Source organism: Laccaria bicolor, genomic scaffold (genome assembly GCF_000143565.1).
Source record: "Laccaria bicolor S238N-H82 LACBIscaffold_72 genomic scaffold, whole genome shotgun sequence".
In the NCBI taxonomy this organism is placed as follows: Eukaryota; Fungi; Basidiomycota; class Agaricomycetes; order Agaricales; family Hydnangiaceae; genus Laccaria; species Laccaria bicolor.
The window spans coordinates 1-60,456 of record NW_001889943.1 but is presented as its reverse complement, the minus strand read 5'-3'; the positions used below and the strand labels follow the sequence as shown (position 1 = coordinate 60,456).

Here is a 60,456-nt window from a genome sequence, read left to right as displayed (position 1 = left end):
ATGCACAGTGCTTGCAATCTCACTCATCCCTGAAAATGCCAATACTCCCTGATCATCTTTAAGTAATTGAACACTGGCAAGAATCTGAATATATTTTGAGTAATCATGGCTGAACTTGTAAGTTCTCGTCTCAAAAGATCTTGTGACATATCTCATTAGCGTATTATAGGCAGAAAACATCTAAACCACACATACTAAGATGTTTTGGTGCCGCCATGGCCTTTGCGAGCGTGCGCCGATCAAGTGCCAGCAATTCCGCTGTGGAATCAAATATCAAAATAGAGTTAGGGACTGTAAACAATCACGCACCTTCTTCTTTGGCTTTACTGTCCCTCAGCTCCTTCCCAACATCTTGTTGATCTACCCTTTCGTTTTCCCGCCGTTTCTGACAAGCTTTTATGTGCGATCTGATTCCGTAGGGGCTGAACCCATGCCCACAGAACTCACATAGAACCTTTTCTGTTGCCTTGGCTTGCTTTTGTGTTTCCATTTGGCCAGATAAGATGACGAGAGCGAGACATTCACAACGTAAATGCTCCACAGACACGCCGTGAGGTTGGGAGAGAGGAATGGGAGCAAATGGGAGGTAATCAGGTCGCTATCAACAAGACGTCCGAGTCAATGATCCATCATTACGCGGATACAATTCCCGATACAATCACATTGTAACTGATCCGGTCCATCAATTCTCAGTTATAACCAAACTAGGACCCTTTCAACGCCTCGATCCGATGGCAATCTATTGCAACTCAGGTTCAAACCAGTTACCTTGCTTGTCAAGGTCTATTTCCACGGTCATAATTATGTAAGCCGTCGTACTGTCCCCCAAGGTCATATATCGCTTTTATTTCAGCCGAAGCGTTAGAGACCGCTCTAGACTGGCTGCCAAACACAACCAAGCCAATCCGTCGTACTGGCCCCCAAGATCATATATCACTTTTATTTCAGCCGAAACGTTAGAGACCGCTCTAGACTGCCGCCAAACCTAACGGCGCAAATTTGCCATCCCCAGTTGCTGAGAGATTTCTGTGATACTTACTCAATCTATTGTCTTCAACAAATCTGCTCAAATTCTTCAACTTATACAATACTACTTACTAGTAACAATACTGACCAAAAGATGATAGATGCCTGCTACGTAAGTAGTGGGTCACACTTTTTTTGTAAATACAAGCTTCAGACCCATCCACTTTCATTGGCTGCGAGGAGCGAACCGCGTAAGTGGTTCGGCGACAAGCAGCCAATAAAAGATCACAAACTTACTCTCATTTTTAATCGCCATAGTGGGCTTCAAAGCGCCCGCAGGGGCGCTACAGTGATTATTATTATTTATTTTGCATGAAATACAAGCAAGGTTTTTGTTGACATTGGAACAATGTCAAACTCTAGTGTTGAAACTCAGTCATAATGCGAGCCGGTTGTGACCGGCTAAAGAAATCTCCGACACGCTTCTTGTGGAAACAAGGTTTCTACGCAAGCACTTTGGAAACCCTGGGTTGTTCAGGGGAAACCAGGGTTTCTGGATAGTTTAATCCCCATGTTTCTACTACGACATTTGTACCTCCAGAACCGACGTCGAGGGCGGTTTACTAGCCCACTGAATCTCCAGCCCGCCCATGCTCTGCATTGACACTGTCGTATCGATCAGCACATGTTGCATGTTCAACACACATTCTAGGCCGACACAGCGTCGCCAATCGTTCACTTCAACAACAAGATCCAACGTATTCAATTTTTCCATGATCTTGCAAACCTCTCGCGCCGTCTAATCAATGTCGAGGCCTTCACTCTCACTGTGAACGAGATGCCTTCGTCTTACCCTTCGAAACTTCAAGTTCTGATTGTGTAGAGACGTGCTGTTCTTTGCCTCCGATTTCTCGATGACAAGCTAACGGGTTGCGTTTCATAAGCTTGATGACATGGCAGTCGGGCCTTTCCTCCAAAGCATCAACGTCATACTTGCGAGAATGCTGTCCGACGTCTGCCGGAGCTGATGAGCCAACATCGATGTGAGAGGTACTTGTATATCGTTCGTCGTGATTACCCATCAGACTAACCAAGCTCTTAGCGGCGACAGGCAGCAAAACGCCCAGTGCGCAGAGGATAAACATCACCGTGTACATTTCAGAGAGTGCGAATGGAGGAGGGCCATAACAGCCCGAACTACGAGGAGCAGTTCTGTCGAAGGGGGTGATCGTGTATAGGGTAGTATATAGACGTAGGCACTACTTTTCGTAAAGTAATGACGAGGATACCAGTCAGAAAGGAGACCGGACGGAATGGTGCAATGGGTCGTGACAGAAGAGCAGTGTACGTTTGAACTCTTGAAGGGGTACCTTACTTCCCCAACATCTCCCAAACCCCAAGTCCAAACGCTCCTCGACCTCCCAATCAAGATCAAGGTCAAACACATCCTCACAATCACCCTCCCTCGCATCACCTCATCACCCGCGTTCAGCCTCAGCAAGGCTCAGATTGTTAGTCCAAGCACCGTCGAGCAGGGCCAGTCGAGGCTGGTGGACGGATCAGTGCACCTGGTGTTCCCAATGACAGGAAGGGTGGATTGTCAGTTGCGTTGTTGAGCTTGGTCAGAGGCAGACGCGGAGGCACGGCTCAACGAAGAGTTATTATGCCACGAATTTGATGTTCATCCATTCGAGTTCGAGTGAGTGTAGCTTTTTGAGTTTTTGCACGTGCAGACACCTCCGTCGAGATCGGCATGTTCGTCGTCTTGCTCGGCGGAAACAAAGCGCCAAATCCTCCTCTCGAATGCTGGTGAGAGTGAGAGGGAGACCCCGACAGAAAGATAGCCGTAGTCCCGCCCCACTGAGACGCCTAAGCAGCGCCAACCCATAACTCCTCTGTAACCCGTCTCCATCGCCAACCACACCAGCTTCCACAAGCCTCTTCATCTCCTTCCTCGCCGTCCTCCTTTGCCTCCGCCTCGGCTGCTTCAGTTGCTTTCATTTTTTGGATGGTGGATATGTCTGATGGAGCGGCGTCGAAATCAAAGTTTGGGTAGTTGGCGTTGTTGTAGGCGTGCTGCCACTACTGCTGCGGTGAGGACGACGGAATAAAGGCACATCCTCAGCGTCATCGTTGGGGTATTGGATAGGTGGTCATCAAACCCGAAGATTCTCATTCCGCCCGCCCTCAATAGACTGGGCCGTTCGTTCCCATCCCCTTTTCTTCCTCCTCCGGCAGGGATTGGACTGCAGTATATGCGTCTCCCCCCGCTCATTAAGAGTCCGCTGAGAGACCCTGCTCATCAACGCGCGGTGGGGTCATATGACTCTGGCCGTTCATCTGCTAATGATGTCGAGCTGGGCCGTCGATTCGGTGTGTAGACTGTCAGCGGAAGATTTGGGCTGTGTCGGTCGATGGGAAGGGCGTTGTCATTTGGCGGGAGAGATCGTTTGGTTGGAAAGTGGAGGGAAATTTGGAGGGATTGTGATTGTGATTACGTGCAGCGTCCAGCTTCATCGCCCCTCGAAGGACGTGTTGTCATTGTTCACGGCTCTGCGGAAATTGGTGTCAGATCGATCCATTGAATAACGTGTGAAGCAGTACATACCTCAGAGAAGCATCCGTAGCTCAGGAAGAACGTGGGGTTGTGTATGAGATAGGGAAGGAGAAGGGGGGTACGCTGCTGCCTTGGTTGAGAACAAGGGTAAAACGTCGCAAAGGATATACGATACCCCTTCTGTTGTATTCGCGCATTGGACGTCTGAGTACCGAGGTTTAGTTGACGTTGTGAGAGACAATGATGGCGTACACACCTCAAAAAGACCACTTCTTTCGATTCTCAATGTTTTCAGCATATCAACTGTACGTCTCCAAATCAAGGTGAGGTGACGCCAATCTTCGAGGCCTGTTACAGTCACCGACTCCGAATCCGCTGCGTGCTACTGCCCTTTGCATATATGATTGAACGTTTGTATTTTTTCTCACTATTTGTCTTGGCCAAATATGATGACAAATGTTGCCAAATTAAGCCGACAGACGAAGGTCTCGTCCGTCTCTGGCTCTCGCCCTCTGCAAAGATCTGAGAGACGACGTGGTGAAGTGGCCTCAGGGTTATGGGTATTCTTACACAAAGCTTGATGAGTTTTTAGGCTATTGATCTGGTACATTAGCAGTAGCTTGAGTAGCTATACTTATGGTCAATCTACTGATCCCTATGCATCCCTTTACAATGTTTTATAATAAATACCCCAGGAGGCTGAGAATACAAATATCTCGCATTTCTTGACAGTCTTGCAGAGCTAGCAACCCAGTATCTACTTGAATGAGGTCTGGGCAAATTTAAAGAGGATTGGGGAAAAGATTCTCATGAATGAAGGCAGAGATAAATATTCTTTCACTTAATTATATTCTAAGAATGACAGAGCTTTTTTCAATGTTGTTCATGGCCAGAAGGCGTTGAGAGAGCTTGTGGATGGTATACTTAAGTATTCTCAGAACGTTGTTCCCTACCCATCTTTGCCTAATTTGGCAAAATTTGTCATCATATTTGGCCAGGACAAATAGTGAGAAAAAATTCGAGCGTTCAATCATATATGCAAAGGGCAGTAAGATGGTAATCACCGTAAGTTAGACCTGATTATTGAATCAAAAGAATAAGACACTTACTTCATGACCTTGCTCGCTTGACGAGCTGATGCGACTCGTCGATAGTGCAGGTTCTTGAGTACATCGTTGACGATGGGGGAAGAAAACAAACGTTGGTCAACACAAATTTGTTTTTGTCCTCGACCACCATCATCATCTCCAGCTCGCACATTACCTACCGGTCGCTTGCCTCGAATTTACACTCAAATTTTTGTTGACATGTGAGACTCAAGCTGTGGTCGACACTCGCTGAGGTGAGCTCAATCTGTCATTGGCAATTGCCTTTTGATTGTCAACCTAACAGAGGAATTGAGAGATCACGCTCACGCACAAGCTACTAAGCTGGTAAAGGCTTTGGAAAGTCCACTCCACTAGGGATATTCGATACGGGATGGGTCTGTAGCAGCAGTGCGTATCCATCCGTATTCATTTAGCTACTTTTTCACTTACAACCCTCGTTTCTCTCCTCAGTGAGGCTATGTCGACTCCCTCGCAGGTCCAGTTGGTCGGCGGTGAAGTGGGACTCACCTACGAGGTCGTCATTTCCCGCACGCGTTATGTATCTGCGCAGACGGAAATCAAGACACGCATAGTCGCTTGTGGAGTCTCTCGCGAACGCCCGAGATCTGGGCGAGTGGATGGGTGCACCTTCTCACGCGATCTTCAACTTTTCACCAAGGTATTCCCCTTCCATTGCTCCTCGAAGGCTGCATACTAACGTTGTTACTAGTGCCCGTCCCCTTGATATGGACATACATCTTCAGTCCTTCACCATCCCCTATTTCCCCTCCCTAATGATCGCCATGTCAAAGCCTGCCTACCTCGCCGTTCTGGAGTACTCTCCCTCAAAACCCGTCATCGTTTTTGTTCCCTCCAGGCGACAGTGCCGCCTTACGGTCAACGACCTTCTGACTCACTGCCTAGCGGACGATAAACCTGATCGATTCCTCAACATCGAGCTTGACGACTTACAACCGCACCTGAACCACATCAGCGACAAGGGCCTCGTTAAAACACTCAACCACGGTATCGGGTACTACCACGAGGCTCTCAATAAGCAGGACAAACACATCGTTCAGCGCCTGTTTGAATCAGGAGCTATCCAATTGCTTGTTGCGTCAAAAGACACGGCTTGGAGCTTACCAGTGGCGAGTTACATGGTGATCATCATGGGTGTACAGTTCTATGAGGGCAAGGAGCATCGTTACATTGACTATCCAGTCATGGACGTTCTCCAAATGATGGGCCGCGCTTGTCGGCCAATGGAAGATGAGCGCAGTCGATGTGTTCTCATATGCCAGCAAACACGGAAGGACTTCTACAAGAAGTTCCTTGCCGAAGAGCTTCCAATCGAGTCACATCTCCCGACCCATCTCCTTCATGACTACTTCCTCGCGGAGATCGCAGTCAAAACCATCGAGAACAAGCAAGATGCTATGGTAAGCGACCCCCAATCATGTTTCTTCATTGCGTTTACGTTCTATCCCTCAGGATATTCTTACTTGGACTTACTTCTACCGCCGAATGACTCAAAACCCAAACTATTATAATCTGCACAATGTCAGCCATTAGCATCTGTCCGACCACCTTTCAGAACTTGTTGAAAACACTTTGAGTGATCTCGTGAATTCAAAGTGTATCGCAATTGGTAGGTTTCTTCCCTTTTTTTCTGCTAATCTGTCTGATCCTTTCTTCAGAGGACGAAATGGATGTGTCGGCGCTCAATCTTGGAATGATCGCTGCCTATTACAATATCTCATGTAAGTGCCCATCACTTGGAAGTCACCCAGTCGCTTATCGGCTTGTTAGATGTGACGGTCGAGGTGTACACATTGTCTCTCAAGGAGCGTACGAAGTTGAAAGGCCTTCTCGAGGTTGTATCGTCATCGGCCGAATTTGAAACTATCCCGATCCGGAGACACGAAGATGCTCTTCTTCGTTGCATCTACAACCGCGTCCCATTCAAACTAGAGCGAGCCGACTTCGAGGCCCCCCACTTCAAAACGTTCTTGCTCCTTCAAGCTCACTTCTCGCGGTTGCAATTGCCGCCTGATCTGGCTGCTGACCAGGTTCTCGTCCTGGAGAAAGTACTCAATCTTTTGTCGGCCAGCGTCGATGTGATGTCGTCTAGCGCTTGGCTAAGCGCTCTGGGTGCAATGGGTCTATCCCAGATGTGTGTACAAGCCAGGTGGGAGACGGATTCGCCTCTGAAACAGATCCCTCACTTTGAGACTGAGGTAAGTAAACTCATGCTGTAAGAGAGTCATTCGCTCACAAGTCATCGTCGCTTCAGGTAATCAAGCGTTGTAAGGACGCCGGTGTCGACTCCTTCTATGACATCATGGAGCTCGAGGACGATCGTAGAAACGAGTTGCTCCAGATGACGCCCGCCCAAATGTAAGAATCACAAACTTTTCCTTACGATCGAAGCTCACATCATTTCAGGCGAGATGTCGCAACCTTTGTCAACTCCTACCCCACCCTCGACATCTCTCATGATCTCGTCAAAGGAGAATACACCGCAGGCGCGCCAATCATCCTCCACGTATCGCTGGCACGTGACGCGGACGATGAGGATGATGGTGACCAAAACGTTGTTGCACCTTTCTATCCCCTCAAGAAGTTGGCGAATTGGTGGCTCATTGTCGGAGACCCTGCCTCCCGCCAGCTCCTCGTCATCAAGCGAGTCACGGTGACGAAGAGCCTTGCCGTCAAGCTTGAGTTTACGTTGCCGAAGGGCAGCCACTCACTGAAGCTCTACGTCATTTGTGACTCTTACGTTGGTGCTGACCACGACATTGGTCTCGAACCCATTGAGGTGCTTGAAGGAGAGGATAGCGACAGCGATGAGGATATGGGTAGCGATGAGGACGAGTAGACTTCGGGGCTTATGCATTATGATCTGTGTATTTGTATCTTTTTTGTAGTTGCTCAGTAATTTCTTGATGTTTTCGTTGAGAACGGAGCTGGTCATTGTTTCATAATGCGCCACCCGTTCTCGGTATTCATTGTATAGAGGTTGCTTCACGAAAATAGTCAACGTTGGCCTCCCATCATGGGAAACCTCCCCTTCGAGGCCACCTGTCAACGCAGCGTGGAGGGTTATGTGAAAGAATGCGAAGAAGAACAGTTGAAAGATTACATTGATAAGACTATATACATTTGCGTGGTGGGACATGAAATTAGATTACACATTGTAGATCATTCAATTGGAGAGCGTGAAGAGAGGAGGTATCAACATTGTTGTTCCGCAAAGATTCCAAGACCGACTTCAGAGCCTTAAACTGGTTTACCTTGTCCTTTTTCTACAAGTTTGGAATGAGAAAACTGAAATGGAGAGCTCCTGAACGAGAACTCGCCTGGTACGTAACCACGCGACCCGACGTACTCGACACAGCGTAGAAGAGGGTTTCCTTGGGGCATGCTGTCAAAGAACCCAATTACCATCCATCAATCGTCAAGACTGAACAGATTTCCTTGCCTTGTTCACCTTGATACTGAAGCTTGTAAGGCTGGATTCCGATAGCCGCCTTCGTCTTTCGGCCCTTTCCGACCTGTCGAGGAGTAAGTAACGGGGGTAAAGCCGAAGACAATCTCACAATTACCGGCATCACTTTAGATTTAACGATGTCCGCTATTCCCAGTCCTACAAAGCATACAATCTTGGGGCGGTGTGTGGCAATTTTGGCGAGGAGAGCAGGAACTCCCGCTAATCGCTCGGCTTTGGATAGCTCGCTTTGCTACGGATGATGAGATCGTCGGTGACTGGGAACTTTGCATGAGAAGTACTGGTACCTCAGCAGTTGGACGATCAACGAGATTCGTCTATGAAGGTGTGAGTACCCGTGCCGCGCTCACTGATAAAAGGAAAGAAGGCGTACCATCCCGATCGAGAACTGTTCTGGGAGAATGAAGTCTTCTTGAGGACGGAGAAGTCGTGTAGTGAAGCCTGATTCGTACAGGCAGCTCCAGAAGTGATTCGTTGGACCACCAAAATGGTGCCCTATCTCAGCGGACGTCTGACCGGGGCTGAGAACGATCATTAGCGTGTCAAGAGTGGCAGTCCGACGAACTCACTTGATACCACAAAAAACTACTAAAAGAGTGTGTGAGGGGCTGGTTCGGAATGTTCATGCTTTGATTGACTCACCTTCTAACCCACTCCGCAAGTGATTCCGAAGTTCCCGCAGGTGAGCGTACGTAGACGGCTCGGCATACCCTCGTTTCTGTTTCTTGGAGGGAGAGCCAGGTTCTAAACGACCGACCGGTTCATTGGGACCTTCGCCGAGTGCTGAAATCGACCGCTTTCTAGTCCTCAGATCCTTTACGCGAGAGCTTGCGGCTATTGGGCTGTTCGACTCTTTTGCATGATCCTGATTTCGTGGCCTCCTCTGGGTCGTTGTGGCTTTGTCGTGACCGGGCGCCTTGGATTTTTGATTCGACAGATGCCAGTGCGCGAAGGCGAACCGAGCTAATGAGGCTTGGAAACGTTCGGAGACCTTGGAAACTTCAGGTGTTTCGTGATTACGGAGGTTCCGGAAAGTGCCTCCTCCTCGTCTCTTGGTTTGCGTTTTGGCGCCATGAGTTTCAAGAAACGCGCCCGTGTCCCTATAGACGATTGAACGAGTCCGTCAAGGTGTCAATCATGTCGCGTCGGAGTGAGCAAGGTGGTGGTTTGAGTTCAATGTTTGGTTCAAGACGGCATCGCTTTTCACTGACCTGCACAGATTAGAAAGATTTTTACCTCCAACGTTATGAGCCCCCACGCAATCTCTTGTGAATCTGATTATCGATAAACGTTCACGAAGATCATATATTTGGTGGCCATTCGTGTTACGCTTGTCTGGATCTCCCAAAGAAACTAAACTTGAAGCATCCGAATGTACCCAAAATGTACCTCGATGACGGTGCTTAATCAAACCTACAGTTAGGCCTGGGTTAGGCCCAGAAAAGTATGCGGTTGAGCTTTTGGAACTCGCTCACTGCCATCCTCAGGCCTTGACCTTCAACAATGATTAATGACTGGCCTTGGACTGGCCCGGGTCGCGGCCATTAGGCGGTGTTGTAGAGTATGGAAGTCGTTTTTTGGTTTGAAAATCTCCATGTTAGTTTGGAGAGTGTGTAGACGAGGTCGGCATCCAGCTGGTGGTTTTTAAGGTGCAAAAGATGTATATATTGCGGAGTAACAAAAAGTTCGTCGACACATAGATCGAGCCTACATGAGACCTCTGCATGGAGAGGCGTGTCGATTACACATGAACACTGGCTGTGGAGCGGGTATAGATGGGAGGATGGCATGCACTGAAGTCTCGAGAGACACCTTAGCATGGGTGTCTGCAGTAGTAGCGAGCTAGGGCACTACTTTGTGGGTCCAGAAAACCACTTTTGGACGTCTGCAGTAGTAGCACGCGCGGGGTGTCTTTCTAGCTTTGTAAAAACATGATACTATATTAACATTGTAAGTCGGGAGCAGCAGGAGCATGAGCAGGAACGTACATTGGGCGGCCGATACAGTGGAGAGCTCTCTAATCTCATCTTTTCTATCCAAGGTGGCGCTTGTTCCAACCCTCGCAGAACCCCCGGCAAGTCTCCGTCTATTGAGGCATACACGGCGGGTTTCATTGAAGGCAGGTTTGCCAGCTGAAGGAACTCTTCCAGACGACGCTCCAATGTCGGGGTGCGGGGTGGCTTCCACCTCTCGAATGGAAGGTGCCAGAAAAGTATGCTGAGTCCGTCACCGACCCAAACGCAGTTCATGTGGAGCTCTTGGATGCCACTGCGCCGCTTGATCGAATCAAAGACAGGCCCGACGTCCAGGCTTCTCCCATAGATGTCGTCTTCTGGGTTGGAGAATCCCAGTCTGACGCCCTCTTGAACCATCCAGACCTCATTCATGGGGAACCCGTAAACCTTGATGATGTCCATGGCGAAGTTGGTGTGAGTCTGTGAGATGTCAGTGATTTGGAAATAATTCGTATATAATTAGGCTAGGTTTTGGAGCTTTTCCCACGGTGTTCCGTCACCCTTTGTGCTTCGTCCCAAAGCCGCCCTCGAGAGAGGCGTTGCATACCTCCAGATCTCGTCATTTTCGCAGCGTGCCAGAGAGTTTTTTTGCACGACGCCGCGCTCGCGCTTCTGCCTCAGCGAAGCCGGTCGTTGTTGTAGGGCCCCACTTATTTACCCGATCGTCACGAAAACGGTCACCCTCAATTGATTTCTTCACGTGAATTATTTGTCATCAATGGAATTTAGTATTTCTCTATGTTGGCTCAGGTGTGTTCAATTGCTTTCCGAGCAAGGCCAGGCTGCGTGGAGGGTGTTCGGTGCTGCAAATTTCACAAGTCCAGATCTCAAGCCATTCAAACTTGGCTCATTGATTTTTTGGCTGATCGGTATTCTTTTGACTTCAAAACAGTGCAGCCGATTTTTATGTACATCTGTTTACACCACTCCATCTGGTATTAGTCATCAACCCAATGTCTCCTGCAAGCCTCGCTGCTTCACTATGATAAAGCCAGGATGAAGCCATGGTTGTTGTGCTTCAACTTTCTTATTACTAATAAAAATTTGACTGTTTCCCAAGCAGTGTGATGACGAAAGACAAGCGCTTGCACAAATGTAGAGTGAAAATATTCAAATCACAGGCAGAAAATTATTAAATTGCCACCCAACTTCCGTGGAACGGGGCCCTCAATGACCATGCACATTCTTAAGTTGTATTATTGATCAAAAGCTGCAAGTGAGCACTGAGCATGATGAGGAGAGACAAGCGCTTGCACAAATGTAGAGAAAAAATATTCAAATCCCACCCATTTTTTTCCATGCCACCCAATGGCACTTCCGCAGAAAGCAGCCCTCCGAACAGCCCATGATGTTGTGCCTCTGTTTGCATTCTTATTGCTAATCAAAAGCTGCAAGGAGCTGAGCGGAGTGAAGCACCGCGCTAGTATTAAGAATTTGGATTTATTTGGGCCTTTTTTTTAATGTTTGCTCATTTCTTGCATGAGTATGCCTCAACTGTACAAATCAAATCTGTCTATGAAGGTGTGAGTACCCTTGTCGTACTCATTGAAAGTAAAGGCAGCCGACTGAATGCGCCTCTCCACACAGAGCTCTCAGCATGCACGCTCGATCTTTTGTCTACTCTGTGTCCGCATTACAACACAATAAATATATGCTTTGCACCTGAACAACCAGTCCTAGAAGCCGAGCACAAGCTTGCCTTTGGCTTCCAGTCTCTCTCCCGTCATTCCCTTATGGTCGTTCTCAGCCCGGGGACGTCCGTAGGGCGCTGGTGGTCCAGAAAACCACTTTTGGACGTGTGCAGTAGTAGTACACGTGGAATATCTGTCTTGCTTTGTAAAAAGATGATGCTAGTTTGACATGGTGAGTCGAGAGCGACAAGAGCATGAGCAAAAGGGAAACATACGCTGAGCGGCCGATATAGGGGAGAGCTCTCTACTCTCAGCTTTTCTATCCAGGGCGGCGCTTGTTTCAACCCTCGCAAGATTTTCAGCAAGTCTCCGTCCACCGAAGCATACATGGCGGGTCTCATTGGAGGAAGGTTTGCCAGCTGTAGAAACTCTTCCAGGCGACGCTCCAATTTCGGGGTGCGAGGTGCCTTCCAAATCTGGTATGGAATTTCCCAAAAAAGTATGGCGAATTCGTCACCGATGTAAACGCAATTCATGAGGAGCCCTTTGATGCCACTCCTTTCCCTGATCGCTTCAAAGACAGGCTCAATGTCGAACTTTTCCCCATAGACATCGTCTTCTGGGTTGGATAATCCCAGTCTGACGCCCTCTTGTACCATCCAGACCTCATTCATGGGGAACCCATAAATCTTGATGATGTCCATGGCGTTGAGATGAGAGTTGAGTCTGGTGACATGTTGATGTTGAAATGGTAATTTTATTTGGATTTATTTGTGCCCTTTCAAAGGCCTCTCTTCGTTTGCTCTTCGTTCGTTTCTTACTCACTTCTGGTCCATATTTGTGTGCCCGTCTGGTCGGTGCTGTTCTCCTTCAACTCATTACCCCTCCCCACCTGTCAATCTCACCAGGTATAGGACCACCACTTCCTTCGTCGCCTCAGCAGATTAAGTACAGTTATTTCCCTTGATTTAAGCCAATGAATGTTAAATTCGGTAAATTGCGCCCATCACCAGATTCTGATATCTGTGAGAAATCACTTGCTTATTCGTCCCTGCTTCGTCTGTTCGACGAGTCCCTTGTCCCCTCTCAGATACCTAAAGCCTCAGAAATACTTCCCTGTCATGTCCTTGCCCGCCTTTCGTCTGTTCCGTGCTTTTTTAGTTATGCCTGGGCAGAGTAAGTGAGTAAACACGTCGTCTTTTACATGCGCTGAACTGACGACTTCTCGTGTTGCGACCAATCTCACTTCCCGTAAAGCCAGATGATCATTCTCGAGTCTCGCCTCCCCTAATCTATCTAGGAGATTCATCGGTAGGGTCTCTCCAACATGGCTACTCGTGGGCCGTCGCCCAGCCTCGTCTCCTGCTAGGCTAAACAACACAAGACCGCCGTTCCTCAACCTCCGCCACCACAATCGCGTTCCATCATGCCCAACCTACTCTTTCACAAACAACTGACGACGCGTCGGAGACCTCACCTCTATTCCAATGGGAAACCCATCTCCCAATGCTGGCACGATACCTTGCGTGCTTTTCCAACTTTTTCACCAACTCACCACAACAAGACCTATGCTCACCGTCTTCCTCCCCCTTTCATTGAACAAACTCGTCACTGGGCTAACTACCACAGGCATGGCATCTTCTCCGACTCTGACAGCGTCATTCACGGCGTTGGCTACGGTATGTGTTTCTTTTTCCCTCCATCTTGAGCTTTTCGATGATAATTATCGCTTTAAGTGGCTCGTCGCACTCTCCTTCCTCTTTCCAACAGCCAACTATGCCTCTCCTCTTGTCATTGAGCTCCGTCGTGGTTCTCCGTGACGTCTGTGACTTTGTCCACTTCAAGTTCAAGATTGGCGCCTTCAATTGCAGGATGTCCACGTCTTTGGCCACCACACCGACATTCACATTCCCTTACCGAGTTCATTCACCGTGCTGAGGTAACCTGCCCCCTTGCAAATCGTGTGTCTAACATTGTCTCTAGAACGCCGCCATCACCACTCGTGCTTCTGATCCAAGGTGGTTTCACCGGCACGTTCCTCTTTGTCCATTTGCCTGGTCTGTTCTTTTCACAAGCTCATCAATTGTGTCCGTGCTTGTGGAGAGTCTCGTCTCAGACTGGAGGGTGGTGAATTGGGCATTGTATCAATAGGCACTTCGTAGAAATATATTGCTCGAGGATGATGTATGTATACATAGATTCATGGAATGCTACCCTTTCATTTGAGCCTTCCAGATGCCAGGCCTATTTTTGAATGCCAGGGTACTGTTCTCTGTCAATCTCGCACCAGGAGATTGGGAACCAGGGAAGTGACTGGCCCCGATGAACACCGGTGACCAAGCGGTGACCCTTGAATCAACCAGCTCATCGGGTGTAGCTCTAAATTGAACCAGTTGGCATCAAGGGTTCTTAAATCCAATAAATTGAACCAGAATTAAGCTAAATTGAACCCACATAAGCACTTATCTTCACTTATGTGTTCAACTTTCACTTATTTTGAGGTATATGAGCTATTCCTAGCTATTCTTTGCTCACTCCTGTGCTCAAGTTTCGAAATACATGTTATCTTAACATATCCTATGCATGTACAGCAAGTAGATATTTTTTGCAAGGATGGAGATGGTGATGAGGCTCACCTCATGAGGATGAGGAATGCCGACGCGTCGACACATTTGGGTCATGTGATCTAAAATGTGCCTTCATTGATGGAAACACGACGTCTGCGTCGACCACTGTCCTGTCCGCCTAACAGCAAGCCCACAACGCCTTTCGTTGGCCCACCCAGACTGCACTGCACAAAGCACCAACTTTGAATTTGAACACCTTCCCTCGTTGTCATTCCTATTCTGCACTTCTTTTGGCTATTATCAAGCAATTCAACCATGCCAATTCACCACTGTCTCACTTTCTCCGACATCGTCTACCTCAACCACCACGATGGGTGTTCCTGGGATCTCTAAAGTAAGAGACTTTTCAACTTGACTGCTGACCTCGAAGTTGAAATACTCTAGATTTTGGAGCTGGCTCGGCGTGTGCAAACTCTGACTGAGTTTGCAACAAAGGAAGGCTTTCAGCTGAATCCACACGGCGACAACATGGTTCGTGTTGGCGTCGATGTAAGGTATGGTTTTCTTTTTCTTTCTTCATTCTTAACCAAGGCTGATCATATATCTCTGTCCTAGTGTCTGGATCTGCCAAGCTCAAGCCGCTGTGCACTCCATGCCTAGGACACAACAGGGCGAAAATCCAGCCCTCCGCATCATTTTTTTCCGCATCTGCCACCTCCTAGCTCAGTCTATCCAACCCATTTTCATTGCGGATGGTCCCAATCGCCCTCGTGTTAAACGTGGAGTAAATGTCAGGGCCGACAAGCCACACTGGATGGAAGCTTACGTCAAGGATTTTGTTCAAGAAGCTGGGTGCCCCATGTATCACGTGCGTAGTTCTTTTACAGCATCCTTCTGATTCTTTTCATTGACTCTCTTTAGGCTCCAGGAGAGGCTGAGGCTGAGTTGGCTCAGCTGACAGCACATGGCCTCATCAAGGCTGTTCTCACCACCGACTTCGATGTGTTCCTCTTTGGGGGCACATACATGATTAAACCGTAAGCTAATCCTTTCGTTAAGTCAGCCATTTCCTAATCTTAATACATTTCTAGCCCCAACGTAAAAACCGATGGAGACAGGATCACATACTACACGTCTGATGGCATTCAAGCACAGACATCCCTCACGTGCGCCAAGTTAATCTTCATCGCTATTCTCAGTGGCGGCGACTATGACCAGGTGCGTTATCATGGTGGTTGTTTGTGTCTTGCTTACTGACCACTCGTCTAGGTTGGCCTCCCCGGGTGTGGTCTCAAGATCGCTCATCAACTGGCTCAGGGGGAACTCGCCGACTTACTTTTCACAGCCGCCACCACGCTCCCTCAACATGATCTTGAAGACTTTCTTCGTGATTGGCGCAACAAGCTCGCGAATGAGCTACTTCGTGATCCACATGGTCTAATGAACGCGAAACACCCTAAACTAGCCCAAAACATTCCTTCGGACTTCCCCAAGTTCGACACCCTCCAGTTGTACATCTCTCCAGTCACCTCTTGGTCAGAGAATGGCAAGGGCCCTGATACCACATCATGGGCTCTCTGCCAACTCAATCTAGCTAAGCTTGCAGTCCTCTGCGAGAAATCTTTTTCGTGGGGATCTGCTGGCGTCATCAATGAGCGCTTCCAAAAGAATGTATGGCCGGCAGCCGTCATGCGAATGCTGCTTAAGGTAAGTCACCTCCAATCTCTCCTGAATGGGATACTGATGACCCTACAGCCTGTTGACACTCCTGGAGCAGTCGACGAGCAACTCTCACACTTGTCCCTGCTTCATATTCGGCAGAAGAAGCTTGGACCCGGTGGCCCAGCTACAGGTGCAAACGTGGACGGCTTCTCTGTCGAGACAGCCTCATTGGCTCTTGCCCGTGAAACGGCCTCCAGCCTTGACGAGAATATTCGCAAAAAGACACTTCAGCAAATGCGGGAGCCTTTCTACCCGTGGATTCCATCGCGGATTCTCAAACAAAAGGTTCCCGATCTCACAAATGAGTTCGGCGCACGCACGCGTAAGAAAACGAAACGTTGCCAGCAGCAGCAGATCATAACAGACTCAGTACATATACTCTAGCCCTTTGCTCTTCCATCATAACTAACATTCTATGATAAGGATGATGGAGTTGTTATGACTGCTGCAGCCACTGCCGATGTCATCGCGTCGACCTCTCAAATGACCTGTGCTCCCGATGCCATGCCCTCAAGCTCTGGCATGGCCCTCGCTGCTGCTGCAGGGTCATCTTTGAACCCAATTGCCATTGACGAGGATGAATCGAAGGGTGGTTTCCTTGGTTTTATTGATCTAATGTAGTCCAAAGTTCAAAATGTAGCTGAAACCGTAGCCAAAACTGTAGTTTTATTGTACCGAATTGTATATGGACATTTCCCCAATCAGTTGTAGCTTATGGACCCACAGAGTGAGCTAACTCGGGTTCCTGGCAAGGAACAGACAAAGGTGATCAACGGTGAACTTGTAAGCTGAAACATGGGACGGATATTGGAGTACATTTGTGAAATTGACATTATTCATTCTATCCTACTCGACCATGGGCCGGAGGGCACGTACAAAAGTATCTGGAGCTGCCAACGTAGCAACTACAAAAGTAACTGAAGTCTCCAATGCTCCAAAGCCGAAGCGCGCATCAAGGAAGCCTTGCGTAAAGGCGGCACCACTCGCATCACTGCAGGAAACCCAAAATGTGGAGGTGAAGGAAGCTACTGCAGTGAAGAACACGGATAATGCCTATGAGGGTCACTTGGACAGAGGAATGAGGTTCTTGGCAACTTTGATTGAGGAGAGGCGAGAGAGAGGTGAAGATATTTGCAATGAAGGCATCTCGACGGACGAGTTTGAAAAGGCATTCGACAAACCTCCAAACAAATATTCTGTGATGGCTATTGAGATGTTCATCGTGCAAAAGTGCTTCATGCAGAAGCTGGGAAAAGATACCGGCTATGGGATCCAGGGCGCGTTCGCAAGGTACTGGGATACGATGTAAGCATAATATCACATTAATCAATAAAACTCTATCCTGACGTACCTATAAGGGATGGTGACAAGTACGCGGGCAATTACCAGTTCGACGACAAGACAGGAGAAGTGAAGGGTTGCCCTGCTCGTGCCCCAGCTGTCATGGCGGTTCTGCATGCAGTGAAAGTGAGAGCTGCTGAGAAGGGCCATGCAGCAGTCCGCAACCATGCCGAGGCGATAACAATAGAAGAGGTTAAAAAGATTATGGAATGGTCAGAGAAAACGTGCCCCGATGATTTGCTCACCTTGCCTGTTGAAGATCTTGAAACCTTGATGTTCCACGCTGAGCACGCACTCATGCGAGCATTCATTAGCTCAGCATTTACACTGTGGACAAGGTCTGTGGCTATTCTCAATCTCCATTGATGGTTACTTGCTCAGAGTTTTCATAACGGTAATAGGTGCTTTGAGTTGCTCACCTTGCAATACCGGGACATAAAGAATGATTGTGTCGGGCCTGCACCTTACTACATCCCACACTTCAAAGTTGTCCTCGAAAATAGGAAGGGGTGGCAACATGCTAAGGGCTATGATGGACCATGGACTGGTGAGTAGACTCGAACCATATCTGCTCCCTGGTGGCTCACCAGGCTGATTTCTGCTCCAGGAAATATCTATGATATTTATCGTCAGGACATCCCTGCAATTGATATGAATTCACACCTTCCAAAGTGGTGCGCTTATCTCCAGAAGCTTCAACCCAACCGGAAAGTTGAAGCCGACGATTATCTATTTCCCTACATCGCGCCAAACGGATTGATCCACCCTAAATGTGACATGAGTTATGATCTCCTGCAAGGGTTACTCACCAAGTTTGCGGCGGCTGCTGGACTTGAAAAGCACTATATGACACACTGCTTTCGACGTGGAGGTGCACAGTACAGGTTTATGTTTGCACCTATCGGAAAGCGATGGCCGTTGAGCTGGATCCGATGGTGGGGTGGATGGGCGATTGGGGAGCACGTAAGTACGCATGGCTTTAAGAGCAAGCTGGGTTGTTCACACGAACTGTCAAGGTCGACACATTGATGAAATATCTACTCGACTCACTCCAAAGCTTTGAGACAGGGCATGGCAATGTGTTGCATCCGATCCCCCTTGGTGCAGACCAGAGCTTCATGGGAGAACACCTTGCAATGCAACTAGTGCTTGGAAGTTAGGTTAATTAACTGGAAAATAACCGAGACCAGACCGGACCTAACTGCAAAAAAACCGGACTGCGGTTAGTGGTTAGTCAATTCTGGAAATGAAATAACCGGTTATTTTGCAGTTAACTAACCGTTAAAAAACCGGTTATGACCGGTTACAACCGACCCTATTTTACCCCTTCAAAACGCATCTAAAAGTATGAGAAACGCTAAAAATCTGACAGAGTTATGGTCAAATCTCTAAATTATTGGCTAAAATAGTAGGCTTTCAAGAATATTATTATAAAATTGTCAATTCTTCACCGAATTTAGCGTTCTTGGGCTTGTTTTAAAGCTACGACGCATGGCAATAATGTTTACTGCAAGGAATATGAGAAATATACGCCGTTTTAATCGATTTTCTATTTTTTCGGTCCTAACCGGTTAGTAACTGCAACTAACCGGTTTTCATCGGTTATCTTCGGTCCAGTTAGGTTATTTTGGGTCTGGGAACGAACCCTAACCGGTCTCGGTCTCGGTTAGAGCCCCTGGGCACCCAATGACCTAACCTAACCGGACTTTCAAACACTAAACGCAACCTGCATCGGGTGAGCAGGTCCAGCAGATCAGTGAGCGTGTCGACCGCAAGCTGGATGAGATGATGAGAACAATCACCACCACTCTCAGCTCCTGCGCCGAGCATGCGCCAGACATTCCAAATCCGTCGATTTCATTCACTGGACCTGAATGTGTGTCGCATACGCACTTGCGAGCATCAAGGGCCGTTTCCGTGCCCTACACTTTGCCCAACATCACAGAGTCCACCAATGCCAGCCGTGAAACCTCACCTTCCGAGAGGGGAACATCAGAACCCGCCACAGTCATATCACCTAGGTTTCGACGCTACAACTTTGCAATTCCTGATCTCGGAAGAGCTCCCGGTGCATGGCAAAGAGCCATCAAACAATGGGAGGAGGTTGATCCTATCACGAATCACGCACTGAGGGACTGGCCAAAGGAATGGTACGAGGGCAACAGTGCCACGGCAAGCAAGCGGAACCAGCGAAAGACAATATTTGAGGAATATGTTAGGTATGCTGCTCCAAACAAGGGGGTGCCGGCATTGAAAAAAAAGACCTGGGGTCGATTTTTTTTTAAAGGCGACTTGAGATGGACTAACTAACTAACGTAATCAGGAACATGTCTATATATAGTAATATGACATCATTTGTGAGTGCTTCCCCTGTGTCTTGCACAAGTCATGCAGGCAAAATTTCGGGGTGCTTGCACATGTTCCACACATTTTAGATGGAACTAGGCAAATAACGTGAGTTGGAAAATCACTCAGTTCTCATAATACAATGTACTTACCCAGTGTGTCTCGCACACCTTGTTTGCATATGAGGATTTGATGAGGATACACAGCTACCACAGATTGCGAAGCCCTCCGCATCAAGGGCAGGTGGCTCCGTCTCAATGGTGTGATACATAGAATGTGTGAAATCAATGTTAGACATACTGTAGATTTTTTGGTCAATGGTAATTCAAGTAATGTCAAAAAAATGCCCAAATATGGCAGGAATTAATGAATATCTTATATCACGGTGCTTGATGGCCTCTATTTGAGCTGTATTCCTCCCAGTACATTCTGTAGTTACCATATTATGCTGCAAGGTACTCAACTTGATGATTGAAGGCCTTCTGCCCAAGGCATCCTTTTTTTTTTTTCACAGCCTGCGGCTGGACTAACTAACCGGGTCCCGGTACGGGATTCCCGGGACGGCACCCCCTTGGCTCCAAATTCCAATTGTGGCGCACTGATAGATTCGGTTTTCTTGATCAGTTTGGGCTGGGACAAGAACAGGTTCATTAGCAAGTACCCAGACGCTGACAAGAGCATTTCGAAGCTCTTGGAAGCCATCAGATGGAACAATGGCACCACGCGTTCCAGCAAATACGGGACAGCGAGCGAGCGCAAATCCAAGTCCCCCGCCGAAAGTTCTGAGCGCGCCGCAAGCCAAAATGAAATGGTTGTAGACTGAACAAAAAAGACCTCCTGTAGTGGGGAAAGGAGGGGGTATATTATCAGCTTTTAATGTCTAAACTCCGTAGGTATTTGTCTCATAAAAGTCGCCACTTTTCGTACAATCGTTTCACATCGTTCAAGAGGAAGCAGTACCTCTCTTGTGGACACTACGAGACCTCAATAAGCAGGTAAACAAAAATTTCGGAAGCCGATTATTATTATCTGAAAGACCCAAGCGCAAAACGGGTGGTCCTTCGTTCCGCCGCGTTGAAAAGGAGAGGGGAGGAGAAGGGGGAGCGCTGTGGGAAGCGCGCGCCTACAGCACGTGATTGGACCCTGAGCTTCCCCATTTGGGCTGAATCCGGGGAATCCTCTTAAATTCGACGACATAAGTACTAGACGATATCGGTGACGGGCAGGAGCGCGTGTGGGGACTGGAAGTGGGATAATGACCGTGACAGAGTCTTGGAGATGAGGACAAATGACAGCACGAGGTTGGAAAGAGTGAAGCGGTAAGGACGACAAAGTAGGCATAGTGAAAGATACAAGGAAGAAACTTCGAGAACAGGACATATGGACACGGCAAAGATCGAAAGTCTCGGACATCTGCAGCAAGATAAACGAAGGATGTCATTAACAAGGCACAACGAGAGAGGCGAACACAGAAGGAATCGTACAAAGAGGGATGGCTTTCAATGAAGCCGCAAACCAGTTCATCTGATGATCCTGATCATCGCCATAAGTATTTTACAAACTAACACGGAAATTTTGAAAATAAATGTCATATGAGAGGGATGGTGGCGTAGTAATGTCATGTTTCTGCCTTGCCAATGACAGACCAGTCATTCTACCCAAGATAAGGAGACAGAGGTTTTGCATCAGGAAAACGCTTTGAGTTTGATCGTTCTCAGCCCAGGTAAGACGTCCGCTGGCACTACTTTGGTGGTCCCGAAAACCACTTTTGGATGTGTGCAGTAATAGTACGCGCGGGGTGTCTGTCTTGCTTTGTCAAGACATGATCCTAGTTTAACATGATAAGTCGGGAGCGGCAAGAGCACGAGCAGAAGGGAAACATACGTTGACCTTGGGCGGCCGATACAATGGAGAGCTCTCTACCCTCAGCTTTTCTATCCAGGGCGGCGCTTGATCCACCCCTCGCAAAATCCTCGGCAAGTCTCCTTCCACCGCAGCATACATGGCGGGTTTCATTAGAGGGACGTTTGCCAGCCGAAGGAACGCTTCCAGACGACGCTCCAACTTCGGGGTGCGAGGTGGCTTCCAGATCTGGTATGGAATTTCCCAGAAAAGTATGTCGAGTTGGTCACCGACGTAAACGCAATTCATGTGGAGCCCTTTAATGCCACTCCTTTCCATGATCAAGTAAAAGACAGGCGTAACGTCGAGCTCTTCCCCACAGACATCGTCTTCTGGGTTGGAGAATCCCAGTCTGACGCACTCTTGGACCATCCAGGCCTCATTCATGGGGAACCCGTAAACCTTGATGATGTCCATGGCGTTGAGATGAGAGGTGGCAACATCAGAAATGGTGATGTTGAATAAACGTTGAACGTTGAGTATTTGATTTATTTATGTGAATTTGTGCCTGTCTTCTTCGATTCCATCATCGGTGCGAAAGCATTGAACTTTCGAGTTTTGGCGTGATGAGCGTGAAGCCAGGACCAAGCAACCCCGGTAAGCTCGTTCTCGAACCCATGGAATCATCAATTCACCTGCTACCAAATAGTTATGATTGACTCTTAGGCGACTCTGTCCCCATTGCCAGGTCACTCGATGTTTCTCTTACCGTCTCTCCAGCCCCACTACGAGTAATTGCAGGCTTGCGCCAATCCGGCAAGACACTCAAACGCCATGGATAGCCACTCCCAATACCATACCTCCGTCCCCAAACCAGCTGCTGCCTCCTCCACCTCCTGCTACACAGTCATGCCTTAGCTCTGCTGGCACCTCTGCCTCCAGATATGCGCAACTTCTACCCGATTTTTTCAAGACCTTCCAGCCCTAGGAGCCTAGTTGCTCAGGCTTGGCAGGTTTAAGTCCCAAAACTAGGGGTGTCAACAAGGTGTCAGTGCGAGGATGTGTCAGTCTCGACCTGGATGCCCAAATGAATATCACTGCCATCACAGCCGCATGTGCCAGTGATGACCGGCAGCTTTTTCATAGCCGCGCACCGGCGGGATGAATCTCGACCTAGACGTACTCAGTTTGGGTTGACGTTAAACGCTAACAAGATCCCAGTGGCGCATTCGCAGGGAAAGTTGCCATCGGGGAAGGCAGCGTTGTTACTATTGCTTCAGAAGCAGCAGCTTCAAACGGAGGAGGAGGGACTGGGTCGCCGGGACGAAACCCGTTCAGCAATTGGAAGTGCCATCGAACATCAGGGAGGTGCAGCTGTGCAGGTCGGGTCGAGGCTGTGTTTGAGGGCTGATGCGCTGAACGTAAAGGTATGCATCTTTCTTTATGTATGCGTCTCTTCTTATCCTTTTCCCTTCTTCATTTTTTCAATGCGACTTTTATATCTTTCTTTATTTCCCTCACTCTAATTCCCTTTTCATCTTGTGAGCATCGCTAACGACTCATTCATGCTACTAGAACCCAAGAAGGCATCTGATGTAGTAGCGCTCCATCACCTGTCGGTCCTGTCCCTCCCCAAGTCAAGGAAATGTCGATATGCCCACAGATTGAAGTATGATCGTGATCAATTACATGACTGGAAGTCCTAATCATATTAAAGGGACGAATACTGCTAACAAAGAACAACTACCTATTGTACTTGACGGGTTCTGAACCCGATGGAATGTCATCCAAAAACCCGGCAGAGGGAGTAACGTGTACCAAATGATGGCCTTTGAAGTGTTCAACCTGGGTATCATATTTGCCCGGTGATTTCATCTCCGTGAGGGACTTGTATTCACAACTCTCCAGCAGCATACTGGGTATCTCCAGCTGGACAATCTGGCACAGATTGGAGTATGGCAGACCTGCTGGCCTTCCGAACCTGATCCATTCCGGTTTCTGGAATTTCTTGTTTTTGATGCTTGGAATCAATGACCAAACCGAAGTGACCTCAACATGTAACCGAGCAGGTAGACATGCATTCTCTCCAAAAAACTCAAGCTCCACGCTTGGGAGGATATCAAGAAGCTCTTTGCCATCCTCTTGTTCGTATGGGTCATCAACGTTAAACCCCCACCAAACGACACCGTTCCTGTCACCCTGGGTAATCCGTGATCCATAATTTCTCATCTCCAGGGATGACGAAGACTCTGCTCCCAGATGTCCGGAAAACTTTGCATTGATGGGTGGTGAACCAAGCCCCGCAGAGCCCAAGAAGCTGAGTGCAGAGCTGCTCTGTCGAGTTGTAACTTCTGTGCTCTCGCGACCTCTTGCGGGGGTTCGAGAAGGTTTGATCGCATCAGCTCTTGTTAGACCCTCCTTGGCATCTATCAGCACTCTAGCGTAGATCTGCTTATAACCCGTGGTCGAAGATATTTCTCGGCGGCCTTGAAATTTCAACTTCTTGAATTCTACGCATGTCTTTGGGTGTCGTTTTGATTTTGAGTGTGGAGCATGAGACTTTTCGAGACATCAATCTTCTGTCAGGGAAAAGAGTATACAACTCACCTGTATAATAAGCCTCCCGTCGACTTGCAGTGTCTGGAAGACCTTCGGTGATACGGTGTTTACGGTATTAGCGTAGACCTGGGCTTGAACATCAAAGTAAATGACTGGCAACTCAGAGATCAGGCTACCGTCTGCCGGATCATCAGGATTTTCATCATCTGGATTGCCATCGTCGTCCTCGCGGTCCCCAGATTTCTCATCATCGCCTTCGTCATTCCCTGCATCATCTGTATCTTTCTTATCAGAATCACTACCTTTCGACTCGTTCCCGTTGAAATCAGAAGGAGCGGGCGTTTCACCGTCACTCCAAGAACCTTGCAGATGGGACACGACCTGAATCGAAGTCGGTGCAGCAACAGAACCGATACCAGCATATCCGAGTCGTTCTGTGTAAGAGTAGACGAGCTCGTCCCAGCTCAGAAGGCTTCCGTCATCTTTGAAAACAGGTATCTGGTACATGGAGGAGGGTGTGAAAAGTGCCCCAGGGAGCGGAGATAGTATCTCCCCGAGTTTGGTGACAAAGGCTTCAGCACTTTGAGCGATGTCCACGGAACAGAATACATGGATCTCTGATAGGTACCCTGTTCCCGACCGTATAAGGGCCTCATTGAAGCCAGCTAAGATGGCATACTCCGAGCTGGAAATATTGAAGTCACTAAAGGCTGCTTCAATGGCTATCTCCTTGCCCTGGATACTCTCGAGCGCTCTCTCCGCGCCTATGACGAAATGCTTGCCAGTTACAGACTCATCAGCTGGTGGTTTCGCCTCATCCTGAGTGTGTAGCTCCAAGCTGGAGGCGAATTTGACATTTTTGGATGTGTCGGATGTCGTGTAGATTACTGGTTCGCCACTCGTCATGCCGAGACGGGAGACAGTGGCTTCTTGGTGGGTGACGCGAGGAGAGGAACATGTTTCTTGGATTGTATCAGAAGTAGGTTCCAAATGGTCAGGCTTGAACCTCAACCGCGCCAACAAAACACTATCCCACTGGTCATTTTTCTGATGTGACACTTTGCATGCAGACTGGCATGGTATATTCCACGTCTCATCGTTGTAGAGTGGACCACCGCCTTCTTGTGTAACTTCGGCGTCTGTGGTGAATGTTCCCCATGGCTCACCCGTTTTAGGCGAGCCTGGGTAGACGCTGAAGTGGGCCTGGGGAAGGATGGCAGTTAGTGATGGAGGGAGGGGGGAAAAATTAACAACGTACATGTCCGTCTGGGTGACCGTGGCTAACGAACAAGGCGTAATTTGGCGCGCTAAGTGTTCCGACGACTACAGCGAAAATTAACCCCGTCAAGACAAAGAAGACATATATACGCACCAAAAAAAAGATCTTCTTTTTGTATATGATGCTGCATCCCATAAATATTCATAACGGAATCCACATTCGCCTGGAACCACTTCTTCGGCGCATTCAGCTGTTCAAGGTAACGATACTCTGTCGTCTCGGCGCACATAACCGCAATCTTATGGCCTGCTTTAAGACGGTAGGTATACCTACGGTTCACATTCTGTCTACAAGTCGCAAAAAAAAGGAAGTAAGCATCCCAACGAATGACCAAAACTAAGAAAGAAAGCAGAAAGAAAAAACTCACGAATCCCCTCTACTCCTCAACGTCAACAACCCCGCAAAAGGACCCGTAACAGCACCCAACACTTGCTGCACCCTACTCCTCTTATCCAGCTTCTGACTCCCCTCCTTTACTTGCCCGTACGCGTATATGGAGGGAAGACTGCGCACCATGCCGTGGTCCGATTTCTGGGGGCTGAAGGCGTTGAAGAGTGTGATGAATCGTCCTCGCGGCTTGGAGAGGTATCCTACTGCGCCAAGGTCGACAGGAGATGGGTCCCATAGGGGTAATGTGACTACCAGAAAAGTAGTGAGGGACACATCATTCCATTTATGGACAGACTCACGCGAAGCATGATACTCATGCGTCAAAAGAAACCGATATCTCCGCTCATTCCTCATCTCCGCAATATGCTCATCTCCCGGGGGTGGTGACTCGTACCCGTCAAACTCCTCCATCACGATATTGTCTTCGTCCTTGAACGACGACGACCCGTCGGACGGAGAGAGGAAGAGGGAGGAGGAACGACTGAATTGGGCGGATGTCGTGTAGGTTACTGGTTCGCCGCTCGTCATGCCGACGGTGGCTTCTTGGTGGGTAATGCTGGGAGAGGAGGGTGTTTCTTGGATTGTATCCAGAGTTGAGAATCCAAGTGGGAGGTTGTGGACTGAGATAATGCAGTGTCTAATACTATCGTCAAGAAAAAGAGTGAAGGGACTGACTAGAAGGCAGCTCAACAGGCCGCATATCAGGCGAAGGCGAATGGGGTACAACCTCCTCAAGTGGGGGCAATCCCTGTATCTTTGGCGACTCCAAATCAACATGTCCAGCATTCCTCCTAATCTGTTTTATATCCCGGACAATCTTGGAGAACGGCGGGCGGAGGGTCGGATCGCGGTGCCAACAGATGCGCAGGAGCTCTTGTACCCGCAGTGGATTGGTGAAGCGTGAGTCGTGGTGGTGCGGACTTGGACGGCTGTTTTTATCTGAATGGATGTGGAAAGGTTATATTATAGACAGAAAGAGGAAGAAAAGACGCACCAAGGACGAGATGACGAACGAATTCGTCGTCTTGCAGCGGCCAAGGCATTCGACCCATGCTCAAGATCTCAATGCAACAGATGGCGAACGCATACACGTCCATCTCAGCCGTCAACCGACTCTGGCCTAACAAAAGTTCGGGTGCTTGCCATCTCAAAGTCCCATCTACGAAACCATTCAATGAACCACCAAAATAAACCAAAGGGAAAGACGTACGAAGAGGCGTCCCACTAATCTTAAGAACCTCCGACTTCATCTCGCTCTGTGCAAAATCCGAAACGACACAATGAATGTTATCATCGACCAACACGTTTGCAGCCTTCAAGTCGCCATGCAACACCCCATGAGAGTGTAGGTACTCCATCCCCTCTGCGATCTCATACATGAACCGAAAGAGATCCCATTCCCTGGATAGGTCCCCAATCTGTCCAGCAGGAATCGTTCCCCTCGAGTGGGCCATCAACATCCCGTCCCCAACGCCACTCGGACTGCTACCAAAGGTCCCACTACCACTACCATCTCCAAGTCCAGGAGAAGGTATCGTCGACCCTCCACCACTCATCCAGTCCATTTCAACCCTCTTCAAAAACTCCACCAAGTTCCCATTCTTCATATAGGGACTAACAAAAAACCACGGGGCCTCCCCACTCGCCCCATAAAGCTGCAAGACATTCGGGTGTCTCAGATCTTTCCACCTCTCGATCTCCCGAACGAACAACTTCCTAGACGTGGTTTTGGCAAGGGCTTTAACGGCAACCGTCCGACCCCTCCAAGTCCCTTTATACACATCGCTAAAGAACCCAACGCCGATCTTGGATTCGGGGTCGATTTCATATTTGGTTATCGTCCAGCTAGGTAGGTCAGTTTCCATCCCATGACTCATTCGTCTCAGCGCGTTGATCCCGCTTTTGATGAATTCGCGGTCGAGTGTGTCTTTCATCACTTTCCCTCCCCCTCCCCCTCCCCGAGCCGTGCTACTCGAGCTAGCACCAGGACTCTCGAAGTTCAAATCAGCCTCTGCATAATCAACCTCCTCACCAACCCCATCATCCAAATTATCTTCCATGCCCACGACACGCTCGAGGGCACGCTGGAGCGTCTTGATCGCATCCGGCATCTCCTGTCTTCCAATTTGGAGCACCCGGAGCATCTGCGCGTCGCTGGTCGTTAGTAGGGCTGCACGTATGACCTGGCGCAGATCATGCATATCGTTAGCTGCATCGATAGAATTCTGCGCCTTGTGGTAGCTCTGGAGTGTTGGGAGGACTTGGGAAGGCGGGAGGTCGGGGGTAGCGGTGAAGTGGGTCACGGCTGTTTCCTTTTCGAGGAGGGAATCGTGATGTTCGGGCTCTTCTGTGAGGAGGAGAGCGGTGGATGGGGCATGGTCCCGGCTGGAAAGGATGGCAGAGAGGACTTGTGGGGCGTCCTTTGCGTGTTGCCCTTGTGCTTCGGAGACTTGTTTGAGGATCCGGATTTGGATTGATAGCTGCAGAGGGTTTGGTAAGCGAGTGGGTTAGTCAAGATTGTTGAGGGAGGGAGAGAGCTTACGCTGAACATGCCCAATGCGTCTCGTAAATTAGCATCGCACCCTTCGATCTCTTTCATGATGTCGTTCCGTTTGAGGTATCGCTTCAAGAAAGGACGGTGGATTTGGCGTTGAAGGAAAGTGTAGACATTGCTGAATGACCTTTCTCACTGCATTGGCATGAAAAAAGCGTGATGATGAACCAACTCACTCTTCTAGTCGAGCAATGGGAGCAGCCAATTCCTGACCGACAACATCACCAGCATCGAAGATATCTTGACGTACAGCAAGTAGAGTTTCAGCACATCGTTCCGTAAGTCTCAAGCACCCCAAACGGTTCATCTGCACATCATTTTAATCTCAATTCCCCCTACGCCAGAAAAAAAGAGAGAGAGAACTCACATCAACCTGCTCAACAGCATCCCAGATATTTAACAACGTCTCCGCCGCAGCTTGCAACCCTGGTATAGGCGCAAACTCCAGCAACTCAACGCGAAGGCCGAGAAGCTCATGCGTCACATAGCCCGCAGTGCCCAAAACCGATTGTGCAGCTTGTGCAACTTTCTATGGTAAGTACCGTAAGTTGAGTTGATGAGTCATCCATCAGTTCATGATCTTATCTTATCTCAGCTCACCGTTCTAGTACGATCCCAACTCGCCGTCTGCTCCGGAATCACAGACTTCTTCTGTTTAGGTGAGTCCTTCCACGGGCGATAGGCATGCTCTGAGCTTCCCTTCCACCATGACGAGGCAAGCTGAGAAGAGGGGGAGCTGGGTCGGGCTAGGGCGAGAACATCTCTGTTTGGGGAACGTGAACGCGAATGATCGCGGAACGTTGAGGGCATGAAGTCTAATATTTCTGGGAGGGGTAGGGAGGGGGAGGAGGTAGGGTGGGCGTCATTGTGTACAAAGGATTCGTCTTTGCCATCGTCCTCTGTTGTTGAGAGTGTGAGAGACGCTTTGGTAGGTGTTGACGTGAGAGGGTCGGAGGAAGTACGTGGTGTGAAGTCGGTTTGAGGAGGAGAAGTCAACGATGATCGAGAAGAGGTAGGTGGCATGAGTCGTCGTAGGTCGTGAAAGTAAGCGAGTAGTAGACGAAAAGAGGAAAGTGGCAGTCATTGCCGCTCGCACTGCAGTCTACTGCAGTATGGATGCAAAGACTTCCCACGGCGATTAGACGCGCGATCAGGACGAGATTATGACTCGGATTTTTTCTACAAGCATGCCTTGTTTTGCCCTAATCAATGTTTCCTCAGCTTGCAATCAACGCGCCTCTCCATACAGAGCTCTCATGCAAGCTCGATTTTTTGTATGTTATGTGCCCGACATTTACGATGCGATATATATTCTTTTGTACCTGAACAACCAGTCAGGCTGCGAAGCCGACCTCGCGTCTCCATATTCTACAAACTATTACGGTAATTTTGAAAACAAAAGTGATACTCTACAGATGAGAGGGACAGTGACGTAGTAATGACATGACTCTGCCAAGTTGCCCAATGGCCGACCAGTCATTCTGCCCAAGATAAAGAGACAATCATCTACATCAGGAAAATGCTTTGAGTTTGTCGGCTGTCAGCCTCTCTCCCGTGATTCCCTCATGATCGTTCTGAGCCCGGGTAAGACGTCCGCTGAGGTTGGGCACTGGTGGTCCAGAAAACCACTTTTGGACGTGTGCAGTAGTAGTACGCGCGAGGTATCTGTCTTGCTTTGTAAAAAGATATTGCTAGTTTGGCATGGTGAGTTGAGAGCGGCAAGAGCACAAGCAAAACGAAAACACACACTGCGCGGCCGATACAGGGGAGAGCTCTCTACCCTCAGCCTTTCTATCCAAGGTGGCGCTTGTTTCAACCCTCGCAAGATCTTCGGCAAGTCTCCGTCCATCGAAGCATACATGGTGGGTCTCATTGGAGGAAGGTTTGCCAGCTGTAGGAACTCTTCCAGACGACGCTCCAATTTCGGGGTGCGAGGTGCCTTCCAAACCTGGTATGGAATTTCCCAGAATAGTATGTTGGGTCCGTCACCAACGTAAACGCAATTCATGTGGAGCCCTTTGATGCCACTCCGTTCCCTGATCGCTTCAAAGACAGGCTCAACGTCGAACTCTTCCGTATAGACATCGTCTTCTGGGTTGGAGAATCCCAGTCTGACGCACTCTTGAACCATCCAGACCTTATTCATGGGGAACCCGTAAGCCTTGATGATGTCCATGGCGTTGAGATGAGAGGTGGCAACATCATGATGTTGATGTTGAAATGGTAATTTTATTTGGGTTTATTTGTTGCCGCGTCGCACTGCGAGGAAATGGTTCCCGAAAAAGCCGCAAAATGAAAATGCTGGCTCAGCTCCACTTCTCAGCATCAAAATTCGAAAATTGCCTGTAAATCATTGCTTGCAATGCTCGTACCTCCACCACTTTTTATGCAGACATCAAGCGTATACATGGCATACCCGTTAATTACCATCAAGGGAGCGGCGTCGAAGAAGGTAGGTGGCACGAAGGCTCTTACCAAGGGAGAAAACCGTGCAGGGTCTAAGAAAGTCGCTGGTGCCCGCACTCCCAAATCTGCTAGTAAGGTAGTGGGCTCCAAGAAAGCTCAACCAAGCGAGGAAGAGGGGCGACAGGAACTTAGAAACCAGATAGCCTCTTATTTCGATTCAGCTAAACTTGTTATGTACGACCTGGCCTGGCAGCAGGGAAGTATAGGATTTCTTGGTTTCTTAGACTCCCTCTGACCAACTCTCCTTTTCGTATTTGCAAATCGGAATTGCACGTCACCCCTTGGCCGAACTCTAGGATATGGGGTGCTCTTTGACACAATGATAATCTCTGACAATTGAAGCAAGAATTCACAACATTCGCGGTGTCTTTTATGTGGTCAAACTCAAAGCATGATATATCATCGATCATCATTCCGTGTTATTGCAGTAGACCTCACTGAAATTGTTCAATCTCCCATCTAATCCTGTTTACGTCTTCCAACTTCATCATTTCAGCCTTTTCCTCGACCCCTACAGCATCCCATGCATTCGCTTTCAAGCTATCCGTTCGGTCGGTCCACCGATTTGGATTCGGTTTCGGGGTCCATCTAGATATTTCGTCCGCGCGGCGGGTTCTCGTCGCCGTGGGAGGCCTTGCTGCGATAACATATTCTTTATCCTTCCATTCTTGATCGAGGCGTGGCCACTGGTTGGATATAAATGGGTCGGCATATAGCTTGACGCTAATCATTCTAGTTTCCTGTGAATAACAAAATGTCGCCAGTTTATGGGACCATGGGTTTGGCCATGGAAATGTTGGAGGACGCTCATGGGAGGCAATCAAAGTGTTATCTGACAACTTATGAGACGATTGAAGGGGGTGAATTAGGAAGCTTGTTTCTCTTACCCATTACATCAATGTGGGTGCTGTCGGTACATAATTCCCCCCGTGAGTTCATAAAAAAGCGCTTGAAAATCAGATAAGGGAGTGATGTAAAACATCTTAAGACGACGCACTCTCGCATGGTTCCTATCACCATATTCGTACAGACATATTACATTTCCATCCTTGCTACTGTCGCCGCCGTGCAGCGCCCAGTAGTGTTTAGTTCCAGCAGCACGAATGCGAAAGTATCCGTTGGGGAAGCCACCCATGTTAAAAGGCATGCCGAGATTGAAATCGAAAGGAGAGGTGCTCATGATCTTCCATTCCATCGTTAGGATGTTAAATTTAGAGGTCTTGAAATGAATAACTACCTGAGGATGTCCTACATATATCACTAGATTTTTCTCTCCATTAGGTGTGCTGAGAAAGGATGATGGTATTGTTCACGAAGAGGGAGAACAGCACTCACAAGAGGTTTTGTAAATCCTGCAAAGACGAACCAGAGAGGTCGTTGACAGTAATATTGACATTTGAGCCTGCCATTTTTCGATGAATCAGGTACTCAGAACTCCACGAGAGAAGTGTCACTGCTGACTTGCAGTAAATACGCCGTTTGCTTCGGTTGTGTTCGTAGCGCTCTCGGTATTGGGACCATCTTCAGCTCGCAAGTTCATGACGCACTTCGTCGGAGAATGAGAGTGACTACTCACCGGTTTCAGGAGCCATAGATGAACCCTTAGGGAATTCGTATGCGGGGGCATTGCTTTCAGGAGGTAAATCTGGCATTGTTGTATACATGATAGTGTCTAACACATGTGCATTGTGCACGTCTCCCCATCTCACATGTGACGTCTGACGTAACGTACTGTGACTGATATAAAAACGAACTCCAAACAAGCCGCAAAAGTAAAGTTCTCTACTCAGTATTGGAGCGCCCTTTAAGATGTTTATAACCATTGCCGGAGCTCAAGATACTTTACGGTAAGGTTGTGCTTTTGGGTAACAGAGGCTCACGCCGGCTGTGTCAAATCTGGCTGGTTATCAGCAAGCAAGACGTGCCAAACTTGACGTGCGCGCGTACCTGTACTATAGTAACTTATATCTGGCAGTGAGGGTTTGGTGAGGGTGCTCTTTGAGTTTAAAATTGGATTGTTGCATCAAAGCTTCAGAACAGTATTGCCAAGGGTCCCATCGAACAATTGAGGAAGGAAACAAGAAGAGGTCGTTTGGTGAAAGGGGGTTATGCCTGCGATAAGGCAAACGTTGACCCTCCAGCAGGTGTAAAGCAATCTTGGCAAGAAGAGCAGGAACTCCCGCATTTGCTCGCCCTTAGATAGCTCGCTTTTCTGCAGGTGATGTGTCAGTCACTGAATCATGCATGAGAAGTACGGAAAAGTACCTCAGCTGTTGGTCGGTCAACCAGATATATCTATAACGGTGTGGGTACCCTTGTCGTGCTCAAATGAGGCCTGCCATCCCGATCTAAAACTGTTCTGAGAGCATGATGTCGTCTTGAGGACGGAGAGCTCGGATAGTGAAGCCTAATTCGTGCCGGCAGCTCCAAAAGTGGTCTGTTAGACCACCAAAGTGATGCTCTTTCTCAGCGGACGTCTGACCTGGGCTGAGAACGATCCTAAGCGTGTCACTGGAGAGAAGCCTGGCAGTCCCACAGACTCACCTAAAACCACTGAGAACCACTAGACGAGAATGTTAGAGACTGGTTTAGAATGTTCAGCTTTCAAGTGACTCACCTTCTAACCCGCTCCAGAAGTGACTCCGAAGTTTCCCCAAGGTGAGCGTACGTAGGCGGCTCAGCACACCCCCGCTTCTGCCTCTTGCCGGAACAACCAGGTTCCGAATGATCAACCGACTGATTGAGAGTGTCGTCAAATGCTTAGATCGGCCGTTTTCTGGTCCGAAGATCCTGTAGAGGAGAGCATGGAAGTAGATTGCGAGGAGGCCACAAAACCAAGATTATGTGAAGACGTCCGACACAAGTCCGACAGCCCACTCCTCGTCATCTCTTGATTCGCGTTTTGGTGTCATGGGTCTAAAGAACGCGTCTGTGTTTTTATAGACGATTATGATAGTGTTGGAAGGGCGTCAAGATGGCACTTATGTCGACCTAAGAAGAACGAGGTGGTGGTTCGAGTTCAATGTTTGGCGGCCTATACGGCCAACACTTTTCACTTCAACCACTATGTTTGTCCGTATCTCCCACAAATTCTACAGTATTCAAAGGTACCTCGAAGACGGTAATCGACGGTATACTTCATCCTAGGTAAGTACCGGCAATCACAGCTTTGCCAACATTGTAAATCCCACTCTTTCCGCCAAGTCCTTCATCTCAGGCCCAATTTCTCGATAGGTGATCCCCAGCTCGGACAATAGCTTCCTATATATCAGGAGACATTCCGTTTGGTTATCCATCGAACGAACGCCGTCGTCGACGAGCCACTCCTCGACAGGCTTGAGGAGAATGAACGTAGATTGGCGGTAATGTCGGAGTACTTGTTGAAATTTCGCCGAACGAGTGAGATACTCCTGGCGTCTTCGGGCTTCTTCGTCGTTCGGTGAGGTTAATATGGCATACACAATTGCGTCTATTGCTGATCTGTCCCAAAGTCGGATAGCGCTGGAGTTTTCCTTCGTTTCCTCGAGGTCGAGATGCGCATTCAATATATCTTCCTGCATTTTGAGAGACCCAATGTCGTCTCTCGTATAACCCTTTGACTTCATAACATGACGCGCTACTTCTGTCACGTACGCAGTCCCAGTCAAGTTGAGCTTTTTGGCAAGGGCGTTGCACAATGTCGTCTTTCCAGTTGACTGCTTTCACGTCAAGTTTATCAGTCCACATCAAGTCAAGATGAATCCTTACCGAAGGCCCAACAACATAAACAGACTTGTTCGGTTTCCGCTGCCCTCGCTCCATCGTTGAGAGTCGGTGGTGGAAGGGCTTGCGATGGAGGGAAGGCCTTACGGCATCGCTTCTTGATGATTAAGTATAAACGCTCGTCACACGGCTGCTGTGGCTGGATCTTTCAATCGCCACAGCAAGCGCCTATCGTATCAGCCAATATCCCAACCACCACCATGGCACCCACCATCCTTCGGAATAATCCCCAAATGGACGATGATGCCTGGCGATTCAACGTCCCACATGAGTCTCTTCTGCCACCAAAACGCGCCAGGCAGGGCATTACATACGGCAATGTTGTCTCCTTCTCCACTGATGCTATTACCCTACGCATCGAGCAATTTCCATCAAATCGCGTCATCCACTCCGATGACCCATCCAAATTCATCTTGCTCTCCTTTGGAAAGGAATTCCGGTTTCCAGATCATCCACCACGAGTTTCGGGAGAGTACATTGCTCGATTGCTCAAGGCGGGGTTCTTCTTGAACGATATACAATATCGATTTTATCATCATAGCAACAGTCAACTGGTGCGTTTGCTGGTCCGTTGATCAGCTTTTGAAACTGACATCAACTTCCAGCGCGGACGCTCCTGCTTTTTGAGGCAAGCTAATAACGACAAAGAATTGGACGATAGAATTTACCAGTTAGGAGATTTCGGGAGGATTATGAACATCGCCAAACGTGAGTAACTCCTCGCCTTTATATTTCCATTCTACCGATAACAGATCTATGTAGGCGCAAAAAGGATTGGCCTGTTGTTCTCGTCTGCCCAGATCGACTATCGTCTCGACCCAAAGTATATAGCGGATATTCCGGACATACAAGATGGGGACGAGCTCTTCTCCGATGGATGTGGACTGATCTCGAAGAGGCTCTCCATTGCTCTGAGCAAAGCTAAGCGAATCACCTTTCGGAATGTTAGGTACACACCCACGGTTTTCCAGATAAGGTATGTCACGGTTCTCTTGAGCTCAGTATACCGCTTGACTCTTCAACTCAGATACTTGGGATACAAAGGTGTTCTGATGTTGCACCCCCAACTTGACGCCGAGGGAAAACATCTCGCCCAGTTTCGCAAAAGCATGAAGAAGTTCACAACGACCACGGACCACACATTCTCTGTCGTTGGGCACTCTAGGCCATACACGTTCGGACGGCTGAATAACGACATCATCGTCCTTCTCTCTTGTCTTGGGGTCACCAATGAAAAGCTGCTCAACAAACAAGACGAATATTTTCAGTGGTTGAGGAACGCGACAGAAGACCCCACTGCTGCCGTCGACTTTCTCTCCTGCATTGATCAGTATCCTCTAGCTGGGAAGGTTCTGCTAAATGGGATCAACGACCCTGACGTGGCAAAGGAAATCCGGCGCCTGCAGCTAGGCGAGATAGCCAGATATACGGACGAACGCGAAAAGTTTAAGTCTCGGATGATCATCCGCGAATCACGTCGTCTGTTTGGGGTCTGTGATCCGTTTCAAGTCCTCAAGGAAGGCGAAGTCCATATTCGGATTATGGCTTCTCGAAAGGGACCATCCACTCCGATTCACGGAGACGTTCTCATCGTCAGGAACCCATGTCTCCATCCCGGTATGTGCTCGTTAAGGGGGATCCTTCCGTGGACTGACTCGAAATTTGTCCGTCAAGGTGATTGCTTGAAACTCCGAGCGGTACATAATGACAAGCTTTCTCACCTTGTTGACTGCCTTGTTTTTGCGTCTGTCGCTCGCCCTGGTCATCATGCAGCACCTTCAATGAGTAGTGGCGGTGACCTTGACGGTGACCACTTTTTTGGGTGATGATTATATCCTTGCACTGACATGAGATGGCAGGCGACGAGTTCCTTGTCTGTTGGGATAAGGATCTTGTACCTCCCCGTATCTCGGAGGTCAGTGCGCAATCATGACATTTTCAACGATTGCTCACGGCCTGTTTTCAGTCTTACGATTATCCCGGGAATAAAGAGCGCATCAGCAAGAAAGTAACAAGGGAAGATCTAGCTGTGCATTTTGCCTCGTATAATGCGTAAGTACTCATGATTTTATGGGCTCATCTCGCAGAATTAATCTTTTAACCAGGGCTGGCCTAGCAAGAGTCTCGGCCCTTCACAACAAATGGGCCCGTTACAGCCCACAAGGGGCGCTATCTGTCCAATGCCAGGAATTGAACGCGCTACATTCGCAGTCCGTGGACGGCGCAGGCATCAAGATCCCCGATCGGTTAACAAAACCCCCAGAGCCAACTGAACCATTCATCATCGACCTTTTGGAGCAAGCTGCGCGGAAATTCGCCACCGAGTTCGTGCAATCGCAAACCAACCTCGCCTCAATTCCTTCTCTCGATGCCGAAGAAGGCCAGAAACTAATATCCCAACTCTTTAAAAGCACTCAACATGCGGTCACTGAATATGAGCTTTTCGAGCTTGCTTACCGCCTTTCCCAAAAGTATCGATTCGACCTTCGTCCCTATCTTGGGCAGATTGACTGGTCGGCCATTACGGCGATGCAGAAACATGCCGTTAGTACGACGCTGTCCCTCTCGTCTATTGATTATCCGTACATGTGGAATTCCCTGATCAAGTCTGATATCTTGATGCCTCAAGACCTGTATTCGCGGTCTCTTAGCTCTCCCTTTTCCATACAACGTTTATATTCGTCGAAGGAAAATGGGCTGACTACATTCTTTGAATACCTGCGCATGGCTACGCAAGATTACACGAGGAAACTGCTCGTCATCCAAGTACGTCATTTATTTCTTGCTCCCTTTTCGAACTTGAATGTCAATTTATTTCACAGACAGAGCGACGATTCTCTGTCGGTATCTTTATGAGGGGGAACATCCCTTGGGATGAAGAACCCGAAGTGAACGATAACGTTGTCGTCTGCTCTTTCTTGCCGGACTCCTCATCCACAATCGCTCACCAACACCCATGCTCTGCTGGGTACAGGCTTCACTTGAGCGATTCAAGAATGGAACTTTACAATAGACAGAGAAGCGATACGTTCGTCTTCATCAATCGCCAACTAGGGACCGAAGTCGTCGCGAGCATTGCGTTGCAAAAAATTTCAAAGACAGTTCAAAAGGCAAGCCTTTAGTTCTTCGCTTCGTCGTAACTTTCTTGGACTCACTTCGGTTTTAGCAATTGGGGAGGGTCAACAGATCACCTCTCATCGGTATAGAATTGCATGTGGTATCCAATCATGACCGTGTAGCCCACCAATTATTCGATCTGTGGTTTCAACAGTAAGTCGAACAGAATCAGTGCTTTCTATGTTATTTCATCTATGCTTGTTTCTAGTGTCCCAACTGAAGAATATGTGCGCCGATTTCAGCGCCAGTCGGCACCTTACCGCATGAATGATCTCAAGGATGTCGACTGGTCGAAAGAACCAGACTGGTTGAAATCTGCGTTCTATCCCCTAAGGGATCCTCAAGGTCTTCCTTCCTCGAAAAAGCTCAGGCAACACACTCAGGAAACCATGGACGCCGTTCTTGCCAGGAGAATGCTTCCAGAGCTTGATCAGATTCTCGATTTCGGGTTGATGTACCACGCCGAAGACGAAGTATTACTGGTCTTCCACTACGTCCTCTTACTCAAGCCTTTCCCTGAAGGGTTGGCTGTCAAGTGGATCGATAGATACCCTCCGTTGGTTTTCACGGTCTTGAAGGTATATCCCCCCGACGACGAAACCCTCAAACTACCGCCCGAAACCGAACAAATGACGCGTACTATCGTGCAGGCTATCATCCGCTCAGCTAATGACCTCCGCATCGCTTCCCTCGTCGCTTTGGAAAAAATAGCAGGGTCCATCGCGCTGTTACCGATAGACGAATACATTGAGATGCTCATGTTGGCTGCGTTGTCTGTGCGCTCGTCACAGCTTGTTCAAGAGGTTTTGCTAGTCATGAACGATATCCGACTCGCTCATTGTCCACAAACACCGGTATTGGAATACGGACACAAACATGCTCTAGGAGTAGTCTTTGACCGAGCAGAAGAGGCAGCGGACGAATGCCCCTGCAACGAGGATGGGAAACCGCGGAAACAGAGAAACCCACCTTCTCAGACTAACCTCACGTTCGTCGCGGATGATACTTTGCATGTGATGGCGACTTTACGAGTCGATGCGAAGACGGCTATTAGACTGCATTCTCATGTCCGCTTACAAGCGACGTCGAAGGCTGAGAATCGGTGGATTGACGCGCCTGTTTTGGATGGGCTCGTTGTTCAGGCTATGAAGGGCGAGTTGAAGATCAAACTTCTTCAGCCTGCTCCCCCCGAAACGGAGCGTATGGACTGGGTTGTGTTCAACGCAGGAAGCATAGGTACGCACGGTGCTGCTCTCAAAAACTTATCGTCATCCCTCTGATATACCCTTCCTCAGCAACTTCGAGAGCTATGTTGGACGCACTGTTACGGCTCCTGGAACAAAAACAAGCTGCGTGCTTGTTTTACAACTTTATCACGGGTGACGAGGAGGAAGCGCCGGAGGGCGAACAGGTCCCTTCCGTTGAGGTGATACCTCCAGGTGATGATTCAGGTCTCAATGAGAGCCAGAGGATGGCTGTACAATCTTGGGCTGCGCCTTTATCGTTGATCTGGGGACCTCCCGGTATGAGCCTCTTGCCCACTTTTTTTTCTCGAAAAAATAAATAAAATGTGGCAGGCACCGGAAAGACAACAGTGGTCGTCGACATTTTGAGAAGCATAATCAAGACATATTATCCTGCAACACCCAAAATTTTGATGACTGCGTCTACGCATAATGGTAAAGTATCTTGGCCCCCATTTTTATTCAATTAATCTTCAACTCCACATATAGCCGTCGACAACGTTCTAGAACGGTTCGTAAAAATAAACGAGGAAGACCAACTTCTCCGCGAGGAACAAATCCTGCGCGTAGCAACGGACCAATCGAAAGTGAACCAAGACCTGCAGCACTTCACCATCGACGCGCGGATCGGGGGGGATATGAATCAGAATAGTAGGCTGGTGAAGCAGGCACAGGAGAGGGTTGAGAGGTCGGTTTTGGTGTTTACTACGTGCGCTGGTGAGTCTTATATCTTAGGGTGACGCCGATGGAGATGAATAATTTGGGTAGGCGCTGGTCTGGGGATATTGAGAAAGGTGGATTTTGATATTGCTATTATCGACGAGGCGTCTCAGATAACGGAGCCGTGCGCTTTGATACCTCTCGTGAAGGGGATTAAGAGGGCGATGATGGTTGGAGATCAGTCAGTCCACCATTCGTCATTTTTCTCCAAACTCACATAAATTCTGAATAGCGTCCAGCTTCGGCCAACAGTCAAAAACATGGCCAAAGTCGTCCGATTCGACATTTCCCTCCTGGAACGTCTCTACTCCCAGCCCAACATCCCGGAGGGGATGGTCAAGACGATGCTAGACGTCCAGTACCGCTCTCCAAAAGAACTTAATGCGTTCCCCTCCAAGGAGTTCTACGAAGGCCGATTGAAGACGAGCGACGCGAACAGCGCAGGGTCTTTGAACGCGCTCAAGAAGTCCTCGTTTCCTTGGCCCATTGGCGACGGCGGCGAAGTCATCCCAGCTGTGTTTATACAGTGCTCTTCGGAAGAGGATTTGGGCGATCGGTCGAAGAGCAACGAAGGCCAGGTCGACGTTGTCCGCCATGTGTTGAAGCTCTTGAGTAGTACCCCCAAGAATCCGACGTCGGAGGAGGAAGATAAGTCGGAGGAGAAGGATTTGAAAGTCACCGTTTTGTCTCCGTACACGAAACAAATCCAGACACTACGCCGGCGCTTACCTTCATCCATCACCTCGTCCACCATTGACTCATTCCAGGGACGGGAGAGCGATATCATCATTTTCTCGACTGTGCGGTGTAATGTGGATGGCGATGTTGGGTTTCTGGACGATCCGAGAAGGTTGAACGTTATGTGGACGCGTGCAAGGCTTGCGTTGATAATTGTTGGGGATAGGGCGACCCTTAGTGCGAATCAGCTCTGGAAACGCGCTTTGGAGGCTTGTACGGAGGTTGAAATTGTATTGGAAGAGCCGACTACGACGGGGTAGTAAGGGTGTTTACAGATTGTTGTACATAAATGATAATTATAAGGATACAAGTGCCTCTTTTTGGTGATGTGTACTCCGGTGGGGTATATGGGTAGCTGGGTATGGCTCTGCGCGAAAGCAAAGATGTCGAAACGCTGTGGTTGCGGTGGTGATGGTGGTGGTGGCGTTCATGACACGTTCAATTGCCATGCCCCAGCTCGTTCCTCCGTGCTTGAAAGCCCCATAAACGTATTTTTCCCTCCGAGGAAATCCACGCGCCTCAGTCCCCGCGCCTTCTCGTGCTCATACTCCGTTACGTCCGGAGCGCACTCATAACGCTGTTTATACGCCTCGCTGACTCGATGTTTTATATCACGCGAAGGGAGTGAGCTGAACTCGGTCACTGTCACATTCAGCCGTAGAATGCGATAAAGTCCATCCATCACATCTGCAACGGTGATATAGCCGTCTTGTTGCCCTGCTCTCACATTGATTATCCAGGGGAGGTGGGGGCATACGATAATGAGCGAGGGCATTGGTGGTTCTGTTGCTGGTTCGGCGAAGCGGTCGGGTGATTGCGAGGGATGGGAGGGATGGAGGGAGAATATGCGACGCGACATGTCATAGATGAGTGATGGTGGGTTGGAGACGGCAAGCAGGGGATGGATGGTAGGGGCGAGTTTCCGCAATAACGCTTCATCGACAATTTTCAGAAGACATCCTTTTTGTACAGGTAATGTCTTGAGGTGAATATTATTCAATGCTTGGGTCACAGAAGGACAAAAAAGGATGCACACCTCAATTGCAACTTCCAAGACCAATGATTGTCTTCTAAGTGCCCCCAAGTTTCCTTCAAATGAGTTCACAAATATCTGACCCCACGCCAAGGGCCACTGGCCATTTGAATCATGAAAGCGATGCAAGCCAGATAAAAAGACAGTTTTATAGCGCTCTTTGAAAAATCCCTTCAACATATCCACTAGTTTGCCACATTGTCCCTGCTCGAACATGTGGTGAAGAGCAAGGAGGTGATTATGCCAGTTACCCCAGGGATAGCCAGCGATAGAAATTCCATAAATTTTGCTCTCAATACGGTCCTGGAAGCAGTCGTCTAACAACAAGAGATGTTGAGCAATGGGATCAACGTAGAAGTGCAGAGAACGATCTTTATTGGTCAAAAAGTCATGTAGTGATGCATGAAAAAAGGTGATTTTTCCAGAGTTGGATTCTGGGATTCGAAGAATTGATTTGCAACCCCTCAGTAATTGACGAAGGTGGTCTGAGTCTTTAAGCCGCAGGAACATTGCAAGATTCGTCATAGAAGATTGAACCTGCATGAGACAGAGTGCACCGAAGATGCGCATGAAGTCTGGGTTAGCAGAATATGGCGCGTCCCGTAAAACCTGAAGGTAAAGCCCATCGAGGCCATTATGCTGTGTCATAGCACTTTTCAATTTATCAGCTGGGAGTATGGGGACCTTGTAATCCAGCTTTGGAGTCAGGGGTATAGGATCCTTGGACTCCATCTCACCAACAAATTTGACGAGAGTGGAAGCGTAAATAAATAGACCTTGCGATTTTTTGACCAGAGATTCGATGTCTTCCGGCGATGGCCACGGTTTTTCTACATTCATCAGGTAATCTGATAATCTGATATTTAGAGCCTTGAATTCTTTTTCGAAGAATTGTTGGATATCATTATATGCCTCAAAGTCTAGCAGATCGGTGAAACAAGTTCTCTCTGGGTGAAGTCTGAATGTCGCCCGAATATTTTCCTCTGGTCGGCTTGTTAACAAAAATCGGATTGGCGGTGGCGAATCCCGGTATTCGTGAGTGATAATTTCGATGAGATGATCAACGGAGAGGGAATTGATAATACTTTCGTCTAGCGCGTCGATGACTACGATCATGGGCGGGCCGGGGGGAAGGAGAAATGATTCAAGGTTGGCTCGAACAACATTCTGGACAATTGGTGTGATAATGAGGGTTGGGAGGATGATGAACAAGACTGGGCGAGAAATGAATGGGTGCGACGCGATGCAGATTACTAAGGCGGCGAGGCAGCATAAACGGAAAAGCCAGAAGCCGTTACGCAATATCGGACTTATAGGATGGGAAGGGGGGGGGTCAATTATAAGTCGGAGGGGGTGGATCTGAATTCTCGGAAAGCCAGTCCACGAAAAGAAAGCACTCTGGAGTTTGAAAGTGTTTTCCATGATTCCAAAGACAAATTCGTCGACAGTACGAGGGCGTACGGGATCAATTATGAGCTTTTCGAATTGAGCTATCGGGAGCTTTTCAATGATTGAGGGGTCGCCCAGAACTTTCTGAACTCGCTTCTTTATTACAGGGTGGGAAGTCGCATGTTGGTACGCGATTGTCGCAATGACGCGGTCGACGGACCTACAGTCTGCATGGTCTCTGGAAAAGAAAAAACTGCCCACAAGCCGGTTTTCTTTAGCGTACTTCTCTGCGACCGTTGTTGCGATTGAGGTCTTCCCTGAACCAGCGGGACCATGAAGCCAGAATACCGCCCTGTCATCGCGAGAATCCCCCCACTCGTAAATGCGATCCAGTAACACTCCTCGCGTCCCTGGTAAGCAGGGTGTTGCTGCCTTACGCTTCCTTGAATCGAAGGAGGCGCTCATAACCACGAGGTCTCCCAGAATCTCCAAACCCTGAGCTTCACAGAAAGTTGGGCTCAGCAGATTACGATATCCAACATATAGAATGTTTTACGCACCATAATTGACGGGGGTGCGGTTGTCAATGGTGCCATGAATTGTTGTATGGTTTATGATGTCTAATGGCATCGCTTATTGATGGTGAAATCTGCTCCGAGTTAAACACTCACTTCGGTTGTCTGTCGAGGAATAATCATTATTAGAGTTGATAGCGGTGCTATGATGACTGTTAAAGGAGTTGGTATTAGATGTTGACATGGGGTGAATGGTTGTCGCTCTTAGAAAGCCGCTCGCTCGTTATCGTATGTCGGAGATTTCTTTAGCCGGTCATAACCGGCTCGCGTTCTGACTGAGTTTCAAATTTCAACACTGGTTTGAACCTGAGTTGCAATAGATTGCCATCGGATCGAGGCGTTGAAAGGGTCCTAGTTCGGTTATAACTAAGAATTGATGGACCGGATCAGTTACAACGTGATCGTATCGAGACTTGTATCCGCGTAATGATGGATCACTGGCATATGGATCGTTGACGTCTTCTTGCTAGCGACCTGATTACAATTTACCTCCCATTCCTCTCTCCCAACCTCACGGCGTGTCTGTGGAGCATTTACGTTGTGAACATCTTGCTTCGTTATCTTATCTGGCCAAATGGAAACACAAAAGCAAGCCAAGGCAACGGAAAAGGTTGTATGTGAGTTCTGTGGGCATGGGTTCAGCCCCTACGGAATCGGATCGCACAAAAAAGCTTGTCAGAAATGACGGGAAAACGAAAGGGTAGATCGACAGGTTGTTGAGAAGGAGCTGAGGGTCAGAAAAGCCAAAGAAGAAGGTGCGTGATTGTTTACACTCCCTAACTTCTCTATTTTAATATTTGATTCCATAGCGGAATTGCTGGCGCTTGGTCGGCGCACGCTCGCAAAGGCCATGGCGGCACCAACACATCTTAGTACGTGTAATTTAGATGTTTTTTGCTTATAATATGCTAACGGGATATTTCATCAGATCTTTTGAGACGAGGGCAATCACACCAGAATGTCGGCCTGCTGAGTTTACCTGGTATTTCTGCTCTCCGTATCTCCCAGCTAATTCTGAAAGTCCTGCTTTAACAGATGATGGGTGGGCAAGCTGGGAGAGTCGTGCCGCATCACCCGAACCACCGCCACTGCCCGCATCTGATATGCTTGATCACTGACTCAGCTCATTGTGCTACGCGTAATGCCTGAGTATCATCCACACAGCGGCCGCGCCACACGCATTGATCATTTCAATGAATACGGATTCCCATCGGCTGAGGCTCCTAGGCTAAGACCGCTTGATGAGCCGTGGCGTCCCTTCCGCTCTCGTGTTGATTTTGAGTTTGCGGAAATTGCTCTCAAGTCTCATTTAAATAAGAAGACGGTCAATAAACTTATTGCAATCCTTCGTGCATGCTCATCTGGTGGTGTAAAAACCATCACCTCGTCCACCATCGACTCGTTCCAGGGCCAGGAGAGCGATTTTCTCGACTGTGTGGTGTAATGTTGATGGCAACGTTGGGTTTCTTGACGATCCGAGGCGGTTGAATGTTATGTGGACTCGTGCGCGGCTTGCGTTGATCGTTGTTGGGGATAGGGCGACGCTCAATTCGAACCAGCTTTGGAAACGCGCTTTGGAGGCTTGTATGGAGGTTGAAATGGTGCTCGAAGGGCCGACTACGGCGGGGTAGTAAGGGTAGGGCTGCGCACCGTCCCCGTCATAGACGGGTCGACGGACGGGTCTGACGGGCAATTGTCCGTCTCCGTTTGGACCTGCAGAACACCCGTTTTCATCCGTCACATGACGGCCGTAACGGCCGTCAGACTCAGACGGGTCATCGACATATTCTATTATTTCCTCGTAATTAGCTGTACTATCTTTTGATTGTGTCAAAAGTGTCTTATTATTTACCTTTTGCAAGCTCTATCTCAGCTACATGTGGTTCAAATGCAGCTCGAAAACAATTAGAAACAGCCTAATGGTGCTGACTCATCGCAATTGAAACCCCGCGAAATGTCTGTTACACACCTTGAGGTTGCAATTTGCTTTTTGAAGGTGCAAATCTTTCTTATTTGTGCTCAATAATTCTTTTTACTTTTTCCAGGTACCGAAAAAGTGTGAAAAAAATGAATTACATCGAAAGGTGGGCAAAACGGCCGTCTAACCCGTTTACGGCCGTTTTTGACCCGTCCGCTTCCGTTCTGACTTTCGAAGTGCAAATTTACGGCCGTTAATCGACGGCCGTCCCCGTCAAACGGACGGTGCGCAGCCCTAAGTAAGGGTGTTTACAGATTGTTGTACATAAAACAGTGGAACCTTTGACAAAGAGGATAGTGGGAAGCCATTTGGATCTCGCTTTGGAGGAGTTGATTATCAAGGTGGCTAGGAGAAGTACTGAGTGGCAGCACTGCAGTCATGTTGGGGATGGCCATGATTTTCAACTTACTATGTGTGCTGGATCAGAGCAGCCTTCTGTTTCAAGACAATGTGCCTTGCACATTCGTTTCTCGCAGCCTTTGCGAATCCATTTGGAGTTGCACCCCTTGGCGCGACAGGTTGGCTTATGCGGGCCCGGGGCTACTATCAGTATCAGTGCGTTGGCCTTTATACTTCCTATCCCAGGAACAGAGATAGGTGGGAGAACTCCAGTTCCACCAGGTGGCAGGATTGCAGGGAGAACAGCTGTTGAGCCAACACGAGGAGAGAGGGACAGTGTTCCAGAGCCTGGCAACCAGCGAAAGAAGTTGCAAGCCACGCCGGTTTCAGGGTTCTTTCGAAAACACTAGCCTAAAGGTAAACAATGTCGAGCTCTGAAATTATGCATATACTTACTCTCGCAAGCCATCGCCCTTGATTCCCGTTCGCGTTGGACTTGACTGGCGAATAGTAGACATGGCGGTTACAGGTAATACACTGAACCTGAATAGACGGCGTTGTTTGAGGTTCGGTGCTTGCTGCACCAGATATCATTCTATGGCCCAAGTGCAAGTTGTAATTGATCGATATCTGCGCAAGATACACATCGATCAGCGTGCGCGGCATCAATTGCAATGAGAAAACATGTACAGTTTCGGCTACGTTGACCGCCCCGCTTACGACGACGTTTTGAGCGCCCGAGAGGACATTGATTCTGCTCATGTTAGAGGGAAGGAGAGGGTTATCTAAAGGAGGGAAGGACATGGGGTGGAAGAAAGAGGCAAGCGCTCAGGCTGGAGTCAGTGCAGACGGAGATTTCCAATGCTATGAGCACTTGACAGTTTGACGCCCAGGTATTAGCCTTCCTTCTACGGTCTGTGGGTTGTTTGCAGGGGACGGGCGTTTAGGCATCGCCCAAGAGCCGGGGTAGCAAGGGTGTTTACAAATTGTTGTACATAAATGATAATGATAATGATACAGTGCGATTTTTCCTCTTCTTCTCTTTTTGGTGATGCGTACAATGTCCGGGGGGTATATGGGTAACTGGGTATGGCTTTGCGCGAAAGCAAAGATGTCGAAACGTCGTGGTCGCGTGAGGTGATGATGGTGGTGTTCATGACACGTTCAATTGCCATACCCCAGCTCCTTCCCCCGTACTTGAAAGCCCCATAAACGTATTTTTCCCTCCAAGGAAATCCACGCGCCTCAGTCCCTGCGCCTTCTCGTGCTCATACTCCGTTACGTCCGAAGCGCGCCTATAACGCTGTTTATACGCCTCGTTGACTCGGTGTTTCATATCATGCGAAGGGAGTAATTTAAACTCGGCTTCTGTCGAATTGAGCCGTAGAGCTCGATAGAGTCCATCCATCACGTCTGCAACGGTGATGTACCCGTTTTGTTGCCTGGCTTTGACGTTGATTCGCCAGGGGAGGTGGGGGCATACGATGGTGAGTGAGGGCAGTGGTGGTTCTGTTGCTGGTTCGGCGAGGCGGTGGGGTGATAGTGAGGGATGGGAGGGACGGAGGGATGATATGTGACGCGACATGTCGTAGATGAGTGATGGTGTGTTGGAGACGGCGAGCAGGGGATGGATGGTAGCGGGGATAGAGGGTAGTGGTGAGCAAGCGTATGGTGAACCGATGAATGATAAGGGTGGTGGAGTTATGGGTTCAGAGGATATGGGCAAGGGCTTGACAAACCACGGTGGAGAAGGTGTAGCGGAGAATGGGTCGACAGAGAAGTGGACGTGCTTTCCTGGCATGAGCAAGTAAGTATTGAACTACTTGACTGGCTTGAGAAGTTTCCATCCATCTGGAGAGGATAGATATATGTTTTCTGGTTCGAGCGGAAGATTCGATATGAGTCAATTTTCATCATTTACCATAAGTAGGTGGCAGTGACAAGCGCTATGAGCTACTACGCCGTCAAATCCGCATATTCCCACACTGCCGCAGAACTGTCAACATCGCCCGCTGCCGCAGCCTTCACGACAAATTGACTCAAGCCAAAGTCAAGCGCTTAGATAAGCTGCGGAAGCGCTCGAACAATTTCATACAGCTTCGCAGTGCCTTTGCGAAGTTCCAGGGTCGTCACCTATTGCGTAGAAAATTTCATGCGCGTCATCGACTGACGTTTCCAATGGTATGCCTTGAAGTTCCAGATGCGTATACAGTACTTACCCTTATTTTCTCAGCTCAGCTCGTCAGCTGCGCGGGCTAGATCTGTTCTCCGAATCACGGAAACACCTTGGTCATTGGCCGAGGTATACTTGGCTCCCGCTTGAGGAGAATGCGCATGCTCCATCGCGTACTTCTTCGACTGTCCTTGTTCCAAGTTCCTACGCGCAAATGCCACACTGCAGGGGGTAACGCTCAAGTTCTCCGGAGACGAGAAGCATACTTTCTATGACTATGTTGGTGGACGATGGCTATGGAACGAGAGAGAGCGCAAGTTGCCTCCTGCTGCTACTCGCCACGTCAGCATCTAACTTTTCTCCATCCGGTGCTTGACGCTCGTCGTGTCGAGTTTTAAGTGGACGCTCTTCAGAGAGTAGCTTGAAAATCCCTACATCGTCCCGCGCCCTCGCTTAGTTCGGCGGAACGAACCCCATCGGCTCCGCATCATCATGGAAAAGGCTCGTGGAACTGACCTGCGGACCCGCTGGCTGCTCAGTGCTCACAAACCATGGCCCAGGCATTCAGCCATTGATTTCTTGGATACATGGTTCCGGCAAAACCCCTTCATGCGGACTATCAACCTATGCTTGACTTCCTGATGCCTTCAGCAGAGCTTTGTACTCACAAATTATGAAACTTCGATTTTAGCGAGGCTAACATGAGTTTCTCCCACATCAGGGGTCCATATCACATCCGTTCAATATGCCCAGTTACGCCATACTAAGCCATACTTTACTCAAGTGTTGTACTCGCCTGAAGAACGAGCCTTTGGTGCTGGGCTCATTCCATCCTTAGTATCCTCAGCGGTTTTTCTGAGTTCTTGGATACGCTCTTAGCGGACAAAGGCCCGACAGCGTGCCCCAGAAAGGCCCAGCTTGATGCAGAGTTTAAAGCAGAGGTGTGAATGCACCGTTACGGGAAGACCTGACGAAACTGTGACTACTTACTTTGATGCAAAGCTCTAGGCGATGAGATGGTGAGTATGAGGACGTTGTGAACGGTTACAGGTAACGTGGGGAGGGAAACCATTCCGTTTGCACATTGGATGTTCTCATTTTTTCTGTTGTCTTCTTCAGCACGAATCTAAAAATAGAAAATCTTTTGAGGTCAATCGGATTTTTCCGAATTACCACCTCCGCCATGAGTGGAGGAAAGAAGCTTTGTAAGATCTCTGGCATCCTACCACGTAACACCACCTTCAGCTCCAGTTCCCATCGATAATGGCGCCGGCAGACGAGTACTCAGTACCTCAAGAAGCGAAACAGCTCTTGTTGCAAGGAATCATTGACAACCCACTTCACGCTTTGGCGCCGGATGACATCGAGGCTGCAGCTTTGATGATCGAATATGTCGGTACACACTTTCCAGTTATCCCGATCAACTGGCGTTTTGCGGAGAGCATTTCTGCTATCAAGGGATTTCAGGGGGCGATGCTTAATGTGCTGTTGAAGGAGAAGTATGGACTTGATTTTCAAAAAATCGTTATCGACACGTATGTACATGATATGTCAACGACATTGCTTATTCATGCTCATCGCTTTCTCTTTTTTTTTCTAAGCGACCATGCGCAGCTCTTTATTATGTCAATGATTTTGCCCGTCATCGATCCGCACGGAGCGCAAGTACGGCCCAGCGATCCAAGGTTCTATCAATATTTCCCGAAATGCGACAAGCACGAGATCGGTCTTGACAATGCCTGCACGAGCATCTACAAGACGAAGGATGGTCGTTTTTATCATTTGCACGGTTCGTTCAACATATCCACCATTATTCATGTTACCATTTCGATTAATATTTGTGTTACTAGGGAGCTTGGATCCGCAAATCTGCCAGGACGTGTTAGATATCCCCCTTGACGCACGTCCAGCCAGCGTCAGCGAGGCGGGCGAAATATATCAGGAGAAAGTATCGAAATATGATGCAGCGGAAATCGAGAACTTGATGAATGATAAATACCGACAGGCGGGTACCACATGCTGGTCTATGGAAGAATACAAATCTAGCGAGCACGGAAAAGCAAATGCGCACGTCGGACTCTATGAAATTCATTACGTCCCAAATCCCAAGCAAGCGCCGAGGTGGTGGACGAATGTCGAAGGCAAAACTAGCGCAGCTAGGCCTCTTTTTGGGTTGAAGATAGTCGACCTTACTCGGATTGTTGCGTCTCCTGCCGTGACGAGGGAGCTCGCTGAGCTCGGCGCTAGCGTTATGAGGATTACTTCTCCTAATATTACGGACTTTACGGTCTTGAATTTGGATATGGGGTGGGGGAAGTGGAACGCCCATTTGGACTTGACCAAGGAAGAGGATCGGAAGGTTTTGAGGTCCCTGATTGAGGAGTGTGATGTTGTAGTTGATGGGTATCGGCCTGGTGTGATGAAGAAATGGGGTTTTGGGAAGGAGGAGATTTTGGGATTTTTTGCTGAGAAGGATCGTGGTGTTATTTATGCCCAGGAGAATTGTTATGTGCGTATTTTTTTTTTGTCATCGCCTCCGTGCATTTTGACGACGTCTTAGGGATGGAATGGGCCGTGGTCATATCGTTCCGGGTGGCAACAAATAAGCGACGCAGTACGTGATTTATTTTACTGTCGTTACTACTGAATCGAATGCCATTCTAGAACTGCGGTGTTTCCCTTGAATTTGGTAGAGCGATGGGCAACGACGAGGCCGTCACACCCGTCTTTCCCAACTCTGATTTCTGGTATTTTCAACGTGTGTATTCTTCCTCTTGTAATTTATTCATATACCCCTCGCAGCACGGGCGCAGCAGGCGCAACAGGAATTCTGCAAGCCTTAATAGCGAGATCCAAGACGGGAGGATCCTACGTTGTCGATGTGAGTTGTTACCACCATTTCCGCGTCTAGATGTTTATCCCAAATTCCAATCTAGATTGCGTTGAACTATTATTCTCAATGGCTCATCAACTCCTGCTCGACCTACTCTCCCGAGGTTTGGGATAAACTGTGGTCCAATTACGGTCGTCCCGTTTTTCGCCACTACGATAACATGGGGGTTACCATCCCTAAATATATGGAGATGCTCATGGGCAAGAAGGCCCCCATTTTCGATCCCAAGTTTTTTGAAAATCGAGAGAATAAGGCGCTGGGTGTGCCGGTCAAGACGGTCAAGCCGATTTTGGTGTTCCCGGATCAGGTTGTACGGCTGGAGTATAATGTGGGGAGCAGAGGGAATGGGGTTGATCAGCCGAAATGGCCAGAGGACCTGCTTACCGAAATTGTTGTGTAATGCCCTAGTGGCGATGCCTTCTACAAAAGTCGTACAGTTACGCGTCAAGCGTTTGTGTAGATTTGTACCAACCGATGGATAGTTATGGATGAAAGGGAGAGTTTCTTGATCCTGAAAATCGTTTACTGTTGGTTCTGGGCTCATTTATGTGACCCTATATTCGATCCGCAAACTCTCACAATAAAAATCACTCCTGGTCCATATTTTCTGCTACACAGTCAAATATCCGTCCATTATGATACGAACCAAGAAAGTAGAAAGATACAAAAAAGGTGACATAAATACGACTCGGAGCGTCGAGCACACCGTATTCTCTGTCTGGGAATCGAACCCAGCTTGCACGTGGTGAAACCGGCGCGCAACCGATCCACTAGCACAGAGTTACTATTCCTTACATCTTGCATATATCATATAGATCAACTATTCAGAAGTCAGTCAGCTCGAACATGGAACAGGTCAACTGTATGACTACATGATCTACATTTTTCGGCCCATTAATTGACGGATTCGATAAACTACTAGTTTGAAATTTCCATCTGGTCACCAACATAAGAATAAATGACAAGGTCTCCGAAAGGCTAAGGTACGTACGCGCGTAAAGGCCGTGCTCAGTGATCACATCGATCACAGGCCAAGTGATGCTAAATATTTTTCTGTCGTTTCATAACACTCCTCCTGAAGATCCTCCCGTCGGGCATTGGCGCCAGGCTCTTTGAGAACGCCCACAGGGTTCAAATACGCGCCCTTATACTTCTTCGGATCGGCTTTGATGAGGGGAGACGCAGCAGCAAAGGCGGAGTTGTACGCTCCGACATCGGGACTTACTAGGAAAAAGCCAACTAAGAACCTGGCGATTCGGGAAAAGGAAAGCCGATCTGACATGGTATCGACGGTGCCTGGATGAACGGAGATGACAGTAATGGATGTGGTGGCAAGTTTCTTCTGAAGAACAGTCATTGCCAACAGGATCGCAAGTTTGGAGAAGCCTGACGTTGTTTATGTTCAACGGCGCCTACCGATGTTCGGCAGAATGAACTTACAATATTGGGAAAAAGAAGGAAAGTTGTCTTTACTGAAATCTTTGTTGAAATCCTCAAATGTCTTAAACTGGATATTCGGATCAGCGCCGCGAGAGAGTCTATGTCCTGTCGAATTAACCTGCCAGCGTATTCCACTCAGTGAGTCGACAGGCAGGCGTCATACACCCGAACTCACAGTGACGATGCGAACATCGGGATCTAGCTCTTCAGAAGTCTTCTTCAACAATGGAAGAAGAGACAGAGTTAGCTGGAGCGTGCTGAAATGGCTATCCGGACGCGATTCACAATATACCCTGACCGTGGTTTTATTTTGACTCACTTGACCATCATCATCTCTGAAAATATGACATCAACGAGTCAAAGAGCGAATATCACTCGCAACTCACGATCGATAGGTGCACCTGGCATTGCGATTCTGAATCCGATTTTTCATGTGAGTATGGAAATAGGGTTGGAGCGGCAAATGGAATTCACAAAGCCGCATTGTTAACTGTCAATGAACGGGTTAGAGTCACCCGTAGAATGTTAGGAATGTTAGGTATTTATGTAGCATACCAAGAACGTCAAGACGGTCCTCTCGACTCATGAAATCTTCAGCAGCTTGTTTCGCTTGTAGAGGGGTGCTGATATCGCAGGGAAAGTAGATAGCGTTCCCAGGACCGATGCCCTCTTCATCCAAGTGTGCAATAGCTGCTTTGCCTTTCTCCTCGTTCCTGGCTCCAAGGTAAACCTTCGCACCCTTCCTGGCGAGGTGTTTTACGGTCGAGTATCCAATCCCATGGCTACAGAAGGTCACATTGAAAACGGAAAACCAAGAAATAACAAGAAATACGCACTTTCCACCGGTGACAAGGATAACTTTACCTGTGAGGTCGAGCAGGTCCTTTGAGGGGTCAAAACTTCGAGACCACAACATGAGTGAAGAAAACTGAAACACTTTGCACCATCACGCCACCGTCACTGGGAGAAACATGGCTTAAGTAAATGCTTCCATGACCGCTTCGGATGGCCGACTGGTCGCAGCTTGTCATGGCTCGCGGCGGTATAGGATCAGAGAAGTTGTATCGAATTTAGACACTGACGTTAATCCGGCCCGCTCAAGCCCGGTTTCAGCGGCGGAAAGATAGAGTAAGATTCCTGTAAGTAATCCCATAGCCCTCATCCTTGAGTTGCTCTTGTCGCACGTCAATGAGTTTCCCCACAGGAATTAAATATATCTTCTCTGAAGACCGGCAAAAGCAGGGGTAATTGCGCTTGGGTCGAGGTGGGACGTGACCGAAAACGGAACGTGTCGACTATAACCATCCCTTGAACTGAGATCATGATGGTGGTTATGGAGGTATTTCAAGTTGCGAGATTCCGTTAAAGGGGATCAAAAACCAGCAAACCTGTACAATGCCTGCGGGAGGTTTAGATGCGAAGTGAAAAAGGAGTCGAAAATGTACAGACGGGGAGAAGCAAGGATGACCTTACGATTGAAGTTCATTCTTGGAGTCTTTAAAGTCCCAAATTGAAAACTGTACGTTCGGATCAGCGGTAAGTGAGCTGTGAGAGGGGTGACCTCCGTAACAATCATAACGTCATGAGTCTGCCCGTTCCCATGTCTTCTTCCAGGAAGGCGACAGGGTTAGAGTGTAGTGTCGGTTGCAACTTTCACTGTCTGCAATGCTTGAGTCTGGAGGTCTGAAATTGGGTGGTCCCAATGACGATCAGAATGTTACGAGACTCAAAAAATAGATCGCTTACGTGGGAGCTCTGTATGTGCTAGATACAATCTGCCAAAATCAGTGAGATTCTCAATCGCGGCTTCTTCATTGCTTTTTTAAGGTAAACATTTGCGCCCCTCCTTGCAATATGTTTCGTTTCATAGTAGTAAGAGTACCCTGAAACGAGTCGTACAGTTTGAGCTGGGAATGGCCATTCTGGTCAGAAAACGGTGTGACTCGAAAAGCTGTTATAAAACGGAGGGTTACACTTACAGAAGATCTCACGCGCTTTTGAACGCTTTCAACCATTGTGATGGGGAGGGCAGCCGTGTTGAGCGAAAGCATTAATGCCTGTTAGTCACGTGCTAACGTCGGATAAGGGCAGGCACATTGCGCTCGACGTGTCATTTGCCGCAGTGGTCGCTTCTCTCAATCTTTTACGACGCGCTCACGATCCTCAACAGCGATGAAGCTCAAAGAAATCCACAGAACCTCAACATTTGCATGGTCTCCATCGGCATCTCTTCCGTTGCTGGCCACCGGAACAGTCGCGGGTGCTCTTGACGAATCATTCAGCAACGAAAGTCAGCTCGAAATATGGGCTCCTAACTTCCTTGACAAAGACGAGTATGATCTCGGTGGAGAAGGCCAGCATGGGCCTCGAGGATCAGTGCGGGATACAGCAAGGTATGCATGCATAGTGCCGCCGGGATCATTACTGAAGCCTTTTCTTCAGATTCAATCGTCTGGCTTGGGGTCATGTCGATAGCAGCCGTCCGCGCGGTGTGATTGCAGCGGGTTTGGAGAATGGAGAGCTCGCTTTGTGGGATCCCTCAAAGATACTGGCCGGCGCCGAGTAAGTCGATCTTCATTTGTCGACCTCGCCTTGCGTGAGCCAACCTGTCGAATCCAGCCCCACGGAATCGCTCATTCTTCGAAACACAACTCACACCGGTCCTGTGCGTGGCCTCGATTTTAACCCTATTCAGACAAATTTACTGGCATCCGGTGGTGTTGCTGGCGAGGTGCGATCTTGAACTTCGGTCAGGTCATCCTTACTTACCATTTTTAGATCTACATATGGGATTTGAAAGATCCTAGCAAGCCGTATACCCCCACGCCAGGCTCACGAAGCACGAAACTTGATGAAATCACATCTGTTGCATGGAACCAGCAGGTGCAGTACGTGCTTGCTGGTGCTAGTAGTACCGGATATACCGTTGTGTGGGATCTGCGAGGAAAGCGTGAGGTCGTTGCACTCGCTTATGGAGGTGGTGCGGGGACACTTTCCGGGCAGGTAGGAAGTGGAATGGCAGTGGGTGGAAGGCGAGGCATGAGTGACATTGCATGGCATCCTGATAACGTGTGTCTGCATCCTTGAACTTTTCATGGCTTTGCTGATATCGGTGATAGGCTACCCGAGTAGTAACGGCGTCTGAGGATGACTCCTCGCCGATTATCATGGTGTGGGATCTTCGTAACGCCCGTGCACCGGAAAAGGTATTTATTATTTGCCTTATTTTCATTTCTCTGAGATTTACTTCATACCCTCAGATCCTCACAGGTCACGAGAAAGGTGTTCTGTCTCTCTCATGGTGCCGTCAAGATGCGGATCTTCTTCTATCTTGCGGGAAAGACAATCGTGCCCTCTGTTGGAATCCACAAACGTCTGAGATTATCGGAGAGGTAAGTTATGTCTGGATGCCTCTTTTACTTATGCTGATAATAATATAGCTCCCTTCTGCGGACAATTGGGCGTTCCAAGTCGATTGGTGTCCTCGAAACCCGGACATGCTCGCCACTGCATTCTTCGATGGTACCGTCGGCATTCACTCCATCCAATCCACAAACGAAGCCGCCGACGCAGCCACGGCCGCACCTCAGCAATCACACGGAGCAGACATTTTTGATGCCCCAGGCTTTGCTCGATCTTCCACTGGCGGAACTCTCTCCCTCAAGCAACCTCCCAAGTGGCTCCGCCGCCCTGCCTCTAGCTCATTCGGGTTTGGAGGCCAGCTGGTCACAGTTTCCAATCTCCCATCTGCCCAGGGAAAAAATCAGAGCAGCGCCATCCATATCCGCAAAGTCGTTACCGAGCAAGATTTAGTCGAGCGGGCGACCCACCTCCAAGCTGCTATAAATGATGAGTCTCTGAAATCATTTGCGGAGGAAAGGATCAAGGAAGTTGATACTGCGACTACGGGGGGTGAAGGTTGGAAAGCGTTGTTGAGTCTGTACAAGGCGAACTCGAGGGATGAGCTTGTTACCCTTTTGGGGTTCTCGAAGGAAGAGATTGCTGCTCGTGTTGCGGAGGCTGTGGAGAATTTGAAGGCTTCTTCGGAGTCTAAGTTGTCATTGGAGTCGCAGCAGGAAGAGGACGATATCATTGATGAGACTCCTCGTGGGCCGATCGTGTCTTTTGCGGAGCCTGAGCATCAGGAAGCGCCCTCGGAGAGTAGCGACGCCGGTGATGACTCGCAGCCGCCTTCAGAAGTCAGCGCTGGAGTCACGTCCGATAATGCCAGGGATGGAGAGTCTACCACCACCGTACCCAGTCTCTTCGAGGACGATATCGGCCCAGGGACACCTCAGTTTGATGCTGGTGATGACTTTTTCGCCACTGTTGGCGTTGCACAAGACGATGGAGAATCCCAGCAGATCCGTATTCCTCACACGAACTATGGCCTCGACTCTTCAGTTGCTGCTACTATTGGCTCAGGCCCTTCCTCCGTCACCTCTGAGACCTTGAAGAGTAACACCTTTAGGATTTACCCAGCTGATGAGTCGGAGGTTGATCGCTTAGTCACCAAGGCCGTTGTGTTGGGTGATTTCGAGTCTGCTGTGTCCCTTTGCCTTTCTACGGACCGATTTGCCGATGCAATCCTTCTCGCCGTTCGTGGAGGCCAAGAACTTCTCCAACGCACTCAGAAAGCATACTTTGAACGTCGTGCTTCTTCCCTGCCCTATCTCCGTCTCTTCCAATCCATCTTCACCAACGATCTTTCTGACATTGTGCAGAATGCGGATTTGCAGGAGTGGCAGGAGATCTTTGTCGTTCTTTGCACGTTTGCTAGCCGGGAAGAGTTCCCTGGGCTTGCTGAGCAGCTTGGTAGCCGCCTTGAGTTCCAGTTTACCATCGCGAAGTCTTCGAATAATCCTGAGATTGTAGCTGATGCTATTCCTTATCGCAAGAATGCGACCCTCACATACCTCGCTGCATCCCGTCTCGAACGACTGGTCAACATCTGGGCGGAGGAGCTTTTGGAGGAAGAAAAGGGTCTGGTAGCGGAAGAGAGGAGCAACTCGTATTACTCTGCTCATGCTCATTCGTTGCAGACCTTCGTGGAGAAGGTTACTGTATTCCGCTCTGCTACCAAGTACAAGGACGAAGATCTCACGCAAACAAGCGTAGGCGTGGACGAATCCGTCAAGATCTACAAACTTGCGCAGTTGTATGATCGCTACTTTGAGTATGCGAATCTCTTGTCCTCGCAGGGGCTTGTTAAGGAGGCGGTAGCTTTCTTGAAACTCACCCCTCCGGGATACAAGGGGTCATCCAGTGGGACGGACTTGAGTGCCGAACGAGATCGATTGATCGCTGCTACCGGGGGCGGAGAGCCTAAGCCAGCACCCGCACAAAACACTCCTGCTCCTTCAGTTCCCGCTACCACGAGGGCACCTTATGCTTATCCTTCAGTGCCCGCCGTACCCGTGGTATCGACTCAACCAGCTGCCGTGCCGCAACCTACTGCCTATCCATCGTATCAGCTGTCGGTTCCAGCGGTTGGCCCATATGCCCCTGCCCAGCAGCACCAAACGTCCTACATCCCGCAAAACTACACGAACGCGCCATACAATCCTCAAGTTTCGTTGACGCAGCCTCCTCATCTCAGGCAACAACCTCAACCAGCTCCTACTATTCCCCCTCCTCCCCGTGCTACGAATGGGGCGACTGGGCCTCCGCCACCACCAAAGAAGGATAACGGAGGTTGGAATGATGCACCATCGGTTGTTGGTCCGGCACGAACACCTGCGGCTTTGAACCTAAACAAACCCGCTGCTATCACGTCGCCTTTCCCCAACGCAACTCAGTCTCCTATGTATTCACCTCAAGGGTCACCGTATATGACTCAGGGTCAGGCTTCGACCGCTCTTCCTCCCCCTCCTCGACCTGGAAGCGTTCAGGCTCAAGCTCGCGTGCCTCCACCGCCTCAAGGGCAGCGAATCCATCCTGGTGGCGCGTACCCTCCTCAAGGCAGACCTCCCTCACGTACGGCTGGCCCTCCTGGACCAGTGGCACCCCCAAATCGAATGATGTCTCCTCAACAGAGCCACGGTCAACCATCCCAAAGACAACCCACCCCAAGCCAGTATGCACCTCCTCCTCGAGGACCCGTCCCAGGCCAAACCCCACCTCCCGGCCAATTCGGACGCTTGCCTCCTCAAGGTGGTCAACCGCACGCTCAACCATCACACGGCCCCAACCCGTATGTCAGAGCCACACCTCCACCTCCAGGACCCTATGCCCCTGGGCCCACGAGTATCCCACCACCACATCAACAGCAGCCCCCGCAGCCCGGCCCGTATGGTCCTCCACAAGGAATGCAGCGAGGTGTCCCGATTCAACAGCAGCAGCAGCCACCCCCTCAGCAGCGTGGAGGTCCTCCAGACGGACCAGCTGCACCTCCTCGCGCTCCTTCAACGAATCCACCGGCCCGGGTACCTGCGGGCCCTCCCCCACCAAAATATCGTGAGTGTCGTGGTAGATGACCTTGTAATCTTTTGGTGAAAATGTTGATATATTCACAGCTCCTGGTGATCGCAGCCATATCCCAGACTGGGCAAGCCCTGTGTACACTATCATCTCCGAGCACCTTAATCGGATGAGGCAGACGACTCCGGTGAGCATATAACATATCCTACGTTTGCGTCTGAGCTGAGCTGTTTTGACGTTGATATTAGGCAAACCAAAAACGACTTGTCGATGACCTTGAGCGTAGAATCAACCCCCTCTTTGACGCCTTGAACTGTGAAACGCTCTCAAAACCCGTTGTGGAACAATTGGTCTCGCTGACGCGAGGTAAGTTGTCTTTTGCCACCGGGCTCTCTACCTGCTCGTGCTGACCATATTTTCGTAGCTATGGAGGCTCGTGACCGTCCAGCTGCGCTGGCGATTCATGTTGATCTCCTTACTCGCGGATCGCAGACGGATGATATTGGTCTTTGGATGTCGGGGATTAAGCAGTTGATCATGCGGTTGTAGGTAGAATTAGATATACGTTGTGGTTTCTTTCGTTTGAAATGAATTATTGACTCTTCTGCGGCTCATTTCTTGTGTGACAAATGAAGCATAAATAAGCGTGGTAAAAAGCATTTTGGTCTTCAAATTGCATTGACCGGGAGTCGAACCCGGAGCTAGGCCATCAGATCTCTCTTAACATAGAAAATGGGAAGACCCAATGTTACCGCTACACCATCAATGCATATGCACTTCTCTGCCTTCAAGTTGCACCAAAAATCCATTCCGTGCACATTCCGCGTATCCTGAACCCGCACCACATTTCCCTTCCACCCCTCATCTCCAAGGCATCAATTTCTCTCTCCTGGACCTTGTCCCTCATGTTGCCTCATCTGGCTCGCAGCACCATGGCCAGCGCGCGAACAGTGCGTACGTTTTGGCACGGTGGCATTGCCGTCGCTGGTGGTCTCTGGAGCTGCGGTTGAGGAGGGGTGCCCCGTTGCGTGGTTCTTGGCGTAGGTGAGGTCGATCGTTGGGTTTTGAAAACTCAAGCGCTTTTATAGACATGTCCACCACCAAGCGTGGTCGCTCTCGAAATATTCTCGCACGGAAGAAAGTTGTGCAGTAATCGACCCGTCACTGGCAGCAAACCCAGTCGTTTTATCTGCCTTTCTGGGACCCTACGCCAATATGTGGACTAATTATTGTCGTCTTTGCACAACTTTGTCTTTTCGGGGCCGAGTCTCTGATACAGCTTACACCGCACGAGGATATTTATGCAACCATACCGCCGACTTCTCGTCCTTTCCCCTGACCGTCGAATTCGAAGTCTTGTACCATGTCCGACTGCACTCCGACAGAATTCCGACATACCAGCCTTTGACAAACTCGAGGGGTGAGGCTTTGCCTTCCACGGGGCCCAATCTTAATTTATCTCTCTATCACAATACTCCGGGTACTGTCCTATTTCGATCAAGTGTTCACGTCACGCGTGAAATAGAACCATCTTGCGGCCATGTCGGCCTGAAAACAATTCTCAAAATCGTTGGTCGAAATAATACAGTATCTCTAAGAGATGGCCTACACGGAACTGGACGGGGCTCCTCGATCCTTTGCTAGGATGATTGGGTTCTATTTTTGGTGGTTTCTTGCCGTACAAAAAGCTCAGCGCTAAGCAAACAAACCATCTTGAAGCACGCATCCTCAGCCATACCACAAGGCTAATCCAACCTTACAACATGCAATTCCCAATCTACTTCCGTCTCTGGATGTGATCGTC

At 48.9% G+C, this 60,456-nt stretch overlaps 22 protein-coding genes and 1 pseudogene across 23 annotated transcripts; 11 read left to right on the top strand and 12 right to left on the bottom strand.

Moving 5' to 3' along the window:
• Nucleotides 1-23: 23 nt before the first annotated feature.
• LACBIDRAFT_316340 (uncharacterized protein) lies at nucleotides 24-490 on the bottom strand (the record flags this gene model as incomplete). Its single annotated transcript, XM_001889738.1, has 3 exons — nucleotides 24-139; nucleotides 196-258; nucleotides 310-490. The coding sequence occupies 3 exons, from the start codon at nucleotides 488-490 to the stop codon at nucleotides 24-26; spliced, it is 360 nt and encodes a 119-aa protein (XP_001889773.1).
• A 478-nt stretch (nucleotides 491-968) lies between these two features.
• Nucleotides 969-2,123, bottom strand: LACBIDRAFT_334912 (uncharacterized protein; the record flags this gene model as incomplete). The annotated part of the gene is made up of 5 exons (XM_001889737.1): nucleotides 969-1,015; nucleotides 1,099-1,131; nucleotides 1,264-1,310; nucleotides 1,575-1,632; nucleotides 1,820-2,123. 5 exons carry the CDS (start codon nucleotides 2,121-2,123, stop codon nucleotides 969-971), a joined length of 489 nt encoding a protein of 162 aa, XP_001889772.1.
• A 156-nt stretch (nucleotides 2,124-2,279) lies between these two features.
• On the top strand, nucleotides 2,280-2,672 carry LACBIDRAFT_316338 (uncharacterized protein; the record flags this gene model as incomplete). Its single annotated transcript, XM_001889762.1, has 2 exons — nucleotides 2,280-2,607; nucleotides 2,637-2,672. The coding sequence occupies one exon, from the start codon at nucleotides 2,280-2,282 to the stop codon at nucleotides 2,580-2,582; it is 303 nt and encodes a 100-aa protein (XP_001889797.1). The 3' UTR covers nucleotides 2,583-2,607; nucleotides 2,637-2,672.
• An 832-nt stretch (nucleotides 2,673-3,504) lies between these two features.
• Nucleotides 3,505-3,821, bottom strand: LACBIDRAFT_316337 (uncharacterized protein; the record flags this gene model as incomplete). The annotated part of the gene is made up of 3 exons (XM_001889736.1): nucleotides 3,505-3,519; nucleotides 3,575-3,727; nucleotides 3,780-3,821. The coding sequence occupies 3 exons, from the start codon at nucleotides 3,819-3,821 to the stop codon at nucleotides 3,505-3,507; spliced, it is 210 nt and encodes a 69-aa protein (XP_001889771.1).
• A 1,593-nt stretch (nucleotides 3,822-5,414) lies between these two features.
• Nucleotides 5,415-7,489, top strand: LACBIDRAFT_241358 (annotated as a pseudogene; the record flags this gene model as incomplete). Its single annotated transcript has 6 exons — nucleotides 5,415-6,050; nucleotides 6,103-6,259; nucleotides 6,309-6,371; nucleotides 6,421-6,848; nucleotides 6,905-7,008; nucleotides 7,057-7,489. Coding segments are annotated over 6 exons (1,821 nt in total).
• A 304-nt stretch (nucleotides 7,490-7,793) lies between these two features.
• On the bottom strand, nucleotides 7,794-9,600 carry LACBIDRAFT_316334 (uncharacterized protein; the record flags this gene model as incomplete). The annotated part of the gene is made up of 9 exons (XM_001889735.1): nucleotides 7,794-7,916; nucleotides 7,971-8,035; nucleotides 8,093-8,351; nucleotides 8,407-8,436; nucleotides 8,493-8,640; nucleotides 8,689-8,704; nucleotides 8,762-9,219; nucleotides 9,331-9,532; nucleotides 9,591-9,600. The coding sequence occupies 9 exons, from the start codon at nucleotides 9,598-9,600 to the stop codon at nucleotides 7,794-7,796; spliced, it is 1,311 nt and encodes a 436-aa protein (XP_001889770.1).
• Nucleotides 9,601-9,969: 369 nt separating this feature from the next.
• On the bottom strand, nucleotides 9,970-10,536 carry LACBIDRAFT_316333 (uncharacterized protein; the record flags this gene model as incomplete). Its single annotated transcript, XM_001889734.1, has 2 exons — nucleotides 9,970-10,056; nucleotides 10,108-10,536. 2 exons carry the CDS (start codon nucleotides 10,534-10,536, stop codon nucleotides 9,970-9,972), a joined length of 516 nt encoding a protein of 171 aa, XP_001889769.1.
• Nucleotides 10,537-11,810: 1,274 nt separating this feature from the next.
• LACBIDRAFT_316332 (uncharacterized protein) lies at nucleotides 11,811-12,469 on the bottom strand (the record flags this gene model as incomplete). The annotated part of the gene is made up of 2 exons (XM_001889733.1): nucleotides 11,811-11,984; nucleotides 12,041-12,469. 2 exons carry the CDS (start codon nucleotides 12,467-12,469, stop codon nucleotides 11,811-11,813), a joined length of 603 nt encoding a protein of 200 aa, XP_001889768.1.
• Nucleotides 12,470-13,191: 722 nt separating this feature from the next.
• LACBIDRAFT_316331 (uncharacterized protein) lies at nucleotides 13,192-13,563 on the top strand (the record flags this gene model as incomplete). The annotated part of the gene is made up of 2 exons (XM_001889761.1): nucleotides 13,192-13,444; nucleotides 13,502-13,563. The coding sequence occupies 2 exons, from the start codon at nucleotides 13,192-13,194 to the stop codon at nucleotides 13,561-13,563; spliced, it is 315 nt and encodes a 104-aa protein (XP_001889796.1).
• A 1,139-nt stretch (nucleotides 13,564-14,702) lies between these two features.
• Nucleotides 14,703-16,675, top strand: LACBIDRAFT_316330 (uncharacterized protein; the record flags this gene model as incomplete). Its single annotated transcript, XM_001889760.1, has 8 exons — nucleotides 14,703-14,726; nucleotides 14,777-14,886; nucleotides 14,948-15,200; nucleotides 15,254-15,369; nucleotides 15,424-15,550; nucleotides 15,602-16,039; nucleotides 16,088-16,423; nucleotides 16,478-16,675. The coding sequence occupies 8 exons, from the start codon at nucleotides 14,703-14,705 to the stop codon at nucleotides 16,673-16,675; spliced, it is 1,602 nt and encodes a 533-aa protein (XP_001889795.1).
• Nucleotides 16,676-16,910: 235 nt separating this feature from the next.
• Nucleotides 16,911-18,424, top strand: LACBIDRAFT_316329 (uncharacterized protein; the record flags this gene model as incomplete). The annotated part of the gene is made up of 4 exons (XM_001889759.1): nucleotides 16,911-17,359; nucleotides 17,413-17,733; nucleotides 17,797-17,942; nucleotides 18,003-18,424. The coding sequence occupies 4 exons, from the start codon at nucleotides 16,911-16,913 to the stop codon at nucleotides 18,422-18,424; spliced, it is 1,338 nt and encodes a 445-aa protein (XP_001889794.1).
• A 2,519-nt stretch (nucleotides 18,425-20,943) lies between these two features.
• LACBIDRAFT_334906 (uncharacterized protein) lies at nucleotides 20,944-22,060 on the bottom strand (the record flags this gene model as incomplete). The annotated part of the gene is made up of 4 exons (XM_001889732.1): nucleotides 20,944-21,154; nucleotides 21,226-21,274; nucleotides 21,626-21,832; nucleotides 21,874-22,060. The coding sequence occupies 4 exons, from the start codon at nucleotides 22,058-22,060 to the stop codon at nucleotides 20,944-20,946; spliced, it is 654 nt and encodes a 217-aa protein (XP_001889767.1).
• Nucleotides 22,061-22,707: 647 nt separating this feature from the next.
• On the top strand, nucleotides 22,708-23,182 carry LACBIDRAFT_316326 (uncharacterized protein; the record flags this gene model as incomplete). The annotated part of the gene is made up of 2 exons (XM_001889758.1): nucleotides 22,708-23,010; nucleotides 23,159-23,182. The coding sequence occupies 2 exons, from the start codon at nucleotides 22,708-22,710 to the stop codon at nucleotides 23,180-23,182; spliced, it is 327 nt and encodes a 108-aa protein (XP_001889793.1).
• Nucleotides 23,183-26,625: 3,443 nt separating this feature from the next.
• On the bottom strand, nucleotides 26,626-27,655 carry LACBIDRAFT_147030 (uncharacterized protein; the record flags this gene model as incomplete). The annotated part of the gene is made up of 4 exons (XM_001889731.1): nucleotides 26,626-26,731; nucleotides 26,802-26,970; nucleotides 27,022-27,229; nucleotides 27,383-27,655. Coding segments are annotated over 4 exons (756 nt in total), but the record flags the coding sequence as incomplete, so codon positions are not given.
• A 2,275-nt stretch (nucleotides 27,656-29,930) lies between these two features.
• On the top strand, nucleotides 29,931-31,066 carry LACBIDRAFT_334904 (uncharacterized protein; the record flags this gene model as incomplete). Its single annotated transcript, XM_001889757.1, has 5 exons — nucleotides 29,931-29,949; nucleotides 30,051-30,069; nucleotides 30,131-30,227; nucleotides 30,338-30,520; nucleotides 30,758-31,066. 5 exons carry the CDS (start codon nucleotides 29,931-29,933, stop codon nucleotides 31,064-31,066), a joined length of 627 nt encoding a protein of 208 aa, XP_001889792.1.
• Nucleotides 31,067-31,265: 199 nt separating this feature from the next.
• Nucleotides 31,266-32,654, bottom strand: LACBIDRAFT_316324 (uncharacterized protein; the record flags this gene model as incomplete). The annotated part of the gene is made up of 6 exons (XM_001889730.1): nucleotides 31,266-31,663; nucleotides 31,719-31,779; nucleotides 31,829-32,117; nucleotides 32,167-32,183; nucleotides 32,297-32,352; nucleotides 32,408-32,654. 6 exons carry the CDS (start codon nucleotides 32,652-32,654, stop codon nucleotides 31,266-31,268), a joined length of 1,068 nt encoding a protein of 355 aa, XP_001889765.1.
• A 1,338-nt stretch (nucleotides 32,655-33,992) lies between these two features.
• Nucleotides 33,993-34,632, bottom strand: LACBIDRAFT_334902 (uncharacterized protein; the record flags this gene model as incomplete). Its single annotated transcript, XM_001889729.1, has 2 exons — nucleotides 33,993-34,526; nucleotides 34,579-34,632. The coding sequence occupies 2 exons, from the start codon at nucleotides 34,630-34,632 to the stop codon at nucleotides 33,993-33,995; spliced, it is 588 nt and encodes a 195-aa protein (XP_001889764.1).
• A 161-nt stretch (nucleotides 34,633-34,793) lies between these two features.
• Nucleotides 34,794-40,672, top strand: RDR16203 (RNA-directed RNA polymerase; the record flags this gene model as incomplete). Its single annotated transcript, XM_001889756.1, has 16 exons — nucleotides 34,794-35,147; nucleotides 35,199-35,301; nucleotides 35,356-35,569; nucleotides 35,621-36,210; nucleotides 36,268-36,399; nucleotides 36,453-36,508; nucleotides 36,560-36,645; nucleotides 36,699-37,359; nucleotides 37,416-37,703; nucleotides 37,760-37,863; nucleotides 37,919-38,946; nucleotides 39,006-39,233; nucleotides 39,288-39,389; nucleotides 39,444-39,671; nucleotides 39,723-39,855; nucleotides 39,907-40,672. The coding sequence occupies 16 exons, from the start codon at nucleotides 34,794-34,796 to the stop codon at nucleotides 40,670-40,672; spliced, it is 5,073 nt and encodes a 1,690-aa protein (XP_001889791.1).
• A 3,587-nt stretch (nucleotides 40,673-44,259) lies between these two features.
• Nucleotides 44,260-44,527, top strand: LACBIDRAFT_316320 (uncharacterized protein; the record flags this gene model as incomplete). Its single annotated transcript, XM_001889755.1, has 3 exons — nucleotides 44,260-44,281; nucleotides 44,338-44,391; nucleotides 44,445-44,527. The coding sequence occupies 3 exons, from the start codon at nucleotides 44,260-44,262 to the stop codon at nucleotides 44,525-44,527; spliced, it is 159 nt and encodes a 52-aa protein (XP_001889790.1).
• Nucleotides 44,528-44,766: 239 nt separating this feature from the next.
• Nucleotides 44,767-47,527, bottom strand: LACBIDRAFT_295949 (uncharacterized protein; the record flags this gene model as incomplete). The annotated part of the gene is made up of 8 exons (XM_001889728.1): nucleotides 44,767-45,197; nucleotides 45,262-45,282; nucleotides 45,379-45,395; nucleotides 45,611-45,621; nucleotides 45,797-46,132; nucleotides 46,183-46,356; nucleotides 46,447-46,511; nucleotides 46,924-47,527. The coding sequence occupies 8 exons, from the start codon at nucleotides 47,525-47,527 to the stop codon at nucleotides 44,767-44,769; spliced, it is 1,659 nt and encodes a 552-aa protein (XP_001889763.1).
• A 1,635-nt stretch (nucleotides 47,528-49,162) lies between these two features.
• LACBIDRAFT_256124 (uncharacterized protein) lies at nucleotides 49,163-51,192 on the top strand (the record flags this gene model as incomplete). The annotated part of the gene is made up of 7 exons (XM_001889754.1): nucleotides 49,163-49,434; nucleotides 49,501-49,717; nucleotides 49,776-50,408; nucleotides 50,460-50,513; nucleotides 50,564-50,646; nucleotides 50,702-50,780; nucleotides 50,836-51,192. The coding sequence occupies 7 exons, from the start codon at nucleotides 49,163-49,165 to the stop codon at nucleotides 51,190-51,192; spliced, it is 1,695 nt and encodes a 564-aa protein (XP_001889789.1).
• A 624-nt stretch (nucleotides 51,193-51,816) lies between these two features.
• LACBIDRAFT_334897 (uncharacterized protein) lies at nucleotides 51,817-53,148 on the bottom strand (the record flags this gene model as incomplete). The annotated part of the gene is made up of 7 exons (XM_001889727.1): nucleotides 51,817-52,178; nucleotides 52,233-52,350; nucleotides 52,408-52,498; nucleotides 52,552-52,567; nucleotides 52,619-52,633; nucleotides 52,788-53,014; nucleotides 53,069-53,148. 7 exons carry the CDS (start codon nucleotides 53,146-53,148, stop codon nucleotides 51,817-51,819), a joined length of 909 nt encoding a protein of 302 aa, XP_001889762.1.
• A 1,256-nt stretch (nucleotides 53,149-54,404) lies between these two features.
• LACBIDRAFT_397133 (protein transport protein sec31) lies at nucleotides 54,405-59,253 on the top strand (the record flags this gene model as incomplete). The annotated part of the gene is made up of 10 exons (XM_001889753.1): nucleotides 54,405-54,625; nucleotides 54,675-54,794; nucleotides 54,852-54,963; nucleotides 55,011-55,301; nucleotides 55,352-55,438; nucleotides 55,493-55,624; nucleotides 55,673-58,688; nucleotides 58,748-58,839; nucleotides 58,901-59,018; nucleotides 59,077-59,253. 10 exons carry the CDS (start codon nucleotides 54,405-54,407, stop codon nucleotides 59,199-59,201), a joined length of 4,314 nt encoding a protein of 1,437 aa, XP_001889788.1. The 3' UTR covers nucleotides 59,202-59,253.
• Nucleotides 59,254-60,456: the final 1,203 nt, after the last annotated feature.